The sequence below is a fragment of the Achroia grisella genome, unplaced genomic scaffold (genome assembly GCF_030625045.1).
Source record: "Achroia grisella isolate CSIRO2021 unplaced genomic scaffold, CSIRO_AGI_Agris_v1 utg2354, whole genome shotgun sequence".
In the NCBI taxonomy this organism is placed as follows: Eukaryota; Metazoa; Arthropoda; class Insecta; order Lepidoptera; family Pyralidae; genus Achroia; species Achroia grisella.
The window spans coordinates 35,499-99,217 of record NW_026712731.1 but is presented as its reverse complement, the minus strand read 5'-3'; the positions used below and the strand labels follow the sequence as shown (position 1 = coordinate 99,217).

At 31.3% G+C, this 63,719-nt stretch overlaps 1 protein-coding gene and 1 pseudogene across 1 annotated transcript; one reads left to right on the top strand and one right to left on the bottom strand.

Moving 5' to 3' along the window:
• Positions 1 to 9,221: 9,221 nt before the first annotated feature.
• On the bottom strand, positions 9,222 to 12,923 carry LOC131842453 (tachykinins-like; annotated as a pseudogene).
• A 32,904-nt stretch (positions 12,924 to 45,827) lies between these two features.
• Positions 45,828 to 46,664, top strand: LOC131842452 (uncharacterized). Its single transcript, XM_059190982.1, has one exon. The coding sequence runs from the start codon at positions 45,828 to 45,830 to the stop codon at positions 46,662 to 46,664; it is 837 nt and encodes a 278-aa protein (XP_059046965.1).
• The last annotated feature ends 17,055 nt before the right edge of the window (positions 46,665 to 63,719 follow it).

Sequence of the window (63,719 nt, the reverse complement as noted above, 5' to 3'; positions counted from 1 at the left end):
TCGACTATCAAATATGATTCCAATATATGCACTGTATATAGTATGAAACAATTTTAATTATTGATTTTTTAATCAATGATAACGTGACAAATTTAGCAGCAATTTGAACTGCTGTGAAAGTTGAAAATGATAAATCAAAAGAATGACAGTGCCATCTCGTAATGAAAAAGAAAAGAATAATTTTAACCAATCAGGAGTGTTTATGGCAATGTACTTTCATATAGAAGAACCAGCTAGAACTATAGTTTTGTTTAATATAAATAATACGAACGGTGCCTTTGGTAGTTATTTAGTTTAATTTTGGTGCTACACATTAACAAAACCTGTGTTGATATTTTTAGACAATATAGGAGAAATGTAGAACTAGCGTAGTAGAAATTAACAAATTGCATGTCCCAATTCGATACCTGGAATGCGGCGATACGGAATGACGAAATGGAACGTGTAGCCAATATGGCGCCACTCTTACCGATTGGTAAAAACAGCTAATATTTATGCATTGGAAACGGCGTGTTTATCTGCTACGTTACGATATATTCGACGATGTAAACGAAAATACTAATTAAATATTTATTAAAGCCTAAATCAGTGTAATATAAATTTTATCAGATAAATTGCATGAAAAAATTGTTGTAATTTTTTATAAACCATTATATTGATGTATGATGTTTATATTTTTTTTTTATTTGAGAGTGGCAACACTCTAACGGCTGCCAATGAATTTGTAGCTTTTCAATGAGTATTTTTTTATTAGTAAGTTATTAACTTTTGATATTTATTAAGGTATCATTAATCAGTATAGAGATTCAGATGGTTTGTTTCTTTAAAAAATATGTATATTTTTTAGTTTGAGTATTTTCGTTATTCGTCGAATAAAATGTCACGTAGCAGACAGATAGAGAACACTAAATTATAATAATATAATTATTAATGCATTTATATTGCAACTCCTTGATACTACAATGATTGGATAGCTTTTTTAATTTGCGTATAGGCAATAACAAAAGTTAATCACCGCTTGACGTTTTAAAATAGGGAATTATTAATATTTTCATTAAAAATAGTATATTGCTATAGTATGTTCGAATCGAACTGAATATCATTATTATGGGACTAGATAGAACCTTATTTAATGATTTTCGTCGAATTATCATTGTTCACGTTTGATAGGTTGTCTATAGTAATCTTCTTGTGTTGTACAGTCTTGTATTACGGTTATTTGTAAATTATAGGTTTTTTACTATTGTGATGTTTTATTAAGAGGCCGTACTCTTGGGCACAGTAACGGCGCAATCTCGTATCATTATTTTCATTATTTTGTGGTTTGTTTTTCATTATTATTATTTTGCATCATTATTTCATTATTGTCTAGTTATGAATATAGTATTGGTAATTAGTAGTTATTACCCCAGAATTAAAGTCATGTTTTGGTACACTGATTCAAAGTATTTATTTTTGTTCAACATACGATAAAGTTATGACTGATAAATCTAACTTAGACAGTATTCCCTTCGTAATTTTAATGTAATATTTCATTCAGATTTGAAATAATCTCTATTTGAAATATATAATTTAATGGTAAGTAAATTGCGTTAAATAAATCTACTGATTTTTAATATATTTAATGTAATGTATTGCGTAAAATGATAATAATAAAAAATATCCATCAATATGACATTGCGTCGTTACTGTTTCTCACCAGGGTGGGATCTTAAAATTTTATCCCGTTTGTGTATACAGACTGGTGAATGGGATATACTCTTTCGCTTTTACGGAGACTTATCTGCTGGCGCAAGCGGGGATAGATATATTTCAAATTGCGTCCGCATTTGCGTGCACATGCTACTATTATCGGACTGAGATTAGAATATGAAATGGGCGTCTTAAGCCATTGTAACCGGTATTAAATCAATTTGTTTCTGTTCTTCGTGTGGGACTTAGGTCAAAGATATTTAGTCAACGTGTACCGCCCATACAATGATTGTGAAGTGTATCAATAGGTCTAACGGGATAAGCGTTGAAACATCATTACACGAATGCTGTTTTAATGCAAACTCGAGAAAAGTCGATTTATTGAAATGAGATAGTTATAACAAGTTATATAGGCGTGAAGAGGATAGAGCTAACAAACATTCGATTGTTGAAACCGTTTACAAAAACTATCGTCTCTGTCACACATTGCCAGTTTGAAATATGTTTGGAAATGATAGACAACTTTAGAATCTTCTAAATATATCAATCATTAGTCTAGTTATCAAATTTGCATTAAAATAGTATTGTCTTTGTACGAGAATTCCTATAGAAATCTATTCTTATACCATTTTGAAAACAAATAATAAATCTTAACACCTTGACATAAAGTCGATAACTGTAAACGCCTCATTATAGTGAAATATAGATGTAAGAGGCAATTCTCAAGTGTAATACGGCTCGCAACAAGATGTCATATGAAATATGTACTTAACAAATAATTAATAAGTTATTTAACGACATGCATAAATAATTTTTGTATCATAAGTAGTTAGCATTAAAAAAATAATTATGTTTTCCTTTAATATATCATACCTTTCTCTTTTTTTATCGAGTCCTTTTTTTTTTATTATTATTTTCACTTAAATATTATTGAATTTATCTAAAAATCTTATTCGTTACCGAAGATTACGACAAGCGTTATCTGTCAATCTTGAAAAAAAAACAATAAAATTACGGATTTAGAAGCGTGTCATTTTAGTTCCCTGGAATATGCACGTGTGAGTGGTATCACATGCGTCATAGAACTGGTGAAAGGCGACTTGCCATATACAACATAAAAAAATCAGTCACAGACTTATAGCATTATTAATGTCCAGATTATTTATATGAGCAAGAGCATTTCTAAATTATTGTTTTTTTTTTATTGACAGAAGTAAAATGCTAGGTGTTTAATTTCGATAATGAAATCACTTATATTGTTATCCAGATATGTGTAGCGGAGTCATCAATTTCTAAATAAATCAATTCGCTGAATACAGCCGCTGTTTTGTATACTAACTTGCTTTATTATACGATGTAGTACTAAAATATATTTTATATACTGACTACAGCGTTGTAATGTAACATATGTATACAAACAATCAATTATGTATACAAATTTATCATTACAGCTAAATTTCCAATGAATTGTTACACGTATCTTATATGTAATATTTAATCGTTTCTGGTAATTAATGAATACTTATGTAGTAGTTTATGAAATTGTCATTCAATTTTGTTAATCTCATTTTCACAAGCTTATTATAAACTGCCTTAATTCAAAATTAATGCATCGGAAAATCGATTTTAATGTTTTAACTTTAAAGTCAATTTTACAGAAATATTTTTTTTAATTAATGCATTTTATTATTAAGATATCGAATTTTACTGTATAAAATTATTTCTAAATCATAGTTTATTGCGAGAACGCTTGTAAATAATATAAACGTTTCGTTAGTGATAAACTGTGGTTGATAGTAATTAACATCGGTATATAAAAATCCAAGATGCATAACCAGAGACTAAAAAATGGCGCTGACCAAATCCTTTACGCGTGGCCAAGTGGCCAGTAATGTTTGTTATTTTATACATATCGAAGTATTGTAACATTTTTAAATATATTATTTTCTACGTATATTATTTAAATTTATTAAGTGAATATATACATACTTTGTAAAATATTATTTAAATCAAGTGACTGACAATATATATTTAGTATATTTATCAGACGTTTAGTACCCGTCAATAGGTATGTTGTTATTTTAATTTGGGATTAAATGACGATTTGTGATGTTCGTTTATTTGAATTACTACTTTTTCATATGTATGGGAATATCTTGGATTTTTATATGTCAATACTCATTCACTGATGGAGATAAGCTTCGAAGTATTATAAATACATTTGTTGCTAATTTCCGTTAGTGAAAATTATCGAGAAGCAACTTATATCAAGCCTGAAACTATGAAAGTGTACAGTGCGCAGTGAACTCTTTCGCATGTATTTATTTTTACTGCGCAAGTCACGTGACGTTAAATATTGCTAGTTCGACTTTGTAAACGAATCATTACTTTTAAATTATATTCTTTTTTATTGTTCCATTTTCGAATCATGTTTTGACTATATACAGAGAGGGTCTTATGATTTTTTTTTTTATTAATTTGAGATTGGCTGTCGGTACATCACGGTGACTGACCGCCTTTTTATTTATTTTTAATTTGTGAGATAGATTCAACATTTTTAGCTTTCTTTATTCATAGTCACTTACAATTCGTAATTTGAATTATGAAATTGACAGTTTTTTATCGAAATTATAAGCAACTAAAGCTGTCAGATGGAACATCTGTGTCAATGTTAATTTCAATCTGTTTAAATAGAATTGCAGGATTTTTTTAAATATATATCGAAACCACTGTTAGTATATAATAATACCCTAGCAGGTTTTGAAGTTTTTCAGTCAATGCAGCTTATTATTAAGCATATTTCTTCTAATTTGTACAATAAAGTTTTATCAAGAAAATAGTACTGTATTCTATTTGCTTGATAAATTTCATCATAAATTTAAAAATTGTACCTCAAAGTTGTGTTACGCTGTTATAAATGCCTTAGATGTTATAGAGCCTACTAATCACTAAACACGTGACACTTGATTTTTTTAATTTTATTTTTATATTTTTGACGTCGACTCTGTTATACAAGATGGCGGTCTGTCACTTGCGTGTGTGGGTGTGTGCATGACGTCACGGTGCGGTCCACACATTGAAAAGGTTGTTTGTTAGCGGTCATTAAGTATATGTAATGTATTTATGTATAACACTTTGAGACATGGCTTATCTGTTCTTATCCTTACACTATTATTATTATGTTAGCGATCGATGGATTTATAAGGAGAAAGTTTTATTAAAAAATATGAATTTATATGTGGTGTTTTATTTCATATTAGCTGTGCACGCGGTTTAACCAGCGTGTAATTTATAGCTTGTGTGTTGTTTTAATATTTGAGCTATATTATTTTAAAGTTTTCTTAAATTATTTTCATCCATCAACACAAACTCCCGCTTTTATAATATTAGTAAGATAGGATGTGGTAAATTTTGTAAAAAGTCGTCTGCATGGGTTCCATACCTCATTTCAACCGGAAACCAACTTCGTTGTAATATGTATAGATGTGATTCAAGTCATGGAGAAATAGACATATCCTAATCATCATATAGTCGACCAATGTTCGTCTCCTCATGACATAAAAAATATAAGTAACTCTTGTGATTTACTTTAATTTCTATCTTAGGAAATTTGTGATAAAAAATCAGAATAACAATTTTATGAATGATAATAGAATGTTGCATCCGCCTTCGCTAACGGTTTACACTGGCTGGACATCAGTGAGAAACGGTAAGTTGAGCATAATAGTAGGTAGGTTAGCCGATGGTGCCAAATTCACCAGAATTAATCACCATGCTTTCCAGGTGCAACCGAGTGAAGATTGTTATTTTAATCTTCACTCGGTTTCACCTGGAACATGGCTAGTACATGGCTATGGATGGGGTCAACAGTCCATATTACCAACAAACCATTTTCCCCTACTTACTAAGACTTGAATTTGTTACCTGTTCTTCTCAACCGAAATAATTGTAAGCAGTTGTAAGATAATTATTAGCAGGCAAAAAATGTGCTGAGTAAATTATTTTGACATTGAATTCAGATATTGTATAGATCTTGTATATAATAAAATAGAACATTGCTTATTCAAAATAAAACTGTTTACATTAAATCACTTTAACGGTCTGGTATTATTCACCAGTATGAAAGCGTGGGTTCGTCTCCATCACCGTAGTCAACTACGTCAACTACGAGATAACTTTATAATAACTTTTATTTTATATACATATTAATATGTGGATATTAAGACATATTCATGGAACAATTACCTATTGAGTGAATCCAAAGCGTATGCGAGTCTTTTTTTATGGATCATAATGGAATGGAGCACCCGCCTGCGCTAACGGTTTACGCTGGCGGGGCACCAGTGGAGGATGACAAGATGAGCATGAGTCGGTCAGTTAGCCCATCGTGACAAATTCACAAAGGAATATATCACGATGGTTTCCCAGGAAGGAACCGCGTGAAGTCGCTGACATGGCGTTATTGCTAGTGATAGAGGTCATGAATCCACATTACTAACAGTCCCCTTTCCCCCCGTATGCGAGTGTTGCCGCTACCAATCTAGACAGATAGTAATCCTCATCTCGAATGCAAACCAACCCAAATTAACGTCTAATTTAATTTGTTAATATCGGCAATATCTCGTCAACAACTCATCAAATATTTACCCAACTGATGTCTCGAATATTCCATTAATTGAACAGATGTCTTGCCACTTACGCGCCGGTATGTGTAGAGTTTGGTCCATGCCTACTTTGGAATCTCAATTTCCCAGCCATTATATGTAACCCAATTATATTACGTTGGGTTAACTAATGTAGGTACAGTCGTCTTCATGAATATATTGACAGCCGCGGTGGTCTAGCGATTTAGCACCGCCTTCCAATAGTTGCGGAGTCGATTCATCGCACGGTACAAAAAATTGTATTCATGAGTATGATATTATGATTGGGTATTTTATAGGTATGTATAATACATATTTATTTACAAAAAATATGTATCTATGTATTTGTATCAGTTGTCCTGCATGATTGTATCATTCTGGATGTTTCTATGTATAATATGTATTTATTCAAAGAAATATATATCTACATATTTGTATCAGTTGTTTACTACCCATAGCCCCATAACACAAGCCCTAGCCAGCTTGGCTTTGCTAGATAGCGCGCTGTGTTAATTATCTTGAGTTATGTATTATTTTTTTCTCTACATAGGGACATCTCCATAAATTAACAATGGTTTCCAGAAGTAATATGGTACATTACTACCAATAGAGATAAAAATTGTAGTAAACAAATTGAAAACCATTGTACCAATTGTGTAAGATTAAAAAAAAGAAAAAACTGATATAAAAGCTGAACAGAAAAAATTGTTTATTGAAAAATTTCTAAATATAGATATGACACATCTATATATCTATCATTATATATATTTTCAAATATAGATATGACACATCTATATTTGAAAATAGAAATTCTTATGAAAATTTCTATTTTCAAATATAGAAAATTTCGTAAATATATAACCTCAAAACAGATAGGAATAAATAGGTTTTGTGATTATTAATTAATTTTACTAAATCGCTATAGCTAGTATTTTCGTCATATATCTCTTTAGGAAAGACCCTTAGTCTTACTACAATTAGTGAAATATTGATCTGCTGTGTCGCAGTTAGTGAGTTCAACCTTGGCTGTTAATCCTTTATGCTGAATAGATATTTTTGTGACATAATTATCTTGAAAGGCAACGTAATTACGTCAGAGAAATATGTATTTAGAAAGATTTACGTACCTGCCTGGTATACTACAGAATGTTTTATTGTTTGTATTTATTTTGTGTTGTCCACCCACAAACGGCCGAGTTCATTTTGACGTCATAAATTAGAGTCAAATATTTCTTCGCAATAAGGAATAAAGGACACTTTTACTTTACAAATAAATAAAATAAATAGAGTTATTATCGCCCTTAATAATTTTCGACGCGAAAGTTTGTATATATGTTTTATTGCCTACATTCCTCGGTGGTCTAGCGGTTTAGCACACCGCCTTACTTCCGATGGTCGCGGGTTCGATGTCTCGCACGGCACAAAACATTTGTATTCATAAGTACGGTTGTTTATATCGGTCTGGGTGAATCTATGTACAATATGTATGTATATACAAAAAAATATCTATGTATTTGTATCAATTTTTCTAGTACCTACCCATAACACAAGCTTTGCTTAACCCAACTTGAGATTATAGATGGCACCTGTTTTAGGATTATTATTGTTATTATTCTCTTTCACACCAAAAACAACTAAACGAATTTTGATACAAACTTTACATATTGGTTGATTAACTACTCAAACCTCAGGAAGTTCATTTTATCATCCTTCACTGGTGCCCCGCCAACATAAACCGTTACTGCCGGCGGGTGCACCATTCCGTGCGATTATAAAACGCAAGCACCAACTCAAAAATTGTATGCGGAAAACATCCTTTAAGGATTTTTTAAATACTTCATCACTAAAGGTTCGAAATAAGGGTTTATCTCTTGTTAAGGATTTAAGTAAAGAGAACACAACCTAAATTGGCAACTGCGTTTATTATAGTACTTAATCTTCGTGATACTCACTGTTAATATTACATTTATTTAATGTTACAATGTTACATTTTACCGAAAGCCTTTACAAAATGCATTCGGATTGATAACATTTAATTAGATAGGTATATATGTTATAGTATACACATTGACTATCTACAGCATTATGTAAAAGGTAAAATAACATTTCATACATAGGTGTAATATTTTATATACCAAATATACAATACTTATATATTATTACATTTAAAATATATAAATATATATTAGTTAGACTTTATTTTTAGAAAAATCGCATCCAATATATATTTTGTAGTAAATATAATTTGCAAGATAGCAATTTTACAGATCTCAAAAAGTAAGAACCAACATTTTGAAAATTACTCTCAAAACTATCTACTTAACGCCTACTCGAGTCGCTGACTTTTTTTTAACAACTAGATAAACTTTTGTTGCTTATACAGAGACAATAGAAAAATCTAGTAAAAAGAAACATAGATTAGAATTATAAAAATAAACACTTATTAGGCTGCGACCACATTTGTGACTAAACTATTAAAGTTTTGACATAGAATAAAAACGTTAAATATTGTTATAACTATATATATAGTAATGAATATTTACTAAATACTTGTTCTATTTAAATGACGTGCGTGTGAGAAATGCAAACCAACAATTTCCTTTGAACCAAGTTTCAGAGAAGTAGATGACAGAAATTACCATATTAGTGATAAACTATTTCTATAATTGACTAAATTCATTAACAGTTGAAATTAAGATCCCGCGCAAATGTCTTGACAGCTATATATTGTTTTTCACATTTTGGTTTTGGCGAACTGTATTTTTGCCGCAATAATTGGCCAGTGCATGTGATCGCAACCTAACAAATTTGTAATTTAATTTGCTCCTACGCAGTATGCTGACTAGATAAAACTTATCCAACGATGCAACGTTAGAATAAGCCACTTATATTTAAATTGGCAAGGAATCCATTATGTTATAAGGATATGTAGATATCTTAACAGGATTTAAGAAGACTGCATAATTATTCAAATGTAGTGAAGACACTTAGTTAGGCGTTTCCATTTCAGGGCTCGCTTCTGTAAAAAAAAATGCGATTATTATTTTCATTAGAAGCCTATACAGAATTCGTCATAAGGGTAACAGAGAATACTTTTTATGAATCTGTGTAACAATTTTGATTATATAATCATTTATAGCAATATTTATGTCGATCCATTTTGAAGATTCTGACCACATCCTACAATCCTACAAAACAATTTCTAAATGAAACTGTGCCACCAAAATAAATGAGAATTTAATTACTTTACTTTATTACTTGAGAATGGTGCTAAGTCTTATATAAGATAGTGTTAATTACTCTGTAGTAAAGGATATATTGGTACAGAAAGTCGAATCGAATATACGAAATATTTCTGATAAAAAATTTTGAACTTTTATACCAAATTGATCATGCGACCACGCAGTTTGTATGAGGGTTACAAAATTAATTTTATGATTGAAGCGAGATGACAACACTATTGTGTATACTTATTATTTATTCATTTACTTCAGTTTAATGCTACGAAAATAATGTATATAAGGCAGACTTAACGCCTTGCGGCGTTATCTACCAGTCAACCATGAGGTGTAGAGAAGAATTGTTGGCGGCGCACTTATATAAATGAGACGTAAAAAATATTGATCATAAAAAGCCTAACAATAAAGTAAAATTTATATAAAAATGTGCCATCTAAATAATATAAAAAATAAAAAGCTATGATGGGCAAGCGGCCAGTAACAAATCTTGCATTTTTGCCTCTTTGAAAAGTAATTGAGTTTCATGAATACCTACTATCAATGACTTACTTACTATCAATAATTTGTATTAGTACTTGGTAAATATAGTAAGGTAAATAGATTTCTAAATTATTTAATACGTAGTACCTAATTAACTATGTACCTTGATTAGGTAAACATTTCAATTGACACAGCTCGACACGATTTCAAAAGGCTAACCTACTCAAATATTAGCGGTAATTTCATTGCAAAATTGTAGTATACGCATCAAATATTCATAGGTGTTCGTCTATTGATTGTTAAAAGATATAAACGCTTTATACAATCACAGCAGTGTATACGTTTTTTGAAACACAATTTTGTCTACGTGACCATTTGTGAATACCCAATTTCTATGTGGTTTCAGAATTCTGCGTAAAACAACAATCCGTGCTTCATTGTATTTCAGCGAATAGTAAATATAAATATTATTTATTAATTTCGGATACTTATACATATAATGTTAGTTAACAACGTACAAACTATATTCTACATACACATTTGCTATAGTGCTTGGGAAGATGTTTGCGTTCCCCCGGATTATAAACATCAGTGATGCAGTTTGTTTTGGCATCATGACTTGAAAGCCATCCACGCTGCTGCAAACATCTTTGATGCGCTCATCTTTGATACAGAACTGAGGGAGCCCCAACAACATCCTAAACCCATTATTATATTCTGCGCGAAGAGCGTTATATACTCTTATTACTATTTCCACTAAATAAGCTGAGTGGACATCTTTCTCATCTAATTTTGCAGCTTGCTTTGCAGGTTGTACTGTGGTTGAAGGATGAGATATAGTATATATATATATTTATGTATCGTATGTATGTATGTCTAATAATATCTATTATTGTAAAGTTACCACGTAAGTGTTTGTACTATAATGCGACGCTTACTAACTTCTCAGTTTGCCCTATGGTTGACTGGTAGAGAACGCCCTTAGGTGTTAAGTTTGCCATAAGTACATTAATATATTGTATTTGTGCATTAAAGTTTTGAATAAATATAGCATTAAAGTTACTGGATAAGAGGAAGGACACCTTGTTCCCTTAGAATGACAACGCATGATTCACGTCACATGATGGACGTCACATGATAACATGACGTCAGTTATAATGTTCATGTATATAGGCGATGTCAGCTTATTGGCCATCCCAATTACTCATAAAAAAGTCACTTCACGTAAAATTCAAGTTGATAAGATAGTAAAATGCACGAGTGGTGCAAATCAGGATAGAAGCAGAATGACGTACAATAACAATGGATTTTTTTAATGGATGATAATGGAATGGTGCACCGGCGTGCGCTATTGGTTTACGCTGGCAGGGCACCAGTGAAGGATGATAAGATGAACATTAAGTCAGGTCAGTTAGCCCATCGTGATAAATTTACCAGGAATTTATACGTGGAGGTCAACTTAACGGGGTACATTGCTAACAATGGGGTCATCAGTCCACGTTACTATAAATTCCCTTGCTGCCAATGGAGATATTCAGTAGATATATTTGTAGTAAATATAATTTATTGTCTCTTATAGTTTGAACATTCAATCACATTACACACCATTATCACAGGGGGAAGGGATTGTTAGTTACATACTACTAATGAACTCATTCCTAACAATGTATCAGGTCAAGTCAGGTTGAACTCCACGCAGTTCCCCCTGGAAACTATAGTGATTCATTCCTCATGAATTTGCTACGATGAGCTAAGTAACCCGACCTCATGGCATTAGGCATAGACAAAATACTATAATGCAATAGCTACGTATAGGTCTGTACTTGGAAGATATAGGAGAAAATCTATGACTGGGGGACTTTATCAACGTAACTGAACCTAATACAACAATTGTAATTTTTTGTGTTTGTGAGCACTACCTTCTATGTATGGGTAATGTTATGCATTATGTAGAAGAAGGTCTAAAACATAATTTTTAAGTGTCTTTTAATATAATTAAGTTGATGTATGCTTACAAGGTCATTTAAGCATAGAACCAAGTGACAATGACCTGTGGCTTTGGACAAGTGACTAAAGGACAATTTTGCGCAGTCATCTCTTTAGACCTATTACATTAGAGGAGAATGACTTACCGTCGATCCACTTTTTGCCTCGCATCCCAAAGAATCCCATTTGCGCCTTCCTCTTGGGCCAGGGGCCGTTCAGTAAAAACTTTAATTCTTGCGCGCCACTGGTCTTAACGTCTTTTTTGCCGCGTACCCCAATGAATTTGCCGCGAAACGTCAAATCATAAGGTCGTTTCTCTTGCACCGACTTCTTTCCTCTCACACCATAAAACTGGTGCATGTTGGCTGCCCTTTTGTCCACCTCATTCGTAATCCTCTCGCTGGATAAGTCATCGTCGATAGTCGCTGCAGTCATAGGTTCGGGCCGTTCAAGTTTCTGTAAATATTGCGTGAGGACATCATTTAGAATTGGGAATTCATTTTCGTCAAGTTTATTTCTTTCATCGCTGGAAGCGTAGTCGATCTGACCAATCAGGGAGCCGTCTTCTTTGGAACGTATTCATAACTATCTGGGTAATACATGTCAGGGATGTACGACTCCTTCTTCCCTCATACCAACAAAGCCCATTGGCGCTCGTTTATACTCGTAGTTCTCTAAAGCCTCTAAGAAGTTCTTCTTCCTTGACACCGACGAAGAACTGTGGTTTCCGTTTATAGAACTGTTCTGTTGAGCCTGAGTCGTATTTCTTGCCTCTCATGCCCAGAAATCCTTTGGGTACACGCTTCTCGATGTCTTGCGATGATGCCGCGTAAATTAAGTGCATAGTGATGAAGAAAAGACAAGTCCTGGATGTTCCACCCATTTTGATGTGATCTGGAACAAATGATATAAAAATTTAAACATGTCATAAAAATATATGTTTTCTAACACACAGCATATATAAGCAATTGCCGCCTGTTGCAATGCACTTTCTGAATTTTTGTATTCGGTTCGGACCCTGCGCATAACTAAATTATTACCACTGAAAAGGACCCTGACGGAATTTCTAAAGCCAATAAACAGTTCATCCAAGGCCGCATATATAAACCTAGTAACACGTGACGTAGCCAGCACGCTTGGCGTCTGTCCCCTGGGTGAGCAGTTGTGTGCATAACCCCTTACATCACGACACGACTTACAGTCGCGCCTGACGTTTGGTAATTACGTGTATTGCTTGTAGACTGTTGCGTGGAATAATAAGATGTACGCAGAGTAGGATATGCGATAGATACAAGAATATTTGGCTGTAGCAGTATCTATGATACTTGAATATTTGGCTATAATACTTTTTAATTCATGAAATTTCCCTTATTTCATTCAGTAAAAGTATTATACGTTTTAGTCTAGGATATTATTTATTTATGTAGTAGCAAATAGTCATAATATTAATTAGTAAGAAAACAAAAATAAATTAATATCAAACAGATTTCAATATTTTTTTATAGAAAGACTTCCGGGTTTTTCATCAACATCTGATGCGGTAGCAGTAGGGAGGCAGTTCGACATTAACATATTCGTTGATACCTACTGACCGAAGGAATCAGTTTATTACTGACAGAGATTTGTATGACAGAAACGTAAAAATAAAACAATCCATTTAAGAACTTGCAACTTCTTCTTTTAAACGTCGGTTAACAATCTTTACTGAAATAAACTCAATATACGAACTGTTTGCGATCAAAGCCATTAGCTATTCAATAAAAATAAAATTCATAACTCAAAAATAGAACGTCAAACATTGACCTGTTTTTCTTCCCGCGTAAAAATATTTAAAAACGTGGTGATTACTCTCTCAGTAAAAATATTCGTCATACCACAACCTTACTGCCGTATTTGTGACTTAAAATTGTTATAGTACTTTATTTATTTATTTTGACACGTCTTTAGTAATATTATAAAGAGGTAAAGTTTGTATGTTCATAAGTTTTGGGGTAATCTATGATTCTGCTGATCATATTTTAAAAAGTCTTTCACTGTTAGAAAGGTACATTAACCCCGAGTGTTATATAGGCTAACATAACATTATGTTACTACCAATAGGAGCCACTAAACTATATAGCAGTTACCACACTTCGTTTCCAAATTATAAGTGCCATACAGCCATATAAATATACATAATTTGAAACAACATTAGGTGTGTAACTATTCATTATATAATTTACAGTGTATTCTAAATTATTTGTACTTATATGTGAAGTTTTGAAAGTTATTTAGTTATTTAATAATAACTAAATCTAGTCCTGTGAATTAGGTTTTGTTCTGCTTTTTTTTTATTTTTTTATAAATATGTATTGCTACCAACTTTTAAAAACTGAAATTCCTTTACCAGTATTATAGAGTAATTGAGGCTGAAGGTACTCAAAACTAAAAGCCCATTCTATCTCTGTTATTATAGTAAACACAATGCTGAAACCAATTAATATTGTATTTCTATCATCAATAACACTCCATTTAACCTTTATAAAAATAACACCGCCGCCGTCACTACAAAAAAAATAATTAAAGAACTGAAAACAGTGGATGACACTTTGGAACTACGTGGCATTACCTGAGTGGGTGAAAAAGATAGATGTAATATGAAGATTGTGTGCGTGCGACAGAGACAGAGGAACACGCCTAATGAGCGCCACTGTCACCCCTCATCAAAAGTTTAAAGCTATTGTGATGATGCGTGTAGAACTCGCGGCTTTCTTGGCAGTGTTCGAAGTGTGATGAACGGATTTTCAGTAAATCTATAAAAAACTTTTGTTGTTTTGCTATAAAATCGCTGGCACTCTTTTAATACTACTTACATCTTCTTATTAACAAACAAAATAAAAATATATTGTGCTATCTGGCAGTCTGTATTCACACAACTTTTAATTTAAAAATGTAATGTTGCACCAATAACATTTATTAAAAAAAAACGACAGGCAAGTTTCTTGCTCATTGATCATATTATCCAAACCTGCACCTTCACACAGCTGCAATTAAGTCCCAAGCTAAGCAGAGCTTGAGTTATGGATATTAAACAACTAATAGAATTACTGAATTATATTTTTAAATACATACACAATATACATTGTAAACACACAGACGAATACAAACAATGACACTCATAAATGTTTGAATCAGGCGAGGGATCGAACCCGCGACCATCATAAGTAATGCATTGTCTAAAGATTATAATTATTGTGCGGTGTACTCACCGCGACACTACTCAATATAAAATATCATACATTAATGCATACCATCATAGGTGGCATTAAGGCATTATGCTAACAAATATGTATAAAATATGCTATATATTAATTTAGGATATTATTTATGTGTGTATAAAATTTCATACATTAATACATAATATGTTTTGTCAATGTTTCATTAGACGAATTACATCACAAGAGTAATTAACACGCCCTGAACTGCTCACAGCACTGGTAAATCACAACTTAATTATCGGAAGCGAGCAATTGATACGCCCATAAATAATTTAGTATACTTTGTTTGGTCCTTGTTCATAAACAATGTAATTATGAATAACAATTATAAATTAGTGAGGCAGTTCCATAGGGATATCACCGCTCGATTGAAAGCTCTCGGGATGAATGGCGGTCCTCCAGCGTATGCACTTTTTGATACACACAACCACATTGTGGAATCACCTTCCAGCAATGGTATTTCCGAACCGATACGATATTGAAACCTTCAATAAAAGAGTTTATCCATTTTTAAACGGCCGGCAACGCACTTGCGATTTCTCTGCAATTTCCCTGGTATTGCGGGTGCTCTTGCGGCAGCCAGTAATCACTTACCATGAGGTGTACAGGGTACATCAGCGCCAAGTTCGTTTGTAACATATGCTAAAACTATAGATAGATTAGTTACGATACGGTATAGATACGTAGATTATATAAATTTACGTATCTATATCTGTATAGTTGCGTAGAATTATTTTAACTCTAGAAATGTCTCAGTGGGTTCCAATTAATAATTACGCAATCATTTACATTTTATTCTAGAAATAAATATTATTCAATTCCACGTGATTTCATTCTTAATATAAAAAAAATATATAATTAAAAAAAAGTAAGTAGCTTCGTTAAATAATATTAGGTACATATTAATTTGTATTAGTTTATTAATATTAAATTAATAAATAATTAATTGTAATATATTAATAATTATTTAATTTACCAAATACAGTTGATCTAATCTTGCCCTTTTTAAGATCCTGAAGACTACTGCTACTTATAGATCTACTGCCTTTTCTTAAGATAATTTTTCAGTTTTGAATTGAGTGAGTAAAAATCGATCTACAAATCATGAACAAAACGACATAACCGTTCTAAATGCAAGAAAAGTAGTCGATTATCAAATAAATTAAGTAAAGCACCTCGTAATTAACGATAGTTACCTCATGAAACCGGTTAAAACTAGCGGAAACCGTAAAATTTATTCGATCTCCTCGTCCGCCAGATGGCGCATAGCATTACCGGTAAGTGCTAGGTTATTGCATTTACCGACTGCGGGTAGAGTGTCACCACGCATAAATGTAGACCAAACTGCATTGCTTTTACTATTGGAAAAAGTCAAATGTTTTTTTCTTTTTTTTTTTTTAGTTACACTTAGCACTGGACATACTAGCATACGTTTCAAGTTTAATTTCATTTGGTTATTTCAGAATATATTACTTTTTGTTAAAATGAAATGCAAAACTTACATGATTACATTTTAGGAGTATTATATCAATATTGTTATTAAGTTACTCATTTATTGCAGTCTGTTGTTCTCGAAAAAAGATATTCACAGTTAGACAGTTTGCTAGACCGACTTTGTATATACACATACATGTGTGTAAGTGATTGTATATTATTTTTTTATTTATTTATTTCAAGCTACTAACCCATGCCTATGGATTTTTATTATATAACAGTCCTGTGGTTTAGAGGTCCGAATATGTATTATTACGAAAAAGTATTTTATATATTATTCAAATCTGAATAGAAAAATATCTTTACATAGTCTAAAACAAAGTCGCCGGCGCGCCACTTTCTGTTCGCTTATATCTTTTAAATTACGAAATGGATTTTAATGCAGTTTTCAGCAGTTAATAGAGTCAATCAAATCAAAAGGAAGGTTTATATGTGTAACACATGCGTGTTATAGTATTGAACAAAATGAGAAATTCATTTATATAATCTCAGGACAATTCACATAGTGTCATCTAGGCCCAAGTTAAGCTAGCTAAAGCTTGTGTTATGGGTACTAGACAACTGATACAAATACATAGATAATTATTTTTCGTAAATACATACATATTATACATAGAAAATACCCAGACCGATACAAACAATCATACTCATGAATACAAATGTTTGAGCCGTGCGAGGAATCGACGCGCGACCATTGGTCATAAAGCGATGTGCTAAACCGCTAGACAACCGAGGTCGTCAATTTACATATATGTGACATTCATAGTATTAATATAAAACCGATAAATTCAAGGATTTATAATGCATCCATATGAAGCCGGGTTGGGTAGCTAGTATAAAATAAAATTGAATCATATCAGTGTTTATCTAACATCGTTCACAAGACAAAGTCCAATAATACCTACTGAATTACTGATTATCTCCGGACGGCGAGATGTGGCAATGAAATTACTAGGTACAGTATAACACCTTGGTCCGCAGGGATACCAACAACAATAATGTACGAGTAACAGGAACGGGTATCACAGTGTAATTTGTGATGTTATTGGTAGTTTTATGTACAATGTACAGTGTTGCCACTTTCTGAATTTGTACCGTTTAGTAGTTTCTAAATTTTAGTGACTCCAACGTAGACTTTTATATGACAAAATACGCTGCGATATCGTCCATATAGTCATAATAAAAGTTTATATCATATTCGTACATCATTTCTACCTATTATGATGTTATTGGTAGTTTTTTGTCAAGATGCGAGTGTTACCATTTTTTAATTCTGTTATATTTAGTTTTTAAATTTTAGTCACGTTAATGATTTTACAGAACAAAATAAACTGCGATATCTTCCATAGATAACTTTACTACTTTTTAATTTTGTACCATTTAGTTTCTAAATTTGAATGACTCCAGAGTAGACTTCATATGACAAAATTCACTTTGATATCCTCCACAGTAATTCTCATATCATATTCGATAGCGTGGGCACCTCATATCTACCTATTTAACCCGCCTAGTAGATTGCTTTATGAGATGTGTGCGGCTGAAATTTATTACGAATATTTACGCACCGCTCTACTCGGCTTACTCTATTATTACAGTAAATATAAACTGTATTTTGTTCGTTATTCTAAAAATTAATTACAATTCTAATATCTTGCAGATTTTATCAAATTATTGTACTGTCTTTTATTGTTCATATGAATGAGCTAAATATAAATCCTTATTATTGGAAGTATCGAGCGTTTAAAGAAAATCTGACTAGTGTGAAACTTTGATATCTGGTAACTGGCATTGTCCTTTGGGCAAAATTTCATCAAGGTTAATTAGTTATTGTAGATCTTCTTTATAGTAGCACGTTTTGTGTTGTAGGTAATGGGAGTTAGTGGCCTAACTGCATTAGCCCTAACCTAATGAGGGACTTCACATCTAGGCGTGGGTGGATGGTACCTAGGAAGTCGTTTTGAAATTATTCGTAGTTTCATCGTCTGTGTCAGAACACAATAATAAATTATTAATCATTCACTTATTTCGCATGATGAGGATAAAGTTAACTCAGTTAACCACATAATTCGGAGGGAAAGCTGATTGTTAGTAATAATATATGATAGGATAATTCCATTACTAGCTACGTACCATCTCAAGACCTCTACGCTGTACCCCCTGGAAACCATTATGATAAATTGTTGGTAAATTTGTCACGATGGGCTAACTGACCTAACTTCATGCTCATCTTATTCTCCATTGGTGACCCACCAGATTAAACCGATAGCGCAGTGGGGTGCATTTTTTATAATCATAAGAAATCTATTGAATGTGTCTGCAATTAATCACAACATTTTCCAGGTATGGAGTTCGACCTGACAAGGGAATTGCGGTGTATCTCAGTATAACTGTCATTGAAGTGAAGTTGTAAGTCCAGGTACAGCGTTAGAATAGTTGAAAAACGGTAAGTCCTCACATAAAACAGATTGTACATAATAAATTTATACAATGAAATTATTTTTGGTAAAATATAAATATACTTGTGTCTCTGAAACCACATCGTTACTAAATATTCTCGTCACAAGATAAGATAATGAAAAACGTCCTGCGTGTTAGCGCTAATCCAATAACATACCATGTTACGTCCCTAATTCTCTGCAAAAGCATAGTATTGCCCTGACTAGAATAATATGTTTATTTTTAAAGAAATAGAATAACAAAGCACGTAGAAGAAATATTATAATTATACAATGTATAATGAGAGTGATGATGATGACAATTTTTGTTTAATCATTTTTTTTATTAATTTATTTATTTGTCGGGGTGTATTTTCTTCAGGACTATAATAATAATAGAAAATACCTAGATCGATACAAACCTGGTCTAGGTATTTTCTATTAATATATTTACAAAACAAATATTATTTATGTCAATTGTCTAGTACCCATAACACAAAGCAGAGCTTGTGTTATGGGTACTAGATATCGTTGGATTAAATGGCGTTGTATTAATTGTCTAGGGTTATTTATTTATTTCTGGCTACTAAGCCCATATTATAAATTGACATACATATGAATTAATATTATAATACTAATATATTGAAATTGATTCTGTGGGCACGGCATTAACGACTGCCACAGTAGTGCTAGGTATTATTAAACACTTGGGCCACGAATATACTTGTATTATTTTTTAAGTTTTTCGTTAATACTTGAAATTTTGTGTTTTAGTACTTAGGTATATATATTTTTTTTATTGGATGATAATAAAATGGTGCACCAGCCTGTACTACAATTTCTGGAGGATGATAAGGTGAACATAAGGTCAGGTTAGGTTAGCCTACTGTAACAAATTTACCAGGAATTTATCATGATGGGGAAAAGCGTGGAGATCAATCTGATATGGTACATTATTAAAAGAGTTATCACCTCACATTACTAACAATTCCATTACATTTTTTCAAATTCAAATTCAAAATATCTTTATTCATGTAGGTCTTACAGACTCTTATGATATGTCAAATCTACCGTCAGTTCGGAATGATTTCGAGATGAGAAGACTGACAAGAAACTCAGCTCGTATTCTTTTCAAACTTACATGTTTACAATACAATAATAGTAACATTTCTAAACCTAATACTTCTAAGTAGGGCATTTAATGAATATTAGGCTTTGAAATGAAACGTCAGCAAATTTAGAATCCCTCAATGACACTTTTGTCGACCACTTCATCCCTCTCAATGTGCGGATGGATTTAATAAATTTATATATGCAGTTCAAAAAATTCTTTGTACAATTTCATGTTACTAGGTCAAGTCAGTTCCTCCTTTAATAATTAAGTAGTAAGGACGAGACGTCTTATTTTTTTTTTTGTCAATTCATCTTTTTACATTATGGGTGCTTTATAGTTAATCATTTAATTTTATTATAGCACAGTAATGGTAATCAATAATATAGTCCGTTTGATGGTAAATACATTGTTACTGTAGCCGTACGTGATCGTTGACGCTACTTTTCCCATGCTCGCATCCCATGCTCTTACTACCGCTACTGCATTTCATCAAATTACTGTATTTTTAAAAGGTAAATACTTTTTTTTTAAATACATAAAAATAAAGTTTTTTAATCAACTCAATTTAGTTCCGATACTTCTTCTCCTTAAAGTAAGTAAGGAAGTAAGTAAGTGTCGATGTAACTTTACAGTAATATAGCTTATATATAAGAATAACATATACAATTTAAAAAGATATGTAAATTAGGCGAAATATAATGATAAATGACAAGTAAGTGTGACGAAGTTGCACGAGTTAGTTTGTTATATATAAGTGTAATTGTGTACGATTTGTATTAGTTAAATAAACGATTTATTTATCTATAATGCCTCTGCACGCTGTTTAATTGCCTTATGCCTTACCCTTTAACCGAAACATATCTCACAAACAAGCCGCTGTAGACATTTTATACCTTATAGAAAGTCTACCTAGGTGACTTGAATATAATATTAAAGCATTGTGTCTAGAATTTCTAAAATTGTTCGTACACAAAAAATATAGAACATCTCTGTGGAAAAGTGTCAATTTTCATTTCGCGAAACTCGTGCCATTTTTTTTACCGAAAGATATAGACATATACGTGTATGATAAAAAGAATAGTAACACTATTCAGATATAGTATTTAAAAATTGTAAATATATTTTTAATAAGTTTTTAACTTATCAGAACCATAACGACTTTTAATATTTTGTCCGCATTTTCTAAAAAGTTCCTAGAATTGTTGGAATGTTTCTTGTTTTTATTTATTTCTTATAAATGTATCTAATATAATAAGTTTCAAAGTGTATCTGTCTGTTTGTCTGTTTGCTTGTAAGCTTTACACGACAAAATAGCTAAACGAATATTGATGACACTTGATTTGAATATATTGTAGTATGAGGACGGACATATCAATAATCTCAAAGTAAGCAGACAAATCGCTTGAAATAGAGCTAGTATTCTATGTATGTCTGTTTTAATATGAATTTTTACAAGGTACCGAGAAAGAGAACCTAGTGCCAAAACTTAGGTGCATGCACTTTCATATCCTGTCCCCATACTAACATCTATCGATGTATGTTTTGCCGTGACTCTTTGCGGGTAGGCAGAAAGAATCGAGTGTCATTCTTTGGTGCATGCATTGCTTAAACCAATTTCAAATCTTCTCACATGCTAACAGTATGTATTGCGTATATACTGTAAAATATTTGTATATATTACTGACTCATCCCATAATCGAAGTTTAACATAATTTATGATATATTTATTCACTAATTAAACATTTACTAATTTATTAATTGTAAATTTATGTTACAGAAGTATAAAACACAAATTAAATATTTTACTCCAAAATACTTTACTAGATAGAGTAAGTTAGTAAAGTATTTTGGAGTAAAATATTTAATTTGTGTTTTATAATAATAACTTTTAGATTTTCCTCTCATATCGCAATCATCTACATATTTATTTAGGATAATTTTCATTTATATCGGAATTTCCAAAATATAAGAGCCCTAAAGGAAAATAACTCCCTTTATTTAATGTCGGCTGGACCTAACACTTTATTATTGGTGTATCTATCACGGGAAAATCATTCAGAAATGTAAACTGACAAATATATCTTTTTAATTTCGGTCGATTTTAAGATCGCACCTCACTATCTGAAGAGTCTAAGTTGTAGACCAGAAATGTAGTAGTTTTTAATAAAAAATTTCACACTACAATTTTTATATAAAATGTTTACTTTCCTAAAACAAACTATCCACATTCTAAACCCACCTTCTAGATCTTGTTTAAGAACGTAAGTTTACCGTATATCATAGTTCAATGCATTGCTAATAGCTATTCATATAGCCACATTTTAATATGACTTTATTTTATACCAAGACACAAAGTTACCTTTTATGAATACCTGTACACAATCTGCATGCAATATCTGATTATTTACATCTCGTATAAAGCATTTTTATCTGAAATGGTGCATGCTAATCAAGTGTCATTGTCTTGAACGAAGTTATGAAAGTTGGTAATATTAAAAGTAAATACTAATGTTAGAGGGGTAACTTGTGCTTTGTGATTCAAATATATTTTATGCTTACATAAATATAGCATTCTAGTATCTATTTTAATATATATTTAGAGTTTATTTGAAAATAATAACAGTATTAACACAATATAACGTTAGTGGGAAAGTATGAATAATCTTCAACGCCATGTTGGGTTAACGAGTTAGATAACTCCTTGATTGTGCAGCAGTTTTACGATAGTTACAAGTTTGATTCTCGTATAACACAAAATGTTCTACGAGAGTTACATATTGGGCGTTTTAATATAAAAAAGTGCCTAATTAATAAACCATATAGTATGCATACTAAAAGTTAAGGTACTAAGTAGCGCTGTCTAAATTAATAATATAATAATAATATTTATTATTATAAAGTATATCTGAGAAATAGTCTAGTTTTAAAAGGTTTTGAGTGTACTTTTCTGTTGGTATATGTTGGTTGGAGATAAAAATATATAATCTAGTTATCTATCTAGGAAAAGTCCGAAATGATATCCATATTTCAGCTAAATCCCCTGAAAGTTATACAGATTCATAAATATCTACTATCACTGAATTTCGGCTTCGTTTATCTATACCCACTAAACAGTGTAAAACCGCTTCACGCAAAAAGGCAACAAGCAAATGTTGCCAACTAAGTAACGGAGCTAACGGAGCCCTTTATTCGACATTTAAACCCCAGGTTTTTAGATTTAGCACCTGTATTATGATCTAGCAAAAGTGGATAGATCTATTGAAACCAAAGAAAAACGTATTTGATTATAAAATATATCATCAAAAATTTATCAGTCTTTATCACAGGGATACTATTTCTAAAATACTGTAGTTGAAAAGGCTTCGATCAGCTACTTCGGTTGAGAAGAATTGGCAAGAAATGCAACTGCAATATTTTTTATGTTTTCTGTTAGTCAGTTTCTCCTCTAATATAAATATCGAGAATTAAAAATTTTTATGTACGCAATCGTAATATAGGTAGAACACAATTAAAAATAAAAATTATTATTTTTTAATTATGTTCATTAAAGTATAAGTCTAAATATTTTTGACTTACTTATTATCTGGAAACAAGCTCTAATTGCTGCTATCCAGAATTATTTATTTAATCCAGTCCTTCAGTGATTTTAGTTCGAAAACTATAAACTTTTTTACGTAATTGAATAGCAAAGCTGGCGGTAAGCAGTAATCGTCGCCTATATACAGGAACAGTACTACAGACATCACGTTATCATATAACATCCGTGATAGTACTCATGTATTGCCAAAGGATTAAGATGCATCTTATCCTGTAATTCCTCTGCCTACAAAGCAATCTATTTGGCGTCTGACATAGATGAGACTGAGGTCATAGAGACGACTTTTTACAGTCTACTCATAGTATATTTAATGCTGACTGAATAAAAAGCTGGCAACCTGAACATAACATGTGGAGTTAGCTATGTTGCTGTGTATTGTTTACACACATATATTTTATATATATTAACATACATATCGACGTAAATCGTAGGTTTTTCGGCAATGGAGATATCGTTATCACATATACAACCGATAGTAACATTGTTTATTCTAGATAGCACTACATTAGTCAACCTATCTGATAGGATTAAGGTTTTTGTTGCTTTTATCGGTGGGTATATGAATATGGTACTCGCGTGTGTCGCTTCACGCCACCTAAAAAGTAATTAAGTTAAATCGTTGCGATAGCTTATCATAATGCACTTTTAGATGTATACAGTCTTAATAGCACTAATGTGTTTAATGTTTCTTTTGTTTGAACATTACGCTTTTTTAGATGCTTTAGAATAATGTGAAAGATTTAATAGAATATACTCTTTATTTGTAACGAGCTAAATAATACATGTAAATTATCTTTATTCAAATATACTTAGTATAAGCACTTTTGAATAATTTTTTATTGATTAGCTACTCGCCCCGGCTTCGCCCGGATGTACATATATTACCAATATATAAACCTTCCTCTAGAATCATTCTATCTATTAAAACAAACCGCTTCAAAATCCGTTGCGTAGTTTTAAAGATATAAACAGACATAGGGACGGATAGACAACGACATCGACTTTGTTTTATACTATGTATAATATATAATATATAGAAAAGATATACTTAATGTATTAAAGAACACCTTATAATTATAATAAGGCGGCCTTATTGCTTTAGAAAACAATCTTTTAAGGCAACCTTAGGGAAACGGATTTAATTATCGAACAGGTAGATAATATGCGAGAAGGAAACAGGAAAATAATAACAAAGATATAATAACGAAGGAAAATTATTATTAGTATAATAAAATAACTTAAATAGCTTAATAACTTAAATAAAGGCGATATTTAAGTGAGCTATTTTAAGTTAAAATGTGTGAATACAAACTATATAGAGGGTACGGGGAAGTACTTGAGTCCTGTGGAATGGCAAGTCGTAGGATTACCACGACTGTGTTATGATGACGTGATATCCTTAGTGCTACATGATAGCACCAAGGATATCACGTCATCATATCATCTCGTGGTAATCCTCCTACGTTGTCAACGTGGTATACTATAGGCGGTTGCCACTTATCGTTAGCCTACTATGCCGTCCACTTGTTATTTTTCTCACAATTTCCACTAAGGCATTAGAGTGTCTTGTTGTGAATAATTAAAGATAACGTAATTAACTGTTAATTAAAAATAAATAAAATGTTTTAGAGCATTGCTTGTTTTTAGAGTGTTTCACAAATTTCTTTGTAAAAGGACCTAAGGATATATAATCTTGTGTTAAGGCATTTTTAAATACATTTACAATAAAGAAAAAACTTATTCATTTTCAAATATTATTTTAAAAAAATATAAAATTGTCATAAAAATAGAATAGAATAGAAAATTCTTTATTCAAATAAACTTAATTTTTGAATAGTCATATTTATTTTTTAATCTACCGCTCATTCAGAAAGATCTCATCCCAAGAACAAGCAAGAATCTAGTTTATCGATCTTTTTATTAATTGTTGTAACTTCCCATTATTAAATTGGAATGTCTAAATATAAAACTTTCAATTAGCATATAAATAAATAATTAACTACTATTCCTATACCTACATTATTATAACTTAGCATTTCAGTGAACAATAACGAAAATAAGCGAATGTAAGACTTATTCCACCCACTTACATCTGCGTCGGAATTAAAGTTTTAGACAAAATGCCCTCGGGTGCCTGAAGCCAACAATTCCAAGTTTATTATCTAACCGTTTGTCACACCAAATGTAGTATCTCTACATCCGACTAGAGCCACTTGGTAACCATTAATAAGCTTTTTAATCGGCCCTAAAACTGATTTCAAAGCCGATTAAAAAGAAGTCACTTGGAAGTCAGGGTCATTTTTGCGTTGATACAAAGATCTGTTTATCTGAATTTAATGCTTTTAACTTAACATACTTGTTGAATAACAATGAGGAAATGTAATTAATTTTTTTGCTTAAATGTGGTTTTACAGTATTGGTTTAACGTATATTAGTTGTACACATTAGTTATTTCTGGCATGCAATAGACAAAATGTGTCATTTATCAATTGTAGTTTTATATACAATTTGCTACTCGCCCCGGCTTCGCACGGGTGTACATGTATTATATATATAAACCTTCCTCTTGAATCACTCTGTCTATTAAAGAAAACCGCTTCAAAATTGGTTGTGTAGTTTTAAAGATTTAAGCATACATAGGGACAGACGGCGACAGCGACTTTGTATAATACTATATAATGATGGTAGTATTCATATTTCCAATTGTTAAACAACATGTCCTCAATATATTTATCTCCAAAGTCTTAGTCAATATAGACAATCAAATGTGATAGCATGGGATGATTCTGAAAATTAAAATTATATGTTTTATTTTAGTAAAATATCTGAATTAGAATAAAAATCTTAATTAAATTTATTTTATTTTTTATGTCAGATTTTAGATGAAGATTAATATGTGATTCTCGTGTGATCAATATTAATAAATATTCTCACGCCACCAGAATATCTAATTAATAGTCTACATTTGCTCATTTTCATGTCGGTTTATTCGGTCCTTATGAATTATTCTAAAACAAAATGGCATCGGGCACATACATAAATAAGTATTTATGTATGTACGTATATGTCACTTTCTCTTATGTCATTACACATAGGAAGGTGAATGATAAATTTATTAATGAAAAATTTCAATCAGACAATTAATTGAATTGATTTAATACACACACAATATGCTAGTTAATATATGTACTATGCAATTTCATTAGTACACACTAGCTGACCTGCGCAACTTCGTTTGCTTCACATTTTCCCCGTTTTTGTGACATTATTCATTACTGCTCTGCTCCTATAGCGTGTTGTTACGGGCTATCCAATACTAAAAGAAATATCAAAATCGGTTCAGTAGATCCAGAAATTGCCTCCAACAACGTCACAAACGTTACCTCTTTTTATTATTATTATCTTATCTATGATATATAAATAATCTCGTCAATTCCATTTAGTCGCAAACTAAACAATACTTTTACTATGAGTTAATAGACAACTGATATAAATAATTAAATACAGACCTATCACACATAGAAAATATATTTTTTATACTACAATGGTGATGAAACGTACATAATAAAATACAAACGTCTGTATTGGGTTGAACCCGCGACCATACGAAACAAAGCCGGGTGTTAAACCGCTAGATTAGATCGTCATATAAAAGAATATATTAACAACCCGTTCTGGCTCACACGGATGCATTACAAATCTTTACATTTCTCGACATGTTCTATATTATAACACGCACGTATTATGGATACATATTTTCGTCTTGAGTTACTGTATTGATTGCTGAAAACTGCATTAAAATCCATTAATTAAACAGACAGCGGCGGTTTCTTTGTTATATACTATATAAAGATTATTAAAATATATTTAATTTGTACGTTTGACTTTTTAAGTTCCGTACAAATTGATATATTCTTTATTTCATAGACAAAACTTGTTTAACTTTTCAAGTTTCATACAAATTGATATATTCTTGTCTTTGATTAAATGATTACACCTTATAGATTTTTTTTACTTTTAATATACGTGCACAATTAATATATTCTTGTCTATGATTAACCTTCAATCGATGGCCACCCCCAATTTAAATGGAACTAAAAAATAATGAGCACTTACTCGCAGACAAGTTTAACAGTTTATTGTCACCGTGATGGTTTTAAATCTTGCACAGCTTTTAGGTAAATGAGTGTAACATTTAGAGCGCATAGTAAAATGTCTGTCAACAGGATGCTAACAGACATAAAGTTGCCTCCAACTGGAGTAATTATGTTCGTATGTTTTATACACTAGTGTTATTTTTTACTTTTTGAAAACAAAATAAACTTTAAAGTCAAAAGAGAACAGGAGAGCGTGGAGAAAGGTGAAAAATAAATCATTCATAATAAATTCTGCCTGGTTTGATTCCTTGCGTGGTGCAAACATTGTGATATGAGTATCATTGTTTGTATCGATCTGGGTGTTTTCATTATATATTACCTTCATATATTTAAAAAAAAAAATCTAAGCAAATACTTGATTTTTTTTTTGTACCGATATCAGTTTTCTAGTACCGATAACACAAGCTTTTGCTTAGTTGAGATTAGATGGCGCTGTGTGAATTGTCGATATTGTTTATATTATTATTTCATCCAATTATCTCCTTAACTTTAATAATTAATACAGTTAATAATAATATTAATAAACAATTTATTAATCTACTAATATATACATCCCTATTATCAGAATTTGGGTATATTAAAATAACAACAAACTTCAGTACAAACTAGATACCTACGTAGCGTACAAATAGAAATTATATAATTTCCTAAACTAAACAAACAAATACGTTACACACTTTAATTTATAACTACAGGATTATTATTTATTTCAAGTAAACTTAATATTATTACAAAAAAAAAAGAAATCTAAGAAACAAAAGAAGAACTATAAATTAAATAAAAACACTAGTAGTCGCTCAGTGGTCGAAATTTAATCATAATTAGAATTAAATTAAGTTCGATCATTACTAAGGTTCTATTAAAGACTAAAAACGTATGTATTAATAAAATATTAAATACTAATAAAATATTATGTAAATGGTAGTGTGTTTTATTGAATCAATTTAATTTTTATGAATAATAAAAAACAGTGCATACTCTACTCCATCTCTATATCTTAATATATAAAAATTACGTGTCACGTTGTTTGTCCGCGATGGACTCTAACTACTGAACCGATTGCAAATTTGATTTGCACATTATGTGCAATTGGATCCAACTTGGAAGATCCTATCTTACTTACACCTCAATTTATAGTCGCAATATTATTTTATTCAAGAACCTTAGCCACAGCATCGCGTGGCCGGGTACTAGTAAACTATAGGCCGGTCTGCTAGTAAACTATAAGTTTGCGAAATTCCATACTCCAACGTCCGCCTAGCTTTCGTAAAAAGGGGTACAAAGTTTTTGCTTCACGTATTCATATACACTCATGCTCCCCATTTTATCCTTCAATGTAGATAGATCATAAATAACCATTAGCTTTTGTCGTGACATATGTGACTAATTTATTATTTATATACATCAAATAAACGGAATATTTCTTATGCTAATATTATTATTTTAGTTTATCCGTAACATCAAAGTTATAGACTGTAAAATGTCTGCGTGGGTGTCTCAGACTCACTTATTTTAGCCGCCATGCTTTGTGAGATATGTTTCGCTTGTAGTGTGCGTTAGGAAGTGAAATTACAGGAAAGAATAACATCTTAGACCTCTGGAATAAAGGCAATGTATGAGTTCACGGACGTCAGTTGATATCGTTAAAAACGTAGTACTTTTAAAATAAAAGGAAATGTTTTTTATTTAATTAGAAGACATAATACATAGGGTTGCCATCACTAAAATTTGGAAACCAGGACAAGACGCGTAAAAACCCCAGATTTTAGAGTCCAGAACCCGGACATGTCAACAGGTTTTTTTAAACTTAGTATAATAAACAGCAGTTAAAATGTCATAAATTACCTTTTTATTTATTTTCAGACCTTAAAATTAAATGTAGTCATTTTTTATCATCATTTAAAATGTACCTAATAAAATAGAATCTTTTTATAGTTTTACGCTCCCGTATGCGCTCAAAACTAGGGACAAACAATCGGTGGCAATCCTACATATACACATATACGCGTTCTCATTCTATAGAACTAAGATGTCAGGTCCTCTAATTTCACTACATTATTTCTACTTGAAAGCGAAATACATCTTAGAAAGGACGGTGCTTGGCAGTTGAAATAGGTGATACTATACACGCAAACGACTTTTTTAACACGACTTTTTTGCAAACGACTTTCCTTTTGTTCTTACGAAAATAACACGAATATTTTGTACTTATTGTAAAGGATTTGTATTTTCCCTCCAATCCATTTAAAATTTGAGAGTTCTATATTCTTTTTTAAAAGTAATATAATATAATCTAGTAAAGAGAGTAGCATACGCTTTTAAATGACAATACCTAACGTCTTAGTTACCTTATTTACCATTCAGTTGGAATGGTAAACAAGTTGACATAAAAAGAGTATCAAAATGTCCGAGATGATGAATTAGTATTTTGTTCGTCTATCTTTCATTGATATATTAACTGAAATATGCCATTTTTTGTACTAATTTATAAATAAAATTGGCCATTCGTTTGTACTTATTAAAGGATTAAATGGCTGAAAGAATCAGAACGTTTTAAGCGAAGGCACATATTCCGAGTACGATATAACTCTTTTGTTAGACCTACAATGAGAATCATTGGCAGTTTTATATTTGTTTATCCATATTTAAAATATGAGAGTTCTTTATATACATTTTGTTTTATATCACTTCTGTCAATGCGCTATGCGAATGATAAACGTCACTAGAAACATTTCTCTTGTTTTCAGTAATTATTACAGCTTTTATGTAAACAAAGGCATAGCCGTGGTAAGAACTTGTAATATATTAATAACTCCAAGAATTAAAATATTTCTAGCTTGTCATAAATTATTTGGCATGTAAAGGTTTGCATCTAAGAAATTTAAACATTCGCAGAATTCTGCGTAAAAGACGCGTTTACGTTTAAAGAATTTCTTTTGAGTTGTTTTTACATACACATAAGCTTAACGGTAGATTGTTACTTTGTTTTTCATAGAATTTATTATAATAATTTATTTAGAATAACAGAATTAAATAGAATAGATGAACATTTATTACATCACACATCCCAACACAACAATGATGATGCACACAGCTGCATATAAATTGTTATATCATATATACGGAAAATATTGTGCTTAATGCACAATTGAAAATAAAATCATTATATAAAAAATAATAAGAAACTCAAATAAAAATCAAAAAAATCTTTTTAATTATTTATTCCACCAATGTTGAAAGAAGATACAAAAGGCAGTCTTATTGCTAACGCAATCTCTTCAAAACAACCCTAGAAGAGAGTGTTACTCAAAAAACAGTATGCGGTACATGAGTACGGTATGGTAATAACTGAACAAAAAATAATAATAAGAGTGTTTTCATTATATTCTTTAATATTTATTAACATATTATAATATTTAGTCGTAATTTTAATATGTTTGTCGTAATAGGATAAATTTTATTGAGTTGACGTCGAGGCCGATATACAATAAACAAATAAAATATATGTACTTATATATATGTATGGAAGTAATTGTGCCACCAAGCATTTTGCTTGCAGTATAAGATCGATGGCTGCGATATGGAAACCAAATATCTAGATAGTATCTATTAGAATCTGGATAGCATCCGTTAGTAGATATCAGTTCATATTAAATTTTATTGCCAACAATTTTCACTATATTTCTAATAAGTAATAATAATAATAATGATAATAATCTCAGGACAATTAACACAGCGCCATCTAGACACAAGTTAAGCTAGCTAAAACTTGTGTTATGAATACTAGATAACTGACACATATACATAATTTTTTTTTTGTAAAGACATACATATTATACATAGAAAAAAACCAGACCAATACAAACAATCATACTCATGAATACAAATGTTTGTGCCGTGCGAGGAATCGAACCTGCAACCATCGGTCGTAAAGCGGTGTGCTAGACCGCTTTACGATCACCACCAGAACAGACCACCGAGGTCGTCAAATAAGTGTCTAGAAATGTAGAATAAAATATTTAAAGCTAGCGATCAGATTTTTGTATACTTAGTAATTTTTCAACTAATTATACACTCGCGAGCAACCAAATCGACTCAAGCGCTACCTCTACATTCAAACATTGTTCTAAATAAAAGTGTACAATATTATAGTAATCAATTTACATTACAAATATGTAAAAAACTGAGCAAAGCTTATTACTCACTAAACGATTACTTGTATGACGAGTGTACACGGCTGTACTTGTTCCAGCACTGGATTTTCATTTAATAAGACATAGACACCTTTATAAGTAATGAAAAATGAAATTCAGTTGAGATTGTTGCCAGTTCTTCTCAATTGAATCTGTGTACTTAACTGGATGGTAGGAAAAAATAGTAATACAAAAAAATGACGTTCATAAGCGGCTAAAATGTCGTACATAAACAGTTAACAGATTTTTTTTATTTTTAAAACATATAACTAAAATACTATGTTTACAAACTCTATTTATTGCCTCATGATGTCTCGTTTAGAGATGGAACACGTGTCACATCGCAATATTGATGTATGTACGTCTAATAACGGTCGGAGTTTTATCACTAGGAGGTAACGCCAAAGCACTTCCAGTGGCGATAGTCATGATCTGTACTGAATATTTGTGGTCTCACACATGCTAATGGTACCGGATCTAAACAAAATAATAACAAACTCAAAAAAAATACAAGTCCATTATGTAATGAAGTGGACTTCAGCATATTTTGCTGAAGCATAATTTATTAAAATATATATTTACTAGCTGTGCCAGCGATTTCATCCGTGCGAAATTTATAGCCTATATATTATTCTGAGTATAAGCTATATTACTGTAAAGTTTCATCATAATCTGTTCTCATAAACTTTCGCGTTTCTAATATTAATTAATAAGATATTGTACCTTAATCATAAAAATCAGTTCTAGAATTTTCATAAACCATATCCCTTCGTCGTCAACAGTTGTTACGACTTGTTCAATACTGGAAAACTATTCAACAAGTCTTATAATGAGAGATTAAACGTGGTTCAATTTTGTATTTACTCGTTTAAACGCTAAACTACGAGTATTTCTTAGTTCAGTAACGAGACTCGAAACTTACTGAAATACTAGTTATAGTTACGTGAAATGTAAGTTAGGCTGGCTACACACTTTATATTGACTGAAAACGGTTGTCCAAAACGGTTCTATAAATCCTTTTTTGTACGGCGATACTGTGACGGTGAAAAAAGAAATTTCAAAAAAGAACATTTTTCGAATTATATACTGGTCATAAAAATCAATATAGCCAGTAATAACAAAACATCCTAACTTTTCAAATGTAATAATAATGTTACTACTACTTACTACTATATTACGTGAAATCTTGTCTAGAATCTATGTATAGTTTCAATTCCTATAATATTTTGTACTCACTGGTTTAATATATTTATCAAAATGTATACTAATGTTATCAATCTGAAGAGTTTGTTTCTATCGATGAACGCGTTAAACTCAGGTACTATTGCTGTTAATTAGAAAAAATTACCGTTGGATATCAAGGAAAGCTCTATAACATCACGCTACAACGAGAGAAAGGAAAGGGAGCATCACAGATAAATATTGCAATAACAGAAATTATTATAATAACAGATATATCTTTTAGAGAGATTACGCTTATTTTTTCTATCTGTTGTTTAGTACCCCTTTAACAAGCTCTGATTAGCTTGGACTTAGATGATTGTATGAATTGTCCAGAGTTCTTATTACATTTGGATTCACTACTCGAAAAGCACTGTAACATTTTGAACCTAAACGAATAAAAATAACCTTTAGGTAAACCTACGTAGGTACACCTATATTTGGATATCACCCTAGTATATTGTACACGTGAATATCGAATGAATTTAGATTTTCACCTATCGGATTGGCATCATGGCATTGAAAAATGAACGAATGGAATTGAATAAATTGAATGACCGACGCCATGTTGAAATATGGCGGTGAATGATACGATCTAATACACAATGTACTGTGATGGATTTTGTAAACATGACCAACCAAATGAGTGCGTGGTTAGCTTGATTATGTGTATTAAGATACAACATACTAACTGACTAACAACAAATTATTTATAGTAAAGAAAAATTCTGGATAGAGCCACTCTTAATACCTGAAGTTATAAAAAATAGCCTACGAAATGTATACCTACATAAAAATTTCATAAAATTCAGTCAAGTTGTTTCGGTGGAGTTAACAAACACTATGATACGAGATTGTTATATATTAGATTAAATATAAAATAAATTACTTATGCAACGCTAAAATCTTTTATTATTATTTTTACCGATTTCTTTAATATTATATTAATTTATTTTTAAAACTACCTATATATATATATATATACATATATAATTATCTAATATGAAATTGTATAACTTATGAGTAAAAGTATAATTGTACACTGGTGACTACTTTAAAATTAAAAGCATTTGTTAGAAGTTACTATTTTTTAACTTTACCGATCAACTTACAAATTCAACTTTGAGATCTCTTCCTTTTAACAGTTAGTTGTAAATTCATATTCTTTGATGGTTTCATTATTATTACTTATTTTAAAAATATTACGGTTATTTAAAACGAAACGCTGCATAGCGACCGGACTCGACTCGACGAAAATTGGATGAAATCTCCACAAAATTAACATGATCCCATGACAAACTTCTTGTTTAAGCCCTCCCAATATTTTGTAGCTCATGTTTATTTAATATAAAACGTCATATAAGTGTTTTATGAAGTAATAATATATTCCAGACGGGTTATTCTTACGTACAAAGTTGTGAATAAATATTGACACGAAATTTAAGGATATTTTTGAGGAGGCATTGTTGGTTCTTGGAGAGGTTATGTTGTTCTAAAATATTACTTTATATTTCTTTTACATTAAAGTTTTATTAGGTAATAACAATTTGAAAAGAATAAGACGAGTTTTAAGATTGTTTGAGTTTTATTACATTATATAAAAATAGCAGTATTAAAAATAGAAGCATCGTTCCACGTAAGAAATAGGGTTGACAGAGGTGAATAGGGTCCCAAAATAGGGTGGTAGCTTTGAATAAGAAATTTAGTAATTTATCAAAAAATTATAAATATTTTGGGTCCAATAAGGGCAATAGCCGGGAATTTTTCATGAATTAGTATTATATCTATCAATTAAGAAATAGTGGACGTTGAATGGTCGAACAATGTCGCGGCATCACTATTTTGTGTATATATATAAATATACAATGAGATGAAAGAAAGAAACAAATATAATTTATTCAGATTAACAGTATGAGAGAGCATAAAATATATTAATAATATCTCTTAATAATTCACACAGCGCCATCTAGTACCAAGGTAAGCAGACCTTGTGTTATGGGTACTAGATATTTTTTTTGTGAATATATACATACAGCCAGACCGGTACAAACAATCATACTCATAAATACAAATATTTGTACCATGCTAGGAATCATACCCGCAACCATCGGAAGTAAAGCGGTAACATAAACCACTAGACCACCGAGGTCGTAGATATGGACATATATAGAATTTTATTTTTATATAGGTATAAGGTTTCTAAAAAGTCCGTATATATATTATTTATGCTACATTTTCCTTAACACAATAAAGAATTATTGCAAGTTGTTAGGTAACTAAGAATCCCGCGGGATAACTAGCGAATACCCAGCCGGCTGCAATGCGCTCACTTAATCTCGTTACCGGCACTGGTTAAAGAATCCGGTTGAAAATACATTAGAAAAATATTTTTGCACACAAGTATATTTCAACAACTGTCTGGGGAACGCCAGAGGGAAATAATAATTCCCTAAATTGTTCTTAAAATTGCAATATATTGAAATATTACTACATTTCAAGGACAATAAACTACACAAAGAAGAAACAGTTCGTTGGAGGTATAAATACTGCCTCACTTGGATCGTGGGAATCAAACCCACACAATACAAACATTTGTAATTGTCTGTTTGTATTAATTTAGTTTCAAATGTAAGTATATTACAAATTATTCAAATGCATGTATATACCAAGAAATTCTACTACTGTTATTTTCTATAAATCGGTTGATATTATTAATCTGTATGTGTGTATGTGCATGTATATTATATGTAAGAATTATTACGTAGTTATAACAATAATAATCTTAGGACAATTCACACAGCGCCATCTAGACCCAAGTTAAGCTAGCTAAAGCTTGTGTTATAGGTACTAGATAACTGATACATATACATAGATATTTTTTGTAAATACATACATATTATACATGGAAAACAACCAGGTCGATACAAACAATCATACTCATGAATACAAAAGTTTGTACCGTGCAAGGAATCGAACCTGCGACCATCGGTTGTAAAGCGGTGTGCTAGACCGCTAGACCACCGAGGTCGTCTTAAATATGTATGCATATATATACTCGTAATATGTTATATATATGTATTTAATAATACTAATATTTCAATAATAATAATTTATTGTACTATCAACATTCAAAAATCTAATCACACCTAACCAACCCAAAGGGGGGGGAAGGGGATTGTTAGTAATGTGGACTCATGACCCCATTACTAGCAATGCACCATATCAGGTTGACCTCCACGTGGTTCCCAATAAATTCTAATCACGATGAACCTGACCTCATGCTCATCTTATCATCCTCCACTGGGGCCCCGCCAGCGTAAACCGTTAGCGCAGGCGGGTGCACCATACCATTATCATCCATAAAAAAAAAAAAACCAACCCAAAGGCGCCTAGAAGAGATCACTATTCATTTATATTAAGCGATAAGGCCGCCCATTGTTTATTGTAAAAATGTTTTTTACGTCTGTACATTAGTTTATGTAATACGTATTATTGAGTTAGTATTTTCTTTTTTTATATCACTATGGTGGCAATCGAGCATACGGCCCGACTGATGCCAAATTGTTACCATAGCTTAAGGACACCTGAAACTCCAGGGCTGTCATATCCGCGTGCCTTTCTTTAAGATGTACAATAAAAAATATAATATTAATCTAAAATCAGATAGAATTTCTACTACTACGAATAAATTATCACCATCTAAACTCTACCTACAATCACCCAGAGAGGCTTTACAAAGTTGTTTCGTAGGTAACTCTATCTCACTTATTACTGCAGTCAAGCAAGTTGCATTGCAATCGGTATTACGATAGAAATGTTGAGAAATGGCAGTGAAATTACAAGTTACAGAGGCATGACATCTTAATCCTCAGGAACATCAACACAATAAGGAGTAACACAGACACAATCAGCCTGTATTTTATGACTATCTGTGCCCGCGGTTTCACCCGTGGCTAATTTATGGCCTATATATGTTATTCTGATGTATAAGCTATTTTACTGTAAGGTTTCGTCAAAATCCGTTGAGTAGTTTTTGCGTGAAAGAGTAAGAAACATCCATCCATACTCACAATCTTTCGTATTTATAATATTAATAAGATATTTGTGGTATTGTTAAATTTCCATTACTTGTAATTTCTGTTGCGTCTTTACTAAAAAAAGATACATCTACAACCTTGCTATTTTTAAGTTTATATTCACACAAAATTCTTAAAAATTTGAATCTGAAGAACATTTATTTAAAAGAGTTACACGTAAGTTTCTTGCTCGTTCCTCTTGTGATGAATCTCCTTTCCGAATGAATCGCATCATTACATAGTATAAAACAAAATCACGGTCGCTGTCTGTCCGTCCCTATGTATGCTTAAATCTTTAAATCTACGCAACAGATTTTGAAGTGTTTTTTTTTAATAGACAGAGTGCTTCAAGAGGAAGGTTTATATGTATAATGCATGTACACCCGAGCGAAGCCGGGGCGAGTAGCTAGTAATCAATAAAAATGACTATTCAAAAGTGCTTATGTTTAGTTTATTTGGATAAATATAATTTATATATATTATTTATATTGTTAACCGGATCTTAACATGTTAAATTTTATAGTAAATAAAGATTTTCATCGATTCGACGTTGCATTAGCCGTAGTTACAAGTCTACTGAATACCATAATTGGTATTAACACCCGGTTAATAATATATGAATAAATCCGAGGTTGAAGGGAATAAAAATACTTTGTTAAAGAATAAAATTTCCGTATATTTTCCACCATATTTGATTCAAGAATAAACTTATTTTCTTTTTATAACTATACGGCAACAGAATAATCATATACAGCCAAACAATACAATTTTGTGTATTAAACAAAAAAAAGATACGTCTATAACTGATATGATACTACAAAATCCCCATTAAGCTTCAAGATGTAACCGTTCAACTGCAAATAGATCTATCCATACATATGTGCATGGAGGCTTTGAACCCCAGCACCCCTTCTTTCAAATGAAGGGTAAATGATGTGTTCCCCCTTTATATTTCAAGGAAATATTAGGAATATAAACCATTTGACGATTTGAAAGACTGAGTTACTTATTCATTGCCTTAGGTGACATATATTCGATAATTTCTTTTATCGTAAACCGTATTAATATTATAAATACGAATAATAATATAATAATATCTCAGGACAATTCATACACCGCCATCTAGTCCCCAGCTAAGCAGAATTTATGGTATGGTACAAGACTAACTAATAGATATACTCAGATACTATTTTTTGTTAATACATACATAGAAAATACCCAGACATATACAAATAATCATGAATATTAATGTTGTTATCTTGCGAGGAATCGAACCTGCGACTGTTAAATCACCCAGGCCGTCCATGTGTATATCAGTCTGCATGTCACAACTTCACGACTAAACGCGGATCAGATTGTAATGACAATTGGTTGATAGATATATTTTTATATCAAATCCTCATTGTATGTTTCTATAATTAAAAAAATATACAATTAAAAATTAATCTAATTTAACTCGTCCAGAAAATGGCTGTTGATAAAACGTACGTTTGGGTTCAGAATTCTGCTTGCCTTTAAGAAAGAAAGAAATCATTTATTGATAATCATTACAATTACATATTCACATATACACCTATATATATATATGTATATATGTACGTACCATCACAATATATCGATATATTTAGCATACTCCTACTGTAATAATATGCACTTCCAAAGGTCGTTATTGAACTGTCCATCTAGATTATATGATTTCAATAATAATACAACCTTCTGGCAATATACGAGGTACCTAATGTCATTTCAAAACATATTATTTGGTGATATTCTTACTGAGAATATCTTCAGAATAGTAGAGAATATTCTCAGAATCATGAGATCATCAGAATTTATTGATTACGAACTTGACGGTAGAGATAGTGATGAAGAATTACGTCATAATTCTTCGTCAGTATTCTCAAGGAAAAACGTAGATAAAATAGTACAGTGTAATAACAATATTGGTTTTCGTGTTCACATTAGTACAACCTGCGTTGTTACCTATCTATCCTATTACTTTCTGTTGGACGGGCAAAGATATTATCTTTTTTTCGGGCGCATATACTGGACTTTCAATATGAATGAATTTAGATAATGAAAAGAAATTATATTTTACAATTCAAATAATATATACTAGTGGTCAACCAATTCTAAATTTTAACATTCAAATAGGTAAGGTTCTGTTGCCTAAGACACGTTTCAAGTATTAATATATAGATAACTTTTTTTTTGGTTCGGTTCCATTTCAGGGAAAGGCGAAAGGACTCAGCCCATACAGCCATTGTTTTCAGTAGTGTCTTATAATTTTTTTTTCAAATAATTGTAATTATAAATCTTCAAATGTTGATATGACGTACTCAAAAATAGGTTTGTAAGTTTCTGGGTTCTTCAATAGATTCTGATAACAGCCCTGAAATAAAACTCGATTCGCTGATATTTTTTTGTTTGGTTTTTCCCGTTTCAGGGAAATGCAAAAGGACTCAGCCTATACAGCCATTGTCTTCGGTAGATTCGCTGATTTGACAATTGACATTGACGTTTTATTACCGTGTATAATGTTTTTTTTTTTTATTAATTTAATGTATTAGCATTCTGCACTCGTTCTCTATATAAACTATAAGTGTGCGAAATTTCATACACATTCGTCTGCGCAATTTTCGATAAAAGAGATACTAAGTTTATACTTCACATATCAATATTATGATATATACCTACTTACACTGATACACAGGTAGAAAAGACAATTTCAATAATTTACAGAAATAATTACAGAGCCAATTATACTTAATAGGTAACAGTAAACAGACACGATTTTAAATAACTTTACTTCGAGTTAGAAAGCCCTTAACCGTCATAAAATCCAATAAAGACATCGTAGGAGGTGGCTTAAGTGATAAGTGACGACCGATTCACTTGAGGAAGCAATTTTTCTGTTTGTTCATGAGTTTTAGAGAAGTTTTTACAATAGGCGAGCTTAATACTAATAGCATTCTCTACCAGCCAACCTTAGGGAGTCCATTGATACTCGAAGCCGGTTTAGTTCATCACATGGTATAATTTTTAAATAAGTATTACAAATATGAATTTTGAAAGTATTTTTGCAAGACCTGCTGATTATTGCTGTCCATTAGGCAATACATTCTAGGTAAAAAAATCTGAAATATTGTAGAAGGTTCCTAAAAACACCTCCAGTATACTTTATAGATATATATAGAACTCGTTCTCATAAATATGTAACAAGTATACTAAAAGTCTGGTATAAAAATATAAAACACATACGCACTTATTATTATCAGTTTTAATCTTGACTTTTTAAGTTTAGTAAATATTCTAAAGATTTTTATAAATATATGTACTAATGGTCTAACAAATTTCAAAGCTATTTTTACTATTTAACTGTTTTGTCCTGTGAGCTATTTTTATGAAGTTTAATATATATTAATATAGTTAACTACAGGATTCAACGATATATCAGCGCCGCAATTTTATACTGAAATGGTCCCTTTATTTTACCTTAGTAATATTATGAACACGAAAGTTTGTGAGTATGTTGTTTGTTACTCTTTCACGCAAAAACTACTGAACGAATTTTGATGAAACTTTACTATAATATAGTTTATACATCAGAATACCATATAGGCTAATTTCACGCGGGTGAAACCGCGGGCACAGCTAGTTTTGTATATATTTTTCTGTGTCTAATTAGAATAAAGAATATATTTTCGTAATTCGAAAGTGACACTAATGAAATCCATTTACAGAAGGCTATAATATTGACAGTCAAGCTTTATGCAATGAGTATAAAATATCAGTTGAAAATAAAAGGTAATTTACACATAAAGGCATTACCTATTCTAAATTGTAGATGCAATATAGGAGCAAGATATATAAAACGTAAATCCAATCGTCAGTCTCTTAAACCACAAAGTAAAGGTGATAAAACAAATACAGCATGTAACCAGGAGTCGTTTTACGGCCGACTTTATGTCATTTCGCCACCAACTCGACGAAATATTTATTGCCTTTACGACCGCTCAAAGTCGCACCACACACTAAAAACAGCAACACGCCAAGCGGGAACGGCGCGGCGTGCAATTTAAAATTCTTATTTTTGAAAGTAATTACCCATTTCGACAATATAAATTAAACAATTACAGGAATTAATTGGCAGTCGTTTGTAGTGGAATGTTTCAGAGCTTTTCAATTTTCTTGTGCGTATATATTTGTGAAAAAATATTTATAAACATTTAAACAAGGTATGGTGCATTCGGAAAGAGATTATATTCTTTATGAATTACCTCATACGGATTATAATTCTAAAAAATAAGTACGGATATATACAATTTAAATGCAATGCAAGTGCAATATAAAATTGTTATAATTGAAAGTAATTATACATTTCGACAATATAAATTAAACAATTACAATAATTAAATGTCAGTCAATAATACTGAAATGTCTTAAAACTTTAAAATTATCTTGTGCGTATATTTGTGAAAAAATATTTATATACATACACACTGTATATTTTTAACACGTTAAAGATCGCATTGTAAAATGTTATTTCTCACATAGGTAAAGTCCAAAATTCGCATTTTTTTTATTGTTAATTACGTATAATATTTTTTAAATATCTTTTTAGTGTATTAGAGTAGACATTATTTAACCCCTAGATTTATTTCAATTAAAGTGCCTACGGGTGATCTCCCGGTCCCAACATGTTAATTTACTTTCGTTGTGGAGTGACCCATCGGTGGGCATGGGCCAATAATCATTAGGAAAGAGATTTGTGAGTAATAAAATTATTGTCTTTAAGACTTACTTCATACGGATTATTACAATGAAATTACAAATACCAAATTAAGTAACAAGCAAGCGTAACATTCAAATTTAAATAAAATCACTTAACTTTCAGAGAGTCGTAAATATGCAAGTTTGAGAGAAGGAAACTGGCTTAATTTACTTTAATACTTAAAGGACTAGTAAAGGTCCAAACTTTTCTTGAGACATCGGACAGTCCAATAAACATAGGTTAACTTTTAAGTCCGAGTTTTGTTTTTGGGTTGGTTGACTTTTCATTAGGTACATAAAGTTAACGAGATTTATTTATTCTTAACCGATCTTATGTATTTATTTATTTATAAACAAATTTCATTGTGTTTGTATTTAAAAATAAAGCATGGATACATTTTCTTTTATGTTTTTATGAAGATTTACGATACATAATGTCAATAATAATAAAATAATTTACAATTCTAAAACGAAAAGAGGTCTAACATATAGATGTTCATGAATTATTAAACGTACAAGAGGACCGAATAATCCAGATATAACTAAAATTAATAAAGCACTATTGCAGGCACCTAATATAATTTAAATCTACCACAAAAGTGGAAACGTAGTTTTGAGACAAGAACCCACAGAAAACTCTGCAATTTTTATAATTTCAATTAAAACTGAAATACGAGTATATCTTTTTAATGGTATAAATGTGAACGTTTGTGAGTATGGATTGATGTTTATTACTCTTTCAACCAGAAACTACTGAACAGATTTTGTTGAAAGTATACAGTAATATAGGTCATACATCAGAATAACATATAGGCTAATTTAAAAACATATTATGTAAGTTGGGCGAAATATAACGATAAATGTCACGTTAGTGTGACGCAGATGAAGTAGCGCGGGTCAGCTAGTCAGCTAGTCATTTTTCGCGGGTGAAACCGCGGGGACAGCTAATATAAAATAATAATAATATGTAAAAAAAGTATATAAGTATATTCACAAAATTATAGCGTATTAGTATATTTTTTTCCTTTTAACAAATAAGTTACTAAGTTATCACAATATATTTGAAAAGTTACAAGTTCAAAGAGATTCAAATACCCTATAGACGCTCGATTTCGGGGTGAATCTTACCACATTTTACATAAACATCTTTCAGATAACAAGTTTGGGGCAGCATTTAAAATTGATTGTTTCTTGTGGACAGTTTACAACTTTGTTATCCTCCGACAGGTGACATGAACAGAGCCGTGTAAAAATGGAACAAAATTATACTTACTAACTAAATAAATTATGTTTTAATCTATTTTTTAATTTAATAAAATAAGTTAAAATTGAATAGAACGTACCAAGCATCTGTTTTTATATCAACCAACCCAATTAATGAATATATTTCAGCTATTATTTTGTATTTTAGTTTTAAATTACTTTCTTAATTTGGTAGAGTAACAAAGAAGGTTTTCAATGTAATTGATAAAATAGGTTTTATGTAATTGCAATACCGAACATTCTTACGGCCCGCCTGATGGTAAGTGATAATGTTCGCCAGTATCAACTCATGCGTTGCCAATCCAAAAGACTAAAATGACTTCTCATCCCGTTAATTCACTGCCTAATCTCACCCTTAATCGTAATAGCATACAGAAAAAGGTCAGACAAGGGTTTATCGCATAGATAGACTTATTACAAAGTCAAAAAAACAGAAGTCTAGAAGAATGTTTAATACTATTGTACGAAGGGGAATATTTACATGTAATAATTTCATATCAAAACAGTGAACTCAGTTAGATAACTTTACTTTTAACGGCTTAACCAATCTTCATAACCTTTTATGCATACTTAGCATCTGAGAATAAAAAAAAACATCTATGTCTTAGTTAAATATGTCCATTCGGAGGACGCCGCAATGGCAGCAAGTACTAAATATCTTGAAATGGTACTGCTATAGAAGCCTAGTGTTTGGTGTTTAGCGGTTTAGCACCGCCTTACTTCCGATCGCGGTTCGATTCCTCACACAGTAGAAACATTTGTATTCATGAGTATGATTGTCTGAGTGCTTTCTATGCATATTATGTAAGTATATATTTATAAAAAAATGCATTTAACTATTTGTATCAAATAGTGTTGTTTAGCAGTCTACCCAAAGACAAGCTCTCCTTAGAGTGTGTGTGTGAATTGCCCTAGATGACTATTTTAATAATAATAATCTCAGGACAATTCACACAGTGCCATCTACACCCAAGTTAAGCTAGCTAATGCATGTATCATGGGTACTAAATAACTGATACAAATACATAGATATATATATAAATTTTATGTCGTAAATACATACATATTATACATAGATATAATATTTTGTTATTATTATTGCTATAAGAACAAATAGCATGATATGTATCTATTTAATAAATTATAAAGCGAACGATATTACGTATAATCGAGCAAATAAGCAATCTGTAACCTAATTGTATACAAATAACAAATAAAATTTATATCGAATATGGATGTCATATTAAATAATCAACTGTAGGTAAATATGTATTTTATCTATATTTAGTATATTCACTAGGGATGCCAAACGTATATCAACATATCGAACAAATATGAAATTATTGGACAAATATTTAGGACATTTTGATCCTCATATAAGTTTTTCAGGATGGCAGACCTTATAAAAAGTTGTCTGCATGGGTACCGTAGTCTCACCTTTTTCAGGCTATTAGCTTTTCTGAGATGTGTTTCGATTGCAGTTACACTTTATGGTAGAGTAAGAAATATAACATCCTAGTCATCCTGATTGGCAAAAAATGGGGTGCTAGCAGATGATAACGTGATGACCGTGCGGTTTATGTATATGGCCAATGATCACCGGCCTCTTATCAGGTGGGTGACCAATACTGGAATGTTCTGCGGAGAGAAATTAAATAGATATGTTTACTTAACGGCGTTTAATTACAGACAATATACTGTAATATATAACGAAAGTAAATAGTATTATCTACAATTAATTTTATATTTATTCTACCACATCTATGTGATAAGTATGTATGAGTGGATGTTTTTTTTTTGGATGATAATGGAATGGTGGACCCGCCTGCGCTAACGGTTTACGCTGGTGCGGCACCAGTGGAAGATGATAAGATGAGCATGAGGTCAGGTCAGTTAGCCCATCGTGACAAGCTCACCAGGAATTTGTTGCGATGGTTTCCAAGGGGAACCGCGTGGAGGTCGACCTGACATTGCTAGCAATGGAGTTATCAATCCACATCATTCTCGCTCGAACTGTTCATTGGGTAGAACGTGTGTTTGTAAAAGTAAAATAATTTTGTGATTAAGTGCAGCTAAATTGATTGTTATTACAAAGTGATACAGTGCAAATTTCTTTGGTTGCGGTCAAAGTACAAGTGAAACAGCAAGTATTGTATCTTTTTCTATTGAATCATAGTATACACAAAACAAACAGATAACAACAAAAATGCAACGTACACCTAAATCAAGCCATCCAATTCAGTATTTGTCACAACCTGATCTGACAGTTGAAAATCAAGATAAAGCTCGAAACATATATATAAGAAAAAGAAAAAACCCCGATTTTGAGATGATGGATATTAAGGATTCATTAATGCTTTCTTTTAAAAGCATGCTCAACTCCGAGATTACGGATATAAAAAAACAAAATACAAAAATACTGGAATCAAACGCTGAAATAATAAATCTTTTGCAAATTAATGCCTCTAATTATCAAGAAGTAAGTGAAAAGGTTGAAACATTGGAAATAAAGCATGCTGCTGCACTGGATCGTATAGATGACCTTGAAACTCAGCTGGAGGGGATTCAAAAACAGTTAAAAAGAAACACAGTTGAAATAAGAAACGTGCCAAAACGTGAAAAAGAAAATTTGAATGAAGTTGTTGCGAATATTTATAGTGCTATAAACCTAAAAATGGAAAACGTCCCTATAAATGTGTTTAGAAGAGGTAAAAATATTTCACCAATTATAGTAGAATATCAATATTTGGAGCATAAAGAAATACTTATAAAAGCTTTCAAAAATTTTAACAATGAAAATAAAAACGCACCTTTAAATCGACAACATTTAGGATTCCATAGTGATAATTCACGAATTCATATAACAGAATCCTTAACTACTGAGTCAAAGAAAATTTGGATTGCCGCCCGTGAGCTTGTCAAGAAAGGTTCATATAAATATTGTTGGACATCACGAGGCACTGTTTTACTACGGAAAGATGATGGCTGTCCTGCTATTGCTGTTAAATCATATAAGCAACTTTGTGACTTGGACACACAATGACTATTTATTATAAGAATCTCTACTTGCTGTATTAGATTAGAGTTATTTAATTATTCATTTTTTATTTTGTATTGCCACATGAAGCTTGCTGATAACTATTCTCAATTTCTCACTTATGTTCCATATTTTTCCTACCAGACAATAAAATCATATATCTATTATAATATATATAAATATATTACTAGATTAACTACAATTATATTCCATTATATATACATTTCTATTGGTTCCACAATGTCCAGTGTCATGCCTCACTTAAATAAAGGTAAAGATCTCCAACCATACTCAAAATCTAAAGTAATATTATTTTACCATAATGTTGCAAAATGACATTAGTGTAGTATCCACCGATGTTGACAATATTGTTAGCATTGGTGACTCAATTGTGGTTGGTGATCCTGAAGCTTTTAAACAGTATAGTCTGACTACTGAAAACTCACTTAAGATTATCGTACAGAATATAAGGAGTATCAATCGTAATTTTGAGGATTTTAGATTTTTTTTGGCACGTAGTAATCTTACTTACGACTTAATTGTTCTTACTGAATGTTGGTTGCGAAATACCGATACAATACCTATATTTGAGGGCTATAATTCATATTCAACTTGTAAACATATTAACCAGAATGGTGGGGTAATCGTATATCTCCACAATAAATTAACTAATATTCATGTATATGAACCAAATATTAATGATGCAGACTGTCTAGTTGTTAATGTCGGCAGAGATTGTGCATTCATATGCGTATATAGATCTCCTTCATTTGTTTTGCCAAATAATTTCATAAGTTCCTTGGACAAATTATTAACTGATATTAAAAAGATTCCTAACATTTACTTTACTGGAGATATTAACATTAATATTGGCAAGGATAGTAATGATACGAAGGCTGTTGAATATCTGGATCTACTTGCAACACACTGTCTTCTTCCTAGCCATATTCTTCCTACTCGTTTTGATAAATGTCTTGATCATTTTTTCGTTAAATCAGATACTAGAATGTTAACAATGATATGTGAATCTTCAATTACAGACCATAGTACGTTGTATGTTAACATGACATTAACATCGCAGTCCAATAATATTTTCAAAAATAAAACTGTTGATAGAATGGATTATAATAAGGTTGTTGAACTATTAATGATGCATGATTGGGATGACATATTCTTAATAAATGACCCAGATAAAGCTACTGAGATATTTATGGATACACTACTTGCAATAATTAATAAATCGACGCGTTCATATACAATACCTTGCAGACAATCAATATCACAACCCTGGGTAACACCCGGACTGTTACGCTGTATGAGATTCAGAGACACACTCCATAAAAGACACATAAAATCACCCAATGATAAAATCTTAGAAACTTCCTACAAGCGTTACAGAAATCATTGCAATAAAATTCTCCACAATTTAAAAACGCATATAATAAATCTAAATTGCAAAAATGTAAAAATGACATTAAAGGTACATGGCATGTCATAAAGCGTGTTTGCGATTTAAATAGGGATAATAATATGCAGTCCTATGACTTGCTTAAAATTAAAACTACTCCACAGGAATCTCTTGATTATATAAACAATTACTACATAACTATTGGAAAGAAACTGGCAAATAATGTATTAAACAGATTAAACCTAACCGAACATAAACTAGTATCTATCTCCAAAAGTGAAAATGGTCCATTAAATTCTTTTGTGATGTTAGAAACTTGTGAAGCAGAAATTTATGAGAGTTGGGATAGAATGTCTTCTATATTTTTCAAAAGAAACATTAATTCTCTTATTGCACCTATTACTCATATATGTAATTTGTGTTTATCATCAGGTAAGTTTCCTGATGTTTTAAAATACTCCATTGTAGTTCCCATCTTTAAAACGGGGGATAAAGATTGTATAGCTAATTATCTTTATTGTTACCAATTCTATCAAAAATATTGGAAAAAATTATTAATAAACGTTTGATTAACTATCTGGAACAAAATAACTTTATATCTCAAAATCAATTTGGTTTTAGGGGAAAGAAATCGACTATTGATGCAATCGAAAATTTAGTTCACATAGTGGAAAATCTTGACAGGAAGAAGAAAATAATAGAGTATTTCTAGATATAGCCAAAGCATTTGATACTGTCTCCGGTCCCCTATTATTACACAGATTAGAATCTGTTGGTATCCGGGTCTTCCACTGGAGCTTCTTAAAAGCTATTTATCAAATAGGTCACAAAAAAGTTCGAATAGGAATTTGTACAGTTCCAGACAATATCTTACATTTGGCGTACCTCAAGGCTCCGTTCTAGGACCTACACTCTTCTTGATATATGTAAACAGTCTATGTAATATGAAAATACAAAATGGTAAAGTAATAACTTTTGCGGATGACACAGCTATTTTATTTGAAGGTTCTACATGGGAGGAGGCTAGACTATCAGCAGAAAAGGGTATCTGCCAAGTAGCCAATTGGTTGGACTACAATATATTGACATTAAATTTGAATAAAACGCAATATATAACTTTTTTCGATGAGAAATAATTTACAACCTAATATAAATTTTACATTGAGAATGCATACTTGTGATGTTTGGATTTACTAACTGCAACTGTTTTGTTCTTTCTAAGGTAGATAGTCTTAGGTACCTTGGAATTGTAATAGATCAAAATTTGAATTGGAAACAACATATTGAAACTGTAAAATCTCGAATGCGAAAACTTATACCGATTTTTAAAAGAATTAGATCTCTAAAAGATAAAAAGGTTAGTAAAACTGTCATAGCTCTGTGTCAGTCTATATGTACATATGGCATTTCCAGTATGGGGAGGTGCCAGAAAAAGTACTCTTCTGAAAATAAAAGGGCCCAAAGATGTATTCTGAAAGTGATAAATTTTAAACATTTTAGATGTTCAACTTTATACAAACAATTTAAGGTATTGAACGTAAGACATTTTTTATCAAAACTGCTATACTTAGACAACATACGTGTTTAGATCCTAAAATTATATGTTCTGGTAGAAGATTGCATGAGGCATATAGGGTTCACACAGAACAACATTTGCTCAAGGTTTTTCTTACTTCTTAGCACCTTTCTTATACAATCACATCTGTAAAACTGTACCGCTGAAAAGTATGTCGAGACATAGATGTCGAGAGGCACTGCATGTATTCTTGAATAAATTGGATTATTGTGGAACTGAAAACCTATTAAAACTTGATGTATAAATGGGTATGAGCCAAGTTGGATAATTAAAATAATTTAATGCTAAAAAAAAAAAACATCAAATATACCATACTTGTGTCCATCTGTTTTTAGTGGAATATTACATTGTATACGTTTAATATATACATTATATATGTACATATTTAACATTTATACATTATTATGTTATAATTAGTAGTATTTATTGATAAAATTTATTGTGTATTCTATTATAGAATTAAATAATCACGTATTTATCTATGTAAATATATATCGTATATATGTAATTTAAATATGTGACCACGTCAAAGATATATATATATGTGTGTGTGTGTGTGTGTGTGTATATTTATATATATTCAAAACATGAAATAGTAAATATATTGTTATTATTAATAAATACTTCAGATAACATTAAGTATGAATTAGTCTGTAATCCGAATATTTATCTGTTTCGTTTGATATACTGTTTGTTACTCTAAAGATCATGGTTATTTCTTTTGAATGTGAACAGTAATAGAATGTAAAAATCAACTGTACTGAATACAATAGAGCCTATATTTAAATGTATCATTAGTATGAACAAGCTTGACTCATTACCTTGCCGAACACAGTTTTTAATAAAAACTAGCACGGGTTTGTTTTCTTTCTTTGAAATGCTGTATGGTTAGAATATTATGTGAATTAATTCTGCAAAATAAGGATTGTGTCCAATTTAACATACAAATTATTATCTAACTACTTAGAATTGATATTTGTTTCATCAGCATGCATTTATGGACTTAAATTTATTTGTAAGCACTATGCGTTTTTATTTGTTTGTTGTTTAATATTATTTGAATTGTTTAAATAAAGTAAACGTGTACAAAACGCTGCTGTATTTACTAAGCAATTTTATTTTTGCAAGAATATTGTCAAGGCTGTACTAAATATTAGTTCAATAAACATTATTATTATTATTATTATTATTATTATTACTAACAATCCCCTTTCCCCCCTATGAGTGGATGTTTGATTGCCATTCCAATTAAAAAAAATATTTTACGCCTTTTGCACTTTTGAAAATCGGTCAAAATACGATGTACGAGGTTAGAGACGCAAATCGAAGTAATGTACATGATTAAGTCAGAGTGTTTAGTTCTTCGTATAAGGCTAAATGTTTCTCTTTTCGTTTTTTTCGTGTGGAAAAATCTTCAAAGGACTGTCCCACCGCCGAATTGGCGAGGTGCGTGGGATTCTTGGACTAGAAAACCCAATAGTGTACCTGCAAACGCCATTTCTGGTCGCGAAGTTGCGTTAGGATCCTACTACTACAGGGGAGTTGGCTCGCCTTGTGGTGTATTTCTAATGGACAGGCCCTATCTCATTGAGACTTGCCAACATTTTTTTTTGACTTGGAAAAAATCGTTCAAATCGCCCCGGGGGAAATCTGGTACTGAAAGACTGCTGTTCAGTAAAAACACCAAAATGTCCCTCACCCAACGCTGTATACGGATACTATTTACTGTATTAATATCTACATTAGTCTTTTGTAATTTGTTTTTGGAGCAATAAACATATATGTTCGATATGTTATATTCACTGCCATGTTCCGGAGCCACGGCTGTCTGTTATATCACATCTATGTAATATGGCATATTATAAAAATATATGACAACACTATATCTCAGATAAATTAAGTGTTTGTTTTGTAAATAAGTAATTATAAGTACTTACTTTTACGTAGTTAGTCCTTTTTTGTAGATGCAATTGAAAACAAGCTGAATATTTTACTTGTTACCTAAGTATACACGTTTGTCATTTAAGGAAAAGCAAATATATTATACCTACGTATAAATACTAAAAATCACGGGATCTTACCACGTTTTATTTTTATTGAGTTCCCGATATTCAATTTACCAATTATATGTATAAGTTATGACCGTGTCAAATTTAAAATAGTATAAAACGTGAAAAAATAGTTTCTTTATAATTACATTAAAAGTATAGATCTAACGCTTATAATGAAAATACAAATATCACCGTCTTCCAATTAATTCGATATGTCTTACGTTACATTCAAAATCCTCTATTGTTTTGGCTCCTTGTATCTTTTTGTGTATAAATAGAGTATATTTTATGGCAGCGGTGGTATAGCGGTTCAGCACACTGCCTTACTTCCGATGGTCGCGAGATTTATTCCTGGCACGATGCTAACATTTGTATTCATGAGTATGATTGTTTGTATTGGTCTGGGTGGTTTCTATGATGTCTATATTTTATAAAAATTAGCTTGGGACTAGATGGCGCTGTGTGTACCGTCCAGGGTTATTATTATTATCCGAAACAGGTTGCAAATAGTGCAATCAATAGGTTATAGATAAAGACAAACTTGTAACAAAGTTTCCTGCGTCTTCAGTCTCATCAATTTTACCCGCAAAAAAGATTTCTCTGAAGAACACACCTTGTGTTTTGGTTAAAATGTGAGATAAGACAGTGAAATCACAGCGTATAGAAGAAAGTTTTTATTGGCTTGTCCAAATGATATGTAAAATTATGGTTATATATTTATTATTATATGAATTTATTACGTATTAAGTTATTACAGTTATCAAGTTACAGCTAGTGACGTCCTATCTTATTACTAGACTAGACTACGGACTAATTATAATAATTATATTCCTCCGGAGAGCAATGCGTATGTAGTCCGAGTGTCATATGACGACATGTGCCCAGTTGGTGAATTATCTGAATTCGATCGCAACGATTTTCGTATTTAACGTAGTAAAAATGACGTCATCGGTCCTTAATGCGATTATATTGAGGTTATCAACTAGCATTGCTACGTAAACGCAACTTTACATATCGATATAAAATACTTCTATCGAATGACCATTTAAGTAACCTCGTTTTAATGTCACGAAATCGCTATTTTGCCGAAATGACCGCGCTGGTATCTTTATGTATATAGGTGACGGTTGACCACTTACCAACAGGTGGGTCATATTTTCTTACTTTTCAATCACATAGACAAGAACATTTATATTATTTAAATATACCAAAATAATGATCATTGCCCAGTCGCCATTAGGACGTGATTACAGTGGGCTTCGATTCAAAGATCGTTTATTTATTTTCCTTACCCTTTGTATTTCCGAAACATTGAATATTTGGAAGTTATTGGACAAAACGTAATCTTACTAACATCATTAAAACAACAGGAAACCAAAGGCTTTACCTTTAAGAAGGTCCTCAAAAGGGATTTGTGGAAACTTTGAGAATTAAGTAAAAAAAATATTATACAGAATATCCTTAATAGGAGCGATTCGTTCGTTGTATAGATTATTTTTATCTTCTTAAACGATGTAGGCATTCCAATTAATAAAAAAACTAAGAATGTAAAAATCGACAACCCTGGTTTGAAACAAAATTACCCATTAACAGTAGAATGGAATAGAATAGAAAATTCTTTATTCAAATAAACTTAATTTAAGCACTTTTAAATCCATCATTGAAGTCATCACAATTTTTTTAATCTTCCACTCATTCGGAAAGCTGTCTCATCAAAATAAGAATGAGCAAGAAACTTGTGTATTGATATTTTAAATCATCGTTGTAAGTTTACATATTAAACCGAAACGTGTAAATACAAACTACCAACTAGCACTACACACACAACTACCCCAATAAATTTATTGGGGTCAAATATAAGTACATAATAACATTAAATCAATCGTAGTGATTAGAGCAGACCAGCCCCTACAAGCAACTTTCATTCACGAGTATGACATATGAGCCAAGTTGGTACTTACTGTATCCAATTTTATGGTCTTCCAATAGGATGTTAAAAAATTCATCACCACACCAGCACGTCAGCTTTTTTTAGAGTACAATTAATTTGTATTGAATAAAATTTGATGGCATTTTCATATTTAATTTAGTTTTATATAGTAGTATTATGTAATATTATGTTATCTGTGGTAGTATTAACCAATTAATTCTCAATACAAAACTTAGATCGTCTCATGCAATCAACACGTGACCACGTCACAGACTATGTATAAGAATGAACTACTGAAGTCTGAAGACAAATCACGATGAGACCTGAAAAGCCTAAATAAATACTTCAGATAACAATAGGAGCGTCAAAGAATACTGCTGATCTACTGACCCAACTCTAAAGAATGGTAATTCGCTTTTGAATGTGGAACGAATGTTGACAAAGTACTTGAAAAAGCCAAATGTTTTCAACTTCTGAATTCGAAGCGTTTTACCTGAACCAACAGTTTGTGACACCTGAAATCGAATGAGAATGCATTGTGAATTCATTTAAAATAAGGGTTACCGTCGCCAAATTATTCAGTAGGGCTGTGCGAAATTTATGACTTGAAGAATTTGTAAGTAAAGCGTGTAGGTGTGATGTGATTTAAATAAAACAACCTACCGGTATTATGTAACACTTTTTTAGAATAGAAATCAACGAAAGAGTTGCCTTATTCATATAATTTTATCGTCTTTGACTAAAAAAATAAATATTGATTATTTTTATTACATTTCTTTTATTTATAACATTTCCAAAAAATAGGGTTATATTTTTCTGTCTGTTTTTTATTTATATGGACAGTTCATTTTTAAGGCAATCAAACATTTTTGTCACTTCATAGTCACATATAGCATTGATAACCTATTTAAGCAAACATTAGATTTAATAAAAACAAACCAACTACCAATCCAGACAAAATTGTATTATCTAATTTCAAAAAAAAGGACGAAAGGGACTTATTTCTAAACACGAATAAACCTTACGGATACTATATAGTATCCGTTCGTATCGTATTTAAAATGTTAATGTGTTTCTATACTTTTGTAGAGAAGTATAGAAGCACATTAACATTTTAAAAATGATATATACACATTATAAATGAAATATCTTTTTTTAAAAGATAAATAATTACCTTTTTTTGCCAATCGATTATAATTAAAATAGCAAAATAAAATTACTTTTTTTATAAATCTGTGTAACTAGTTATTTAACATGGCATTTGCAAGCAATTTCTTATTTAAAATAATTTTAAAGACTTATTCATATGTAAAAATTTGCCTTAATTAAACGAAACATATTTTGTTTAAAACTGTGCATTATTTTATTTTTATAATGATCAATTATAATGACAAACAAATTATAATGGTCCTACCATTATAACTTGTTACACAGATTCAATTTTGGTTCAATTCTCGTAAGGGCGGTAAAAATTATATTAATTGCTCTGTGCAACAGAGATTCAATTTTGGTTCAATCCTCATAATGGCGGTAAAATGTATATCTATTACTCTGTGCAAAATAGCATATAAACTCCTTGCTTCCCACAGAACGCTATTAAAATGTAAAAATAGAACAGTTTTAATATTCTTAAATAGTGAATAGCGAATGCTCAAATATCATTATACCATTTGCTAGTTGAATGGAAGAATGCGAAAAAAGAGGGTTATTTCCAAGTACAACTATTTAAGTTCACGTTGTAAATTCAAGAATATGCCACCGAATGTTCAGCTCGGGTGTTAGTGGGGTTTTAATTAAGATCTTGGAAGCAATTTTCAAGTTTTTAGCTTTCATTCGATGTCATAATTCTTTAATTGCATAATTGACTAACGGGCGGCATTTATAATAATAGTGGGTTTTATCCGTGGCTTGGTTTGCGTGAATGGAATAAATTGTTTAACATACTCGTATTGTGATAAATAGTCCATCCCAACCTCTTCGCTTCTATTTTATCAGTTGATTTATAAGTTTTCTTAGAACCTCCACCGTATTCTAGAAACTATTTGCCACGCACAATCACCAATGGGGAATCACCTTCCAGTATTTCCGAACCTATACTTCTTTGCGTGTGTTTGTCAAATATCTTTTATTAATATAATGTATTTTGTGCATAATATTAGAACAATTTTAGCATTTATACGTATAATTAGTAAAAATCACGGGATCTTACCACGTTTTATATTTATTTGATCACGGGTAATTTCTGTTTACCCGTGATCATGGTGGTTGAAACACTACCGAAATATCGGGAACTCAGTAAATAAATATAAAACGTGGTAAGATCCCGTGATTTACTAATTATTATACGTATAAATAATGACCGCGTCAAGTTTAAAACAGTATATAATTTTAGCATTCTGCACTTTTCTATAAAAACTCAAAGTGCGCGAAATTTCATACTCCTTCGTAATTTTCGTAAAAAAGGGGTACAAAATTTTTGCTTCGCGTTTTAATATTGCACAGTTAATCCTATAGAAACAAGATATAATTTTATTAAATTAAAGAGCCGCGAATACACAATAGACACATGTGTTATTACAGTCAACGGCTCAAAATCTCGCAATAACTGTAAGCTTTATATAAACCGCAGGATATTACTTCGTCCGGTAACACGTTGACCGTTAATCCAATTTTTGCGGGAAATCGTTTAAAGGGTCAAAAGAAAACTCCGGGATCGTGGCCCGTCCCCCGGGATCATGACGGCGAGAGCGATACGTTCCACAAGTGTTTCTTCAATATATTGATGCCAATATTTTGACCGACTTGAAAATTGAAGTGAAGAATTTTTTTTTCTGTATCTATCCTGCAATCAGAAGTATATGAACAGATGTGATAAAGGTTACTTCGCAGGTAGAGTGTGATTCCCAGCAGAATCATTGTCTCTTTTGGTGATCCTGATTACTCATCGGGCACCAGTAGCCTACGCCTTTTAAGTCGACGTATATTGTCAGGGACTAACAGTTGGCTAGTACATTAAGATGATTTGCTAGCCGTGACTCGTATTTGGAGTAGCAGTATATAACTCTTGGGCTACTATGTTTCTGTTGAGACACTCATGAACCTCAGAAATTTTTGCAAACCGTTAATGAGTTATGAATTTAATAAACTACGATTTATATTACAAATTACGATTTATGTGACAAATAGATGAATAAAAATTATTTTTATATCCCTAAACAATTCACATGCTGAGATCGTGGCCCGTCCCCCGGGATCATAACGAAGAGAGCGATACGTTCCACAAGTGTTTCTTCAATATATTGATGTCAATATTTTGACCAAATCGGTCAAAATATTTACATGACAAAATGAATGTAATGTTAAATTACGATCTTACAAGGTAAGCAGAGCTTGTGTTCTGGGTTACGGTACTAGATAATTGATATAAATATGTACATGAATAAATACTTAGATTATTTTTGTAAAAAGATATACAATATACATAGAAAACACCTAGACCGATACAAACAATCATGAATATAAATGTTTGTACCGTGCGAGGAATCGAACCCGCGAGCATGGGAAGTAAACCGCCAGACCACCGAGGACGACATGTAGCTATGATAGGCGTTTTGAGAACTGCTACAGTTGTTACAAACGTTTAATAGAGAAGAAGTTTGTATTCACACAAAATCCTAAATATGGAATGCTGAACAACATTTCTTTAAAATAGCAACACGCAAGTTTCTTGCTCGTCCTTCTTGTGATGAGACTGCTTTCCGAATAAGCGGTAGATTAAAAAAAAATAAAAATGACTATTCAAATTTTTTTTTTAATAATTTGGTTTCTATTCTATTCTATCGCAATGGTAAAAGCTTTATCAAATCGGTTCAGTAGTTTCGGAGCCTATTCAATGCAGACAGACAGACAATCAAATCTATTCTTTTTAAAATATTAGTATAGACTCGTAGTATTCAATCAATACGTGTTACCCACGAGTAGAACTATTAGGCTTCGAGATAATAGAGTACCGCTGGCGTGATTGAATCCATTTCCTTGGCATTAACTGTGTGTGACGTCACTTCCTGTCAATACCTTCAATCGATTGGTGCCGCCGCATGGTTATGAGTATATTACGTATAATGATATATTTTTTAAATGTAATCTCTCAGGACAATTCTCACAGCGCCATCTAGTCCCGAGCTAAGCAATGCGTGTGTTATGGGTACTATACAACTGATAAAAACACTTAAATACGTTTTCTTTTCTAAATACATACATAATATATATATTGGAAACACCCTGACCAATACAAATAAATCAGACTTATGAATACAAATTTTTATACTGTGCGAGGAATCGAATCTACGACAATTGGTTCTAAGACAATATGCTAAACCGCTATAGAAACCTAGTTGAAACCATATTATATTCTGGGCATTAATTAGTATACATATGTAAGTAAATACGTCAACAGCAACTTTACATTTACATACGTGTAACTTTACATTTTTAAGTTGAATGTTATGTCAACACATGTTATTGAAGCTGTAAAGGCCTACTACGGCCAACAGCATTATAGTAGTTGGAAAAAAAAAACTCTAACAGTTTATAGTAAAAGTGCCTTAGTATCAGATTACTTAGCGCCTCCCAAATTGAAAAGTATCATTGTTACAAACATTTAGGTTTTTATTTTATATCGTATCCCTCCTGATAAATTAACACTTGGAAATCGAGAAGTGTACATTTTCTTCGTAAGTGTGAAGAGTGCTACATTTTAATTAATGTTATATTTATATATGTATTGATTACTATAGATGTAATCTGATAAATTCAGTTGGATTAGTTTCGGTACTTTTCAGCAACGAATATAGAATTAAAATCAGTAACGCAGGCTTACACACAAAGTTTAATATTGGTGGCAGTCAGATTTGAACTTACGACCTTTTCTTCTTCTTCTTGGGCTCCCTAAAATATGGTCGAGCGCAGTGATGGCTGGCTCATCCGTCATACTCGTGAAGCGAGTGCTGCTTGTAGGGACTGGTCTGCTCTTATCACTACGACTGATTTAATCTTATTGCATATTTATATTTGACCCAAAAATTAGTGCTTGTTGGTAGTTTGTATTCACACGTTTCGACTTGTAAATGTAAACTTACAAGGATTATTTAAAAGAGCAACACACAAGTTTCTTGCTCGTTCTTCTTGTGATGAGACAGCTTTCCGAACGAGTGGTAGATAAAAAACAAATTGTTATGACTATTCAAAAGTGCTTAAATTAAGTTTATTTGAATAAATGATTTTCTATTCTTTCTATTCTATTATATTCTATTCTTTCGATGCATGTAGGAGTAATGAACCGCTACCCTACTAAGACGCTCTCAATTTTTTTTATAACAGATCGCTGCTTCATATCCGGCTCGAAGGACCAAAAATTATTTATAAATCATAGTTTAATTGTGCAGATAAATATAAACTCCATCTCCTAATAATATTTTTCTTCATAAAACAAATTAATTCTAAGTTCAAAATAACAAAACAGTTTTTATGTCTCGTTCACATTCTCTTATATTTTTTATATTCCACTGAAATATGTAAACAGAAAACTAAAGCAGCGACAACAATATGGACCATCAACATAATCTGTGTAACACATCTCGTGCAGCAAGAGAATAATGCCCTTTCACAGGCTACATGTGGCTCCGAGTTGATTGTAATGTATCTATGCTACGCCCGACTAACATACATAGGTGCGTAGTAAGAGCACAGAGAGAAGTGTATTAACTTGATGTTAGTACTACCATATTCTATTTGTCTTTGGTAGTAGTCATAAACCGACATACAAGGTACTGTATCCGTCTGAAGTTTATTTGAGACTAGCTGACCCGCGCAATTTCGTCTGCATTTCATTTCCCCACCTTGCAATATTCAGCATTGCAGCTCCGCTCCTATTGCTCGTAGCATAATTTTTTGTTTTTATTTTATTTTGGTACAAACAGTCATTACAGTTATAATTTATATTATATAGTTTAAAGTAATATTATACTTATCGAGGATAAATGGACTAAGCATAACTAAAACAATTTTCAATTCGAACCAGTAGTTACTGAGATTAGCGCGTTTAAACAAACAAACAAACGAACGAACAAACTTTTCCGCTTTATAATCTTATATATAAAATTCTCGTGTCACAGTTTTCGTTCCCGTACTCCTCCGAAACGGCTTGACCGATTCTCATGAAATTTTGTGAGCGTATTGAGTAGGTCTGAGAATCGGCCGACATATATTTTTCATCCCCCTAAATGTTAGGGGTAGTCCAACCCTAATTTTTTTTTTATTTTAAATCAAAACAAAGTTTGCCGGGACAGCTAGTATTAGTATTGATTATCAGAACAGATCCGATTTTAATGAGATTGCTATACATTTGTTAAGTGACTTATTTTTATATACAACTAGCTAGTAGGCGCCAAATGGTCAAAATTCGACCATAATTAATTCAAATTATAAGTTTGAACATTATTAAGGTTTCTTAAAGACTTCTATGCGTGTGTGTGTAGAATACATGGCAATGTGTGTAATGTTTTTATTGGTTGTATGTAATGAGGGGTTGAAATAAAGGATGAATTTTTGTGCAATCGAAGTCATTTATGTAATTAAATTAGAATAGAACATTTATTTAAAAAAAATTGTAATAGATATAACCTGGGCCATAACCTGTTGTAATTAGTAATATCCAAGGAACTGTAACATATAACATGTTTCATAGAAATTACTAATTAATAATTATTGATTCGTTTAACATAATAATAACATAAGAAATACTAGCAATAATTTACACATTAAAAAACAGAGTCGGTGTAGACCACGACTCAGCATAATGCTGGAAACATAGTTTCCAATGATGGCCAATAGTACGGACGCACACAAATTACAATTAAAATATATATTTATTATTATTATCGTATATATATCTAAGAAAAAAAGAATATAAATAAGAAAACAAATATATAATAAATAACTTTATCTTACTAATATTATAAACTTTATATAAGTTTATATTTGTGAACGTGAATGGATGTATGGATAGATAATTTTTACTCATTCATGCAAAAACCACTGAATGGATTTTAATGAAACTTTACAATAACATAGCTTATACATCATTAATAACACATAGGCTGTAAATTTCACGCAGATAAATCCGCGGATGTAGCTAATTTGGCAAAAAATTGCTCATGCTAAAACACGTTTAATTTATATTAATAATTTGTAACCGGAAATTTAAAAAATCAGATAATATAACTTTATATAAAGTAAGCGTGGTGTAGTCATTAATGTATAATGAGACGGTCGCTTTGGGATGTGGGTACCGTAGTCGTGTAAAAACTATTTTAACTCTTTCAGACCTGAATTTTTTTTTTCATCCGATAGATTTGATAAATTCCATATATCTAAAGTATAATGAGACTATAAAAAATAAAGAAACAATTTTAGCCTTAAACTTTTCGGGAAAATCTAGTTATAATGAACAAATGATTACAATCGTTGTCAATCGGAAGGCTTGAGAGTTTAATATTTATTTTTTAAATTATCTCTTATATCTAGACTTGACTGTACCTAAATATGCTTAGGAAATAATATTTACTTTAATTCTATGAATAGAAATATTGGACAACCCATAAAAATTGCTCTTGTCACACAGAGAGATGAATTACTATGTATTGCATAAAGATATATAATAGATGCAGTTGCTGTCCTTTTGGCTGTAAATGAGATATGAAAATGCCTAAGATAGGTAGGTACTGATTTCAAATTATATAATTATATCAGTTAATTTGTATACACAAGCTCTGCTTACCGAAACTAGATGGCGTTGCGTAAATTGTCCAGGGCTTTTATTGGGTTAGGTCATTAATTTTATTTTTATTATTTGGTCAAAGTAACTATTTTACGCGTACGAAGTCACGGGTACAGCTACTTATTTTTATAATCTGTTATATAAGGCTCAAGCCATTGCCAAGGAAGTAATAATAATTTTATTTATAATTTTTGAAATATATGTCTCTATGACTCTACAAGAAGAGTCTAATAAATAAATGTCACGTTTCACCACTTTAAATGTCAGGTAAAATGATTCAAAGTTTTAAATTCAGTTGCAACTTGCAACGCAGTATTAGTTATTTTTAGAGATAAAGAGAATACATTACCTTACTGAACTAATAATATATTAGCATCTATTTTCATATAAATAAGTGTGCTAAAAATATCCAGACTAAAGAAAGATACAGTGGAATGTCAAGTGATACTATGTTGAATGAGATACCTTGCGAAATTTAACATATCTATTTTCATTAGGTACATGAATTTATTCATTACTGTATAGCAAATCTGTTTATACATATATACAAACAATGGCAGAACATGAATAACGTTCGAAATTTAAAATTTGAATAAAATGAAGAACAACCATTGATAAAAACCGTAACTATAATAGAATTGTAAAAGAATACGAGCTGAGTTTCTTGTCAGTTCTTTTCATCTCGAAATCATTCCAACCTGACGGTAGATTTGACATACCATAAGAGTCTGTAATAGACCTACATGAATAAAGATTTTGAATTTGAATTTGAATTTAAAATACACACGCATTCGTGTGTTATATTTGAAATGGTAAAGACAGAGACAGCACGTAGATGTTTGTATGCGTACCTTTGCGTCATATTAAATTTTCCCGCCAATCGGTTTTCTTGTTCTACCTCAGAATATACTTTTAAATTGAAAGTGGTACTAGAAGGTAACATAGTGATTATTTGCTCTCAATGATTGATAAAACTTGGTGATCAGACGGAGCATTGAGTGATATATTTAAGATGATATTTCTAGCAATAATTCCTTATTGCTACTGTCACCTTTACTCATATTTTTCCGTCTGTATAATATACGTAGATACACTAAAATATACTAAAAGATTACCCTCTCAATTTATAGGTCATTACGTATCAATTTATATCAATTTGACTGTATTTTTACCTAATAAGGTAAGGTAATTGATATTTTCCATTTGAAGACTTTTTTTTTTAATTATTTAATATTTAGATTAAATATTTTTACAATTCACAAAAGGTTTCTACGATATTATAGCAAAATGCTTTGAAACGACATAAAGTGAGGCTTAATCGTATTAATTATACGAGAACGACAGCGATATTAGCAAAGTTTCGCTCGAATATAATTTTTTATTGTGCCATTAAAATAACCTAGATCACAGGCTGAATTGTATGGGTCGGGATTGAATGTAGGTACTTATATGATGCAACGAAATCATAGCAATCCTACTTATTAATAAAATTACGATAGTTTGTTTTTTTTTAAGTATACTAATGCTGTTGAGCGCAGATGGGCTTTACAGTTTCACCGACTAATGGTGCAACTGAAGGCCAATTACGGGCTGACTTTTGACCGAGAGCACCGCTAGGGGTTCGAATCTTACAGGCCGTCTTAATTTCGATCCCCGTTTGAATTGAATCGATAAGAGAGAACTGCAGTTTGCTTGGAAGTTTATTGTTATGGTCGGATCAACGAATTTGAATGAAATTTCTTACATAGACAGATAATATTCTAAATTAACAAACATATATAATACTAACTAACATAATACTAATAATCCAAAATTTACAAAAACAACGTCGCACAATACAGCTAGTCGAATTATAAATACTCCAAATAGAGCTTGAAATATGAAAATAAAAAAGGTGAAAAAGTAAGCTGACATTTTGTTAATCATATTTAACATTTATATATGAATTATATATGAGTTTTATGTTTTCTTTGCCATATAAATGGATTCATTGAATTCAACTATTATTTATTGTATATTGAAACACCTGGTTATCAAAATCCATCTCTCTGTGTGAGCCTCCAGCATTTGCTCACTTTGTTCGGTCACGTGGGCCGTTAGCAACCAGAAAATTTGGAAATATATTATTTATTTATAAACTTTATTGCATCAGATACAGAAAAATATGTATAATTGTAGGCCACGTGGACGGAAGAAGAGGCAGAGGTAGGGCACCTGCAGGATGGATTGATTCCTTTCGAGATAGTATCAAGCGAAATA

What these genes read in the sequence shown, in the direction of transcription:
- LOC131842452 (XM_059190982.1), top strand. Translation starts at nt 45,828, where the DNA reads ATGCAACGTACACCTAAATCAAGCCATCCAATTCAGTATTTGTCACAA.